General features: G+C 41.6%; 1 protein-coding gene and 1 pseudogene across 1 annotated transcript in view; both read right to left on the bottom strand.

The window, feature by feature from the left end:
- The window catches only part of LOC145351331 (putative G-protein coupled receptor 139), a 5,945-nt gene extending 980 nt beyond the window's left edge, over nt 1-4,965 (bottom strand). Inside the window, exons 1-2 of the mRNA XM_080200950.1 lie at nt 4,896-4,965; nt 2,399-3,268 (exon numbers count right to left, since the gene is read on the bottom strand). Of these exons, the coding sequence (XP_080057076.1) occupies nt 2,399-3,268; nt 4,896-4,965 (940 nt within the window). The remainder of the gene's footprint in view (nt 1-2,398; nt 3,269-4,895) is intronic.
- Nucleotides 4,966-29,990: 25,025 nt separating this feature from the next.
- LOC145351329 (uncharacterized) lies at nt 29,991-65,870 on the bottom strand (annotated as a pseudogene).
- Between the last annotated feature and the right edge of the window lie 6,219 nt (nt 65,871-72,089).

Genomic DNA, 72,089 nt, shown 5'->3' with positions numbered 1-72,089 from the left:
ACCAGGTCGTTTCCACCCTGCCCCCACCCCGCACCCCACCCCACCCCCACCCGAAGTAAGCGCGCCTCTTTACTGTCACACTTTCATTCCCTGTAAGTGCAGAACAGCAGCAACCAGTTTTACCTTTTCGACCCCACAAGAGTTCAGATATATTCTGAATTTTGACAATCTATAGTGCACCTCCCGATTGAAATGTAAGGTGAACATGTTTTTGTTTTTTTTATCAAAATATACTCACCCCGTTCTGGAAGATACAGTTAGCGGATCGTCTATGTTCCAGGACATCCCGCACCGTTGCTAAACTGGAGTAGAGAATTCTATTTTGGTAGCTGGATTATATCAGAAAGTTCTAAGAAAACCAAATTTGATTTAAAATTGAAACGCTTGCAAAGGTAAACGAAACTCAATCTTCAACGCGTAGTAAAATTTTATTTAAAACTACTTTTATTTCAACATTGAAATATTAAAATCAAAACCATTGCAAAGTAACAATATTCAGAATATGCAAACATGCAATTAAGACAAGGCAAACTTACTTCAACCGAAGGGGACATTTATGATTTCATCGACACAGCAAATGAGCGTGGACGCATTCTCGGCCAAAAGAAATTTGTCTTGTCTTAATTGCATGTTTGTATAATCTGAATAATTTTAATTTGCAATGTTTTTGATTCTAACATTCCAATGTTTAATAAATCTAGTCATTAAAATAAACGTTTATTACACTTTGAAGACTAAGTTGCTTTTACCTCGCAAGAGTTCACTCATCAAAGTAGCTTTTTTTTCTTTTCGGCCACCAGAACCAGAATTCCCCACTTTAGCCGTCTATGTACTTTTTTATAAAATATTTGATATTATGTATGTTATTTTTGGGACATTTAAAAAGAATCAGCATGGAATAATTCGTTGAATGTAAATTTCCCAGTACCATGCAAGGACAGGAACAAAATTTCATGGACCTTCATTCTAGGATTCCAGAAAATTAGCCCAGTACTGTTATTAGCATTTTCTTCCCATTCCTTTCTGGCTCTGTTGTCATTTCCTTATCATTGTCCCAGGTGCATGCGGCTACTATTGTTTTTCACCAACACATTACCTCTTGTTCCGACATTCTGATTTGAATGAAGTGCTTTGGCAGTCGGTACTCTTTCCGAACACTCAAACCTCAGATCTCGTAGAGTTTTAGCCTGATAGATCATGACATTTTAAATGCTCCTCTAAATGTGTGTGTGTTTTTAATAACGTGATGTTCCCCAATCCTACAACAATTTCAGTCTATGATTTCCGATTCTCCAACATCCTCTTAGTAGAAAGAGCATTTTCCTCAAATTCCCTCTAAATCTCCTGCCAGAACATTATATTTAAATATATGAACCTATGTCCTCTGGTCATTGACAGCTTTATTAATTTGATAATTCCCTACCCATCTACCTCAAAATCTATACACTCCGATCGTTACCCCACCCCTATTCCTCACCCCCGTCCCCCGCCTCAGCGTTCACTGTTCTAGGGAAAACAACCAAGCCAAGCTGAGTTTCTCTTTGTAGTGGTAATTCCCTTGGTCAGGCAACGTCGTAAATCTCCTTTACGCCCTCTCAGGCCACACAACCCTTATGTGGTGTGATGACCAGAAATGCAGACAGAACACGAGCTATGCCCTGAAGTTTGCTTTATTCAGCTCCATCGTAAGCTCCCTGCTATTGTATTCTGTGTCTCGGTGAATAAATGCAACTGTGCCACATTCCTACCTATTCACACATCCTAAGCCCAATTCCACCCCACTCCGCCCAGCCAACGCCACCCATCTAATGTCATGCTGGGCCAGCACCTCTTCTTGAAGCGCTGCATTTCTCCAGCATTTTGCATAAGTACCTTTCCCTTTCGATAACAACAAATCTCTCCCTCGCTCTCTGTACAATGTGATGCACTCACATGCATCTATCGAACTAATATTCAGGCTCCTTTCGTGCTGATCGTTATCTCTCCATTGTAAGAGAAAACGTTTCGGCCATAATTCCCCCCACACACAATTTTAGCAACGGTTCCTTATCCGAACAAACATTAATAGAGCAACTATAGTATTCCATTAATAGGCAAGTGGTAAGAATGAACATTGACGACACTATCGTAGTTGGTGAGTTCACACATCCCTTCTCCAGTGGCACCAAATGATCTCTGATGGTGTTGTGCTTTGGTGATCACTTCAAGTGTTTGCTTTCATCAACTTTTATTCAACATCATTTATATCATTTAACAACATTTCCCATTGTCAGATTCTAAGAAGGGGAACATTCTTGTACAGGAAAACAGACGAAAAATAATGCTTCAGTTTGGAGAGAAATCATTTATTGCCTTAAATTCTTTCTAACCTTTCACCAATTTGGAAAAATATGCCCAAGAAATTTCGGCACATTCTGTAGTTCTCCTCTGAATTTCCTTTGGGTCGCTACATAAATGCAGGTGTTAGAACAGGAACTCAGGTACATGAGCAGATATCCACTCTCGGTGGCGATATATCCCGGATTGGAGTAATCTCCTTGATGGTAAACGCTGTTCGACATTCTGGTGGCCGCAAAACTCCCAACAGTTGTTAACCACAAAATTATGTAGCTGCCTGATATCGTGAAGAGTAGAAGGATGGATTTTCTTCGGCTCTTCACTTCGGGATCACTCTGATTCTCATTTCCACTACTCCGGAGGCCTCTGCGTACACGATTTGCCAACAAAATACGTCTGACGGTTAAAGAATTAAACAGCATCATGAGAGCAAAAGGCAGCAGCACAACTGAGCTCGACTGCATCCAGCTGTACACAGACCATGCGGGCAATCTATAAACGGCCTGCGTTGTCCAACAGCCCCAGTGCACATTGTCAATGATTCGTTCAGCTTCGTACGAAAAGAACATCGGGGCACCTTTTAAATAGGTCAAGGCGAAGACCGTCACTATAATCGTAGTTGCAGTTCTCTTTGCGCAATATTTCTCTTTAAAGTTCGGACAACAGATGGAAACAAAGCGGTCAAATGTAAATGAAACTGTGAACCACACTGACATATCCAAATTTACAAAAGTCATGTACAGAATGAACTTACACACAGCAGTGTAAGACAGAATGGAGTACGGAAAGTGATAATTGAAGATCAGATATACGACTACATTGAACACCATGATCAGCAGATCCGCTACATCCATAGCCACCATGTAGACAGAGATACATTTGGAGAGACCACAATTTCCTCTGGAGAGGATCACGATGGTCATAATGTTCGCTGCAAGAAGAGGAAGGAAAATAAGAACACTTTCGTCAATCTAAAAGATAGGTTTGTCTCTTTGACTACTTAGCAGAGTGTGTGCATGTGCCATGTAAACAGAACACTTTAATGGGAATGAGGGAATAAACGGGTAAAAATCAATACCAAATTAAATAATCTCTCCCAGAAGAAAAGGGAATCGACGTTGTTGGAGAACATAAAGGAACAAAGGAGCTGAGGAAAGGCATGGGGGGCGTGGAAGAAGGCCGGGGGTTGGTGGGGGAGTAGTATTACAAGTTTTAAGCACTGATTGAAGGGGAATATTCAACAGCGACACACAAGCGGGAGATTCTTCCGTAACACTGAGTGCAGTGCCGGAATGCTGGAAATCAATTCAGGCAGCCTGTGTGGAAAGTGAAGCAGAGGTAACCTTTCAATTCTGTGGGCTGTCAATAGAAGTATAAATGCTAATTCTTTCTTTTCTCATTATGTCACTTGTTTAGCTTGCATGTAGTTCCACATTTAGCGTCACCATGGTCCTGTCCCATACTCACTTATGCTTGGTGACTGTCCTCCCCTGTCTCCTGAGCACCATGTGCCACCTGACGTGTTGCTTATCTCCAACGCTTACTGCTTGACTTCAGCATTCCTGTCCTATCCATGAAGATTTTTTTTCTTGCACATATCCGTAAACCTGAATAATGGAGCGGGGATTAATCACTAGCCAAGGCCTATGGGGAAACCACAACTGGGCTGTAATGTGTTTCCTTGTCATTTTTTTCCAGCTGACATTTGCAATTCCAAATAATGGCCCGGAATAATTTGTGTCATTACTGGGAAGAGCTAAAAGGCTGAAGTAGATATTCATTTCTGGCAGTTGGCATCAGGGCAAAAAAAGAGGGATTTCCTCATGTTGAGTTCGAATCACTGCAAAAACAATCTGAGAGACATGGATGCCGCATCATCTATTCTGTGGCACAACCGGAAGCGAATGACGACATTTAAGATTTTTTTTCACTTACTGTCATTATACCTACATGTGTCAAATCGTGGAAATTACTCCAAAACTTCGTTTTATATTGCTCATGCCTGCTGAAGCTCATGAAATCCCCCTGGCCCATAGAGATGGCCAGGAATTGTTTTCATGTTGCATCGTTTCATTGTAGAGTAACATAGCAGCTCGGCAAAGAAGCCTGAGGACATGTTCTTCTTTGTCGCCTTAATATGCACCTTTAACATCGACAGCCACCTGAAAGGCTGCCTGGGAGCTAGATACAGCCGATGGTTTACACCCGGCTACATAATGTACTCCACCGTGACCTGTCAGAGCCTGAGTACATCCCACAATAACATGACGAGATCTTCAGTGGTGAGTTAAACCACGTGGAGGAAACTCCGGATGCACATTGAAGCGTTTGTTGTTCTTTAAATAAATGATCGACAAATTATCTTTCCAAGAGGTGGGATGGAAGTGACTGTAGCTCGAATAATCATTCATTGCATATAAAGCTTTTACAGTTATTATTGGGAAGAGAGAAGAGCTGCCAACTGTACACATAGGAAGACAATTCTGGGCCAGCGAAATAAATTTCAAGCTCTCAGATAGTCTCATACCTATTCATCGACAGGATATACTCGGACTTACCTGGAACACCAAAGGTCGCAAGCAGAGGATAGTAAATGTCCTTTATTTGCAGGATTGCGGCGTGCACCATTTCATGAAGAGGTGGGGATTTCCCTCCGAATTCTTATGTTCCACGCAAAGTAGATCTCTCAAGTGTCAATGAGCCCCATTTATGTAACTTTCTAGTCCCTGCTAGTGACATAATGTTGCACGTGATTAATTACTGTAACTGAACAAATAAAGGTGTATTTTTTTCCTCATTGCACCCGGGTCCAGACCCTCTTTGAAGTCACCAAGTGGAATGTTTTGGAATCTCAGAGGAACTGCACTCTTGACGCACCAAAATCCCCGGAGCTGAAGTGTTTCGGGTTGTGAGTTTGATATTTTGGGAAAAAAAAGTAGCTTATGGAAAATGCTTGAAAGTGTCAGCAATGGCATTAAAAGATTCTGTTATTGGTGCTAACTCAGTAAAAATGTGACTGGTACATCCCAACGCTGCTTTCGCCGATAGTTATGCGACTCTAACGTGATTGTTTTGAAGTTTGTTTGGCATTTCTGTTGCTCATCTTATAGCGATGCTAATAGCAGCGACTAAACACTAACACTGTTGTGGTTTCATCAAAGCCAGAGACAGCTCCAATCAGATATCTTCTTTTTTTCTGTACTGAAGCCCTCTTACAATGAACCTTTTTTCAACTGTGGGTATACTTAACGAGACTGCCTCGATAGCCCACGCATTGAAGTATTCCATGGATTCAGTATTCTCTGGAAGAAGAAATTACACCTCATTTTTGTCTTAAACGGACGACTGCTTTCGTCGAGATAATGCCCTCTATTCCAAGACCGTCCCACAAGGAGAACTTTTTCAGCATGCATCCTGTCAAGCCCCTTATATGTCTCAAGAAGGTTGGTGAGTATTATATGCATCAATGAGGTCGTCTCTCATTCTTTTAAACAGGCACAACCTGCCCAACGTCTCCTCATAGGAAAATCCCTCCCTATCTGGTTTCAATCTACTGAACTTATTCTGTCTGCCTACATGTTGCTATTTAATATATTCAGTTTATTTACCACCACCATCATCTGTAGTAGAGAATTCCGCAGGCTCATCACCCTCTGAGTGAAGACTTTTCTCCTCATCTCAATCGTTAATGGCCCACCAATACACGAAAGTCGTGACATCTTATTATTGACCCCCACCCCACTCTGCCATCGAAATGGCATCCCAACAACCAATCTTTCCAAACATATCAGATATTTTTGTATTTTCAAATTATTCCAATTTACAGTTAATGCATGTACATTCAACTCATTCTCATCTCATACTGGAAACACGCTTCCCCAGAAATCAGTCTGTTGTAAATTAGCTCCACTCCTTTCTCAGATCATGAGGCCAAAACTGCACACAACACTTCCGTTGTCGTCTCACCAATATCACCGCCTGTAACTTCGAAAATATTCATTTGTCCCTACCCTTTGTTTTCAGTCTGCTAAACAGTTCTCAATCCATGCCTAGTTAAGGTGAATGGGCAATGAGGAGGGAGTTGCATAGGTATGTGAGCGAGAAGGAAAATGTGGAGTGTGATACTAGAATCAGACAAGGAAAGCTGGGAGGAGGCTGGGCTGGAAGTGGTAAGCAATACGGACTGATTTGGAAACCTGCCTTATTTCAAAGTAATGCTGCAAACCGACAGTTGCATCAATGTCATTGGATGGTCACCTGGAGTCTATGACCCTGAAATACCGATTTCAACATTACCTGCTTCAGCACTTTAATCTGAAATTTGATAGCACCTTTTATGTAAGCTACCCTTCCAGAATTATCTTTGTTCGATTCGAAGTATTTACTAAACTGAGTCTGCTGGTTTGCAGTACCACGTGTTAGCCATGCTGGAAAATCAAACGCTTGGCATTATTCCTTAATATCATTCTCAGATAGTTTATGGATGCATCACCTTTCTTATTCTCTTTGAAAATGTATGAACACATTCACTGCGACATTCACCAATACATTATCAACAATTTTCTGTTTTTCAACACCGCAGTTGCATATTTCAGTCCAGTACTCTCTAAGAATTCTCACACACTGGAACATTACTGGAACATTATGGGGAACTTACATTGTGACATACAGAAGCGTGAATGATCGGATTGTAGACTCATGTTCACTTTCCTCTTCCCCGATTTAATCTCAACCTCCTGCCACTCACCCACACATTATCTCCTTCCTCCCCTGACCATCCTCTCCCCCTTGCTCACACCCCTCAATCCCCTACCCTCCCCCTCACTCTCCCCTCACTCCCCCATACCCTCAACACTCTCCTCCCCCTCCCACACCCTTCCACTCCCATGCCCCTTCTCTCCCCCTCCCCTCCTTCCACATATTTCCATCCCTCTCCCCTGCCCCTCCCTCCCCTACTACCTCCTTTCACACCGCTTCCCTTCACTCACCCCTCTCCCTCTACCTCCGCCCTTCACACCACAAAACATGTCTGTAAAAATATTTCCCAACTTGCTGGTAGTGACTCAACCAGAAAATGTGAAGGTTGAGAAGGCCATCATTTTTGAATAACCTCACCGATATTGGAACTGAACCCACACTGATTAGTGTTATTCCACATTACGGGCCAGTTTGCCATTCATCTCAGCTAAGCAATGCCCATCCATTAACAACAAAACAATAGTTTTCTCACTCTCAATAAGTATGCAACCAGGTTTGGTATCCTTTGGAATCTCCTGAAGTTTTTCAGTTGAATTTTCTGTCTGTGAGTTATTTATGATGCTGCACCTTTCACTGGTTAGATTGTGTGTTCACTTGAGAGATATCTGAATCTGGCAAGGTGTGTCGAGCTGAAAACCCTTTGTTCTTGGCAAGTGGCATTTCAGTGCTTGATCTCCCTCAAGGCTTGAATAATGGCAGTTGCCAGCCAAATGTTTTTTTTTCTTCCCCTTGCAATCTCTTTTGCACCTACAGTGACCGATCAACTTTCCTACAATAGGATTCGTCGACCCTTATCAATAACATCAAATTCAAATCTTATAGGTTTTCGGTAGCTGAGTGCCTGTTTTAAATCAATTAGACAACATTCAAACACAAACAGGTTATTATTCAAGAGTATTGTCTAACGTTGACATACAAATATTTCGACTTGAACTTTGGATGTGCTTTGCATTTTAAACCTCCAAGTATTTTAACAAAATATCAGCTTTTATAGGGAACTCACAATTTTTTATGCATTTTGTTTCCAGCCTTTCTATCTTTACAAATTGAACTTCACCACAATTTGAGCCAATTTAATGAAATAATTTCGAATTCTGGTGTTTAAATTATTGATATCGAGGAATGGACAAAACCAGATTTTTAAGAATACTCCTCCTGCATTCCAGAGACAGAATTCTGATTATAATTCACCGCGACATTTTGCAGAGCAGCTCCTCAGCAAGTCTCCATCTGTATCTGCTCATCCCCTGGGCAGGTATCCTAACAGCAGCAGGTCAACTGATTGAGGAATCAAAGAGGCAACCCAGGATCGGTGACCACACCATGTGATGTATTAGCACATGAATGCACAGCACATACTGGGTGCTCATTTTGGCAACGACAACTTACAGCTACCTGCGTGGTATACCTCGGAAACTTCAGATGTAAAGAACTATAGAGAGATGGTTAAGAATGTTAGAGGTTTCATCAGTTATCCAGAGGGATGGTTTTATCTGTATGTATTTGTAAGGTAGAGAATGGAGAATTGTAATATGTGTGTCTATGGAGTTGGGCACAAATTAGTTATGAGATCTTTGAATGGTAAAAGCAGACTCGAACGGTTAGTCTAAATCTATGTTACTTTGAATTCCTGATGCCGGAGTACAATTGAGTGAAAGATGTCTGCGACTGCGCTATGCTGCGAGTAATTTGCAAATCTCTGTCACAGCATAGGCCTGAAAAGTTTTAAGGTTATTTATTAGTGTCACGAGTAGGCTAACATTAACATTGCAACGGCATTACTGTGGAAATCACCTAGAAGCTACATGCTGGCGCATCTTCAGGTACAGGGAGGCTGAACTTAACATCGCCAATGCATCTAACCAGCATGTCATTGCTACTTGGAGGAAACTAGAGCACCCGGAGGAAAGCCATACAGGCGTGGAGAGAACCTGGCCCAGAAGAAGAATACAACGAGGGTCTCTGGTGCTGTGAGATTTCAGTGATAACAACTGTGCTACCAAAAAAGCAGAGAACGTACAAAGCTGTGTACTTTAGGATTGCAGTAAGGCAACTCAGGGCACAGAGAGTTCCAAAAGGATCACAATTATTATTCCATACAATTTACTGGTTCACTGGAAGCCAATGGAATTGGAAGCAGTGGAACTTAACATTACTTTTGATTTCTGATGGATCGTTTATGATGTGGGATATTAAAGGGACATAATATTCTACTTTTACTTCCTGCCATGAATTGCTAATAGTGCCTGATCCACCCTGTATGAAAGGCAATAATGTGACGTTACAAAGAAGCCAGTTGAGGGTGACTTCTCTTGTCACCAAGGGAGCGGTTGACCACGTATTGGCTGAAGAAGCACAAACAAAACTGGTGTCAATGGGAATCAAGGTCAAGTCTTCTGCTCGTAGGAATCATACCTGACACAAATGAACGCGGTTTAGGTGGTTGCATTTCAATCAATTTGCTTCCAGGACATCACTGCGGAAGTTCTTCAGGGTTGTGTCCACGGAGCAATTAACTTCAACTGCTCTATCAGTGAGTAACCTTCTGTCCATCAACAGATCAGAAGTGGTTTACAAATGATTGCACAATTCCGAGATCCTCTCCCAACTCCTTGCATAATGAAGCAGTACTAGTACAGAAATGTTTACATTATATCCATGTATCCATGCAATAACAATCAATTGTCTAACAACAGAATTGGTCTGAGTTTGTCAACACCATCAAATTCAAGTTTCATATATTCCTTGAAGCTGAGTGCCTGCTTTTCATTCACTGGGCTAAACACAGATAACAGATAAAAGTTGTCAAGACGGCAGCTTAACATTTTTGTACAAATAATTCACCATGAACTCTGTATGTGCTTTGCATTTTAAACGTCCAAGCACTGAAACAGAACATCAACTTTTTCAAGGACAATGCAAACATTTTTCCCCTCTACCATTCTTACAAGTTTTCATTTTTACCAACATCAAATTCCAATATCACATCAGCGTTGCATAAGAACATAAGAACATAAGAAATAGGAGCAGGAGTAGGCCATCTAGCCCTTCGAGCCTGCCCCGCCATTCAATAAGATCATGGCTGATCTGTCGCTGCTCAGTTCCACTTTCCCGCCCTCCCCCCATAACCCTTAATCCCCTCTCTTATCAAAAACCCATCAACCCGCGTCCTAAAAATATTTAGCGAGGCAGCCTCCACCACTTCAACGGGCAGAGAATTCCAGAGATTCACCACCCTTTGAGTGAAGAAGTTCCTCCTCAACTCCGTTCTAAACCGCCCCCCCCCCTTTTATCTTGAGGCTGTGCCCCCTAGTCCTACTGTCTTTTTTGAGCGGGAAGAGTCTCTCCACCTCTATCCTATCCATCCCATTCATCATTTTATACGTCTCAATGAGATCTCCCCTCATTCTTCTAAACTCTAACGAGTACAAGCCCAGTTTATTCAGCCTCTCCTCATAGCTCAACCCCCTCAACTCCGGTATCAGCCTAGTAAACCTCCTCTGCACTCCCTCCAAGGCCAAAATATCTTTGCGCAGGTGCGGCGTCCAAAACTGCACACAGTACTCCAGCTGCGGCCTCACCAATGCCCTATACAGCTGCAGCAAGACCTCCTTACTTTTATATTCAATCCCCCTCGCTATGAAGGCCAGCATCCCATTCGCCTTCCTGACCACCTGCTGCACCTGTAGGCTGGGTTTTTGCGACTCATGCACAAGGACCCCGAGGTCCCTCTGCACCGTCGCCTGCTGCAGTTTTTCGCCCCGTAAGTAATAGTCCTTCCTACCATTCTTCCTACCAAAGTGGACCACCTCACACTTGCCAACATTAAATTCCATTTGCCATTTCCTGGCCCATTCGCCCAGCCTATCTAGATCCTTCTGCAGACTCTCCACACCCTCCGCACAATTTGCCGTTCCCCCAATCTTGATGTCATCAGCAAATTTCGACACCCTACACTCGGTTCCCTCCTCCAGATCATCTATATAAATGGTAAATAGCTGAGGCCCCAGCACCGACCCGTGGGGCACTCCACTAGTCACCATCCGCCAATCCGAATAGCACCCGTTGACCCCCACTCTCTGCCTCCTATTTGACAACCAATCCTCTATCCACGCTAACACCCTACCCCCAAATCCATGTCCCTCGACCTTCTGCAATAACCTCTTGTGAGGTACTTTGTCAAACGCCTTCTGAAAATCAAGAAAGACCACATCCACCGGCTCTCCTCTATCCACCGCCCTAGACACATCCTCATAGAACTCCAGTAAATTTGTCAGACACGACTTCCCTTTAATGCAACAGTGTGTTAATGAATTCAACGAAATTGCCCCCCCCCCCCCAAAAAAAAACTGATCAAGAAAGAGAATGGAATTTAAAAGTGTACTGGCGAACAACACAACTGCTCATTGTGAAACCTTCTATAGGTATGAGAAGGAAGATATTAGCAAGGGCTAACGTTTCTCCATTCTTGGAAAGGACAACAGAAATTATAATGGTGCAGGTGAAATCCCAAAGAATGAGAACCTGCTCTCAGAAGGGGAGATCCGAGAAATATAATGGAATTAATATTGACCCAGTGGACTCATAGTGGCCTAGGACTGAAAAAAAACTGAAGGAAATTCATATGCATAAATATTCGCGCTTGAGAATTAAATGGGGCTTACAATTTTCAAATCCTCAGAATTGATTATGTGCATTCCAAGTGTTCAAACAAGTTGCCGTGGAGATGACGGATGCATTGGTGATCGTCTATACAATATAGATTCAGTCAATATAGCCATACTCCAAGGTGACCATAGGCTGGTTTCCCCTGAGAAGATAATTGGTCGCTGGTGATGATTTAACCTGAGGATCACGACATCTAAGACAAAGAGCAAGGTTGAAAAGTTAGGTCTTTATAACTAATTTACGCCAGCACAGGAATTGGCATTGCACTTTTGGCGTTGATTTGCATCACAATCCAGACGCCCAGCCAGCTGAGCAAAACCAATCTATTTATAAGAAAGCAAGTTGAGAGAAAGCAATAAATTACAGATCTGTTAACCATCAGTAATAGGGAACAAACTGGAAATTTTGAAAATACGATCTAACTGGGCAGAGTTAACGTAGCTTTAGAAAGTAAAATCGTGTTTGCAAAAGGAGGCTGTTACCAGCAGTGAGAAGCAGTGGTGTATTGGTATTGTCATTGCACAACTGATCCAGAGACCCAAGGCCCAGTTTGCGACCGACAACGGCACATGGTGGAGCTTGAATTAAATTATTGCCTGCAATTAAAAGTATCATGATTAATACAAAAGTATTTTCGATTGTCATATAAGCCAATCTGGTTCATTCACCAGGGAGCAATTCAGCCATGATTCGCTGGAAAGGCCCAGACGTGACTCCAGACCCACAGCAATGTCCTTGACTCTTAACTGCCTGGAATCAAATTGAAAGATTTGATTGCTGTTTCAAAGATGTTATTATTTTACTCGAATTCGAAAGGAAAACGACGAATTCTAAAGGACCGGAAAAATGTTTTTTTTTATGCAAAGACCAGAAAGGGCAAAGAGAAATAATGGATATGTTTGATTACTGCAGGGATTTTGTGTACAGTTATGCTGTATTTGCCGAGCATTAACAAGATCTGATTAAAGGAGAAGAGGCTAGAGGTGAAAGTGATATGGGGAGAATGAGAACCACAAGCCTTTCCAGGAGTCCAACAGCGAGACTAAAAGAGGTTTCTGGCGGTACACTTTCAGAGAAAGAGAAGCAGGAATGGGAAAACATGGAGGACAGAGAGGTTAAGATGGCGTACGGAGAAGGGAAGACAAAATAATGGCCCCAGAAGAAATACACAAGCGTGTATTGGAGGCATTTCACGGATTAGCACACACAGGCTGGAGCCGCAGGTATAATGACAAGGAGATGTGGCGTGATTGTCAAAGGTACCTGCAGTACACCTTAGTGGAATCAGGTCATCCCTTCAGGGTCCAAGTTGGAAAGCAACCACGGACTAAAGGACTATGGGGAAATAGACAGACGGAGTTTACAGGGCCCTTGCACAGAGCGCAAGGAAATACCTATTAACTGGTGGCCATTGATCGGTCTACCTGGTTTCCATGCAAAGATTCTGCAGCCAATAGAGTGGCTTTGATTCGGAAATGAGATAATACCTAGGTTGGATCTTCACTTAGATTCAAATCTGGGACCTCACCTCACGGGGAAAGTTTTAGGAGAAAGAACATCGTACAGATATAAACTCCTTCGCCTGCCAAGACGTCTGCGAGCTATGAGAGGAGTACTCCTTTTGTATTAACGTTTAAGCACTATTGAATGTTAAAGCAATGCGAAAGATTACAAATCTGAACTAAATTGAGAACAAGCTGTCAGGAGAGAAATCATCTTCGTGAGTATCAATTATGGGATGGTTGTCATCCATACAGAGGGACTTCAACATAAAATTGCATTGGATTGCCTCTCGTCAACAAGGGGAGAACCTGTGCCGTAGTTGGATCCGTATGTTACACTTATATACCAGACCGTTCAGAAAATGTAAGTAAACTATTTGTGCACACCAAGAAAGAGATTGAAAACTCAAAGGCCCTGCACCATTTTCCTTAGATGGATAGACCTTCTGGAAACATCGATCCTTCAAGGGATTATTTTTTTTTATCGTGATCTCAGTGTTAGCAGTAATTGTGGACCTAATCAAACATGGATGTGCGTAACTTTCCAAGTCCACCGAAGTTACAACGTCAGTGACGACTGTGAAGGTAAGGAAGGGGAAACTTAAAAAAAGTCAAAGAATTAATGAGGACTAAAGTTAGATTCTTAGAACCATCTATTTAGTGTTCTTAGTTTGTGCTTAGTCGATGGCCAAGTAAGAGGGAGACAGGGTGGGGGGTGGGGTTGGGGGAAGTGGTGCTAATAATGCAAGTGGCCTATTAGGATAAGAAAGCACAAGCCCATAGGTTTAGGAACAGGAACATGACACTGAATTAAGAAGGAATGATTCTAGTCTATGGAGAGCACTGACAAGGGTTGTTTCTGTAGAAAACAGCTCCATGTGTATTATAAGTATTTCTCATTTAAAGCATGTATCTTGAATTTCTAAAATGGATGCAATTTGCTCTGAGAGACATTTTGTGAAAGCTTCAACCAAAAACAAAAAAAACAGGGCTCGAAGAAATGAAGCAGGAGATGGTGCCTGCTTTCTAGAGGATAACATTTCGAAATGATACAGGCTGCTGCATTATCAGCAGCTGTCCAGAACAAGATGACTACCAATGCCAATTTGATAAATTGAGCTGTACAGCTCCGAGCTCGTAACGCAGGAAGAAGTCAGACATATGGGGTTTCTCAGGGTTGGACGAGTCTCACGTGGGTTCAATTTATTGTGAATCATTCTCACGTCTCACGTTTTGTGTTGTACGCAACGAAACGAAAGAAAAACTGCCATTGGTTCTATGGAACTTCATTAATGTTGTGAATTCGAATGTATCTAGGCAATACGTGAAACAAATTTTTCTGAAAGTTTACCCATTGATCTCCTCGTGCTTCACCGTTAATGCAGGGTCCCATTTTCCCATGGCTACTTCCACTCTCGCCGCCAATACTTAACCTTCTTCAAATTTACCATTTCAGTTTAGAATTGTCCGTTTCACCTTTCCATTATTTGTCAAAATATTATAATATGATGATGACGCTCCTCGTATTCTTCTGTCATCGGTCCTTGTTCTATTTGGTTATCTTCCTGCCGCAGCACCAGATCCATTATTGTGCACTTGCCATCGATTCATCAATATGTTAATTAAAGGCGTCCCCCTCAACATACCTTATAAATGATTCTTCCCTTAACTCGCTTAGTCCACAATTACCCAACGTGTAGCAATAAAAGTCCAGTAATTAAAAGAATAAATACTAGGAGGGTACAGATTGAAAGTCATTTACCAATTAAGCAAATGTGATGTGAATTAAAAAAACTCACATGGTAAATGGTTTGAGTGTTCTCTGCCTGCAAGTGTAGTGGAAGCAAGTTCAAAGGAGGCATTCAGGAAGACAGTAAACGATTAAACGAATGGAAACAGTGTGCAAGGGTATGGTGAAAATGCACGGAAACGGCACTCAATCATGATGCCCTTTGGAGAGCGAGTGCAGTCAGCATAGCCTCCTCCTACACTATAACAGTTCTGGCAGTCTCTGATTCTGTGATATTAGTCCTGTATAACTCTATGATCTCCATGTAAATGTGTTTCTCTAATTCTGTCCCATTAGTTAAAAACATCTCAAATATGTGCAGTAAAGTGGAGATAGCAGTTTTCCTTCTCAACTGTGATTAACTTGATTCAGCACTCAGTCACCAGTCTCTTTCCAAACCTGCATTTATTGATCGCAAAGAATCTGATCATCATTTTCTGCAATATGTAACGATTATGTTAACATTTAATTCAATACTATATTAAATACACAAATCCCCGCATTTCCAATGAGAGAGCATCTAACCGTTGCCTCTCGACATTGGTATCACTGGCACTGAATGATGCGCTAGCAATATCCTAAGGGTTGTCATTCACCAGAAATTCAATTGGACCACTCTCACAAATATTATGACTAACAGAGCTCACAAAAGGCTGGGAAAACTGTGGCGAGTAAGTCATCTCCTGAACCCCTAAGCCAGTCCACAATCAACAAGACACAAGTCAGACGTGCGAATGAATACTCCTCAATTGTCTTGATGAGTGTAGCTTTAATAATATTCAAGAAGCTTGACACCATCCAGGACGGCGCAGCCTATTTGATTGCTACCCAGAATAAACATTCTATCCCTCTGCCAACACGGCAGAGTGACAGTCTTGCGAACCATCAACAAGATACATGCTGGGAACTCAGCAAGGTCCCTTTGCCAGCACACTCCAAACTACAACGACTGATATCCGGAAGGACAAGAGCAGCAGATACCTTGGAAGACCAGCAGCTGGAGGTTGCACTTCAATTCATTCACCAACCTGACTTGATAACCGTTCCTTCACTGTCGCTGGATCAAAATTTTCTGAATCCACCCATCCACACCTCCCCAAATGCACTGCACGTGCATCTACACAGCAAGGACAGCAGTGGTTCGAGATGGTTGCTCACTTCTTTCCGAAGGGCAGCCAATGATGGACAATAAATACTGGCCTAACCACCGACACTCACATACTGTTAAATGAATTTTTCACAAGAGATTTTGAATTGACTTCTGAGCATTGCTAACGTGCATTCTTTCGATGCGAAATCTCCTGTGAGATTCAATATCTGACCTCCACACCACATTTTGCTCATCAGCAACTCGGCTCCACCTACTTTGATGTGGACCCCACCCCATTCGCTTCCTCTCGCTCCTAAAGGCAGGCTTCACTTTTTTTCGATGCACGCAAATTTGCACATTTCTCAAAGAGAGGCAGTGGTCCTGACAACACTGGTCTCACAGCATTCTGATTTCCACAGTCAATTCCCTGCACCACGCTCATCATGAGTTCTCCCAACCACTTCACTTTCCTCTGATTCTATTCCTTATTATAATCGCCCCTCTCATGGTTTATTCACCATCACATTCGAATTTCCTTTGCAGCTATGAACCAAAGGCTCTCGGCAGAGGACGCTATGTATCTCCTTCTTCACACAACTCATTGCTTTCCAAATCGACAGAATGCTGAGCTTTTCTACAAAATATTGAAACGAATAGGCAGAGTACATGCAGGTGAATCGTTTCCTGTTGTTGCGGATTCAAGAACGAGGGTACACGGTTGAGATTAAATTGAGCAGAACATATTTTACTTTCACGGTTGTGATACCTCTAAGGCCTGTGGACCTCAGTCAGTGAGTAAGTTGAATGAAGGGTTTGATAGATTACTGATTAACGATAACGTAAAGGGTTATGGGAAAACTGTGAAGATAAAAGATGCATAACAAGTATCAGGTGCACTGGAAGACATTTTTCATCCATATGTTTGTGTTCAAGCAGTAGGTTCAAAGTGAAATTAAGAGAACAGGAGTCATGTCTGGATTCCCCATCAGGGAGCCTTTATTTCAGCGATTCGTTTAAATAATGCATTAATTAGAGTGAAGGCACATGTTAGTGCAGAATACAACTTCACTCTGAATTTAGTCTGGGTCATGGCATAAATGTAGGTATTTGTACAGCAGCTCAGCAGCTGAAGCATGAAGCCCAATTCTCTAACAAATTCATGCATCCGTAAAGATCGAAAACCTAAATACCACATCCGACGCCACACAGAATAAATTAGAAACACTGTCCATAACAATATGAAATTACCAGATATGACAAACAGCACAGTCATTGACTTCCTTCGACTCTCCATCTCTGGGTCATGGTGCCTGTTTCCCTCGACATGACCCTGCAGCCTCTGTCGGGCTCTGCTACCCACTAAGATATGTCTGACAGTTAATGCATTGAATAATATAACCAAAACAAATGGAAGAAGAGGGTTTATAAGATAATGAATGAATTCTATAGTTATCCATGCCTGTGAGAATAATGAACTACTTGGTATGAAACAAAACCAGGGGTAATTGATAAGCAGATATTCACTTCTGTAGAGAAAGTACCAGAAAATATTCTTTAAACTGAAGAGCACTGTCAGTGTTCCAATTATTATAGCTGCTGTTTTCTCTGTGCAGTATTTGATTTTCAGCTTCTGGCAGCAAATAGCCACAAATCGATCAAAGGTGAATGACACAGTGAACCACACAGAACAATCTGTTGCTGCGTAAATGAAGACGGCATGGATATTACACAAGGGAACTTGCCACAAAAACACAAATTGGCGCCAATAGACAACTGGAATATGTCTTAGTACCAGATCCATGACAACGACCAGTAGATCAGCAACTGCCATGGCCACCAAATAATGGGTGACGCATTTGGAGAGACCACACTTTCCCCGAGAGAAGATCACAATCGTTACTAAATTCGCTGTGGAGAAGAGGGAAATGAATTTATGCAACCAGTAGGGAACAGGTATAATTGTAGGGTTCTACCATGCTTCTGCATTCATTATGATCATGTCCGATCGTCAAATTTAACACCCTGATCTCGCCTACTCCACACCTCCCCACCAAATCAGTTCATCCGTTTCGCTCCAAGAGCTTCTTCTAAGTCATGTCAAAATTCGACCTGTGTTTGTTCTAAATGGCTTTCCGTGGTGCTGAATTCCACATGTTCACCAACTGCTGGGAGAAGAAATTTCTGCTCACTGCAGTCCCAATGTTTTACTCCTTATCCTCAAACTCCAAAGTGCTTTAGTCCTTATCCTCCTGATCAACGACAGCATTTATAAATATGCCCTGCCTCATCCTGTTAGAATTTTAGAGATCCCCTTTCATTCTTCTAAACTCAAGTGAACATAATCTGAACCTATTTAGGCACTCATCATATCAAAGACATAACATCACAGGAAACAGCCGAAAAAAACTCGCTGTGCTCCCAAGAATGCAACCACATCCTTCCTCAAAAAGGGACCCAAAACTGCACAATTTGCTCAGGTTTGGCCACAGGAATGCCTCACACAATTGTAGCAAAACGTTCTTATCCTGTATCCAAAACTCCTAACTATGAATGGGAATGTACTATTACTCTACTTTTCCGTCTGCTGCACTTGCACACTTCCCTTCAGCGACTGATGCACGAGGACACCAAAATGTTCACTATGCACATATACAAGGATAAGTCCTGGTCACCCTAATATAAATGAGTTGGTAAAAAGTGTCAATGAGAAACTCGCTGGGCAACTCGCCAGAGGCTATCCACTTTTCTCAATTTCCACCAATTCAATTAGCAAACTGCTTAGATTTTTTTTCCTGCTTAAGTGGATACACTCACATTTATCCATATGTTACTTTATCTGCCATGCATATGCTCACTCACTCAGCCTGTCCAAGTCATATTGAAACATCCCTGAAGCTCACCTTCCTACCTAACCGTATAATTGAAGCTAATGCATGTTGTTCCATTGCCCAAATAATTAAGATAGCGATTGAACAGTTGTGATCCTAGCACATGTTACTACAGTACCTTCCTCGTCACTTCCTGCCAATTGGAAAAATACCATTTAATTCCAAACCTTTGCTTCCCATCTGCTAACTAACTTTCTATTGATCACAAGACACTACTCACAATCACAGGTGCTTTCACCTTACATAGCAATGCTACACCTTATCAAAATGCTTCTGTATATCTAAGTAAAGCACATCCACAGGTTCACCCTGGTCAACCCTTCCAGTTACTTCCTCAAGTAATTCCAATCCATTTGTCCGGCATGCTTTTACTTGTAAATCCCTGCTGACTTTGAATGCTGATATCACTGTTTCCAAATGTGTTGCTATGAAACCATGAATATTGCATTCTCACAACAACCCCAATATTGATGTTAGGCTCACTGCTCTATAGGCCTCTGCCTTCTCTCTACCTACCTTTTCGAATCAGAGACTTACTTTAGGTACCGTCCAATCTGTAGGAAACATTCCAGAGTCCAGAATAATTTGGAGCATGATCACTAATTGATCTACTGTTTCCAGGGCCACTTCCTGAAGTACTGTGTGATGAATAATATTAGGTACAGGCGATTTGCCTAGCTTCAGTCCCATTAATTTCCCTAAAACAATGACTTCATTAATAATGATTTGCTTAAGCTCCTCAGTAACACATTTTTTTCCTCAGTACTTGGGGTATGATTTTCATGCCCTCCTTTTTGTCGTAGAAACAGAGTACAAATGTACTTCCTCAGCCATTTATTTGCTCTTGTACTGAATTCCACTTGTCCATACTGCTTTTGTTTTCGTCAGTCTTTTTCCTTTCACATACCTACAGATATATTTACAGTCAATTCCCTGTGTTCTCTACATGCTCACTGTCATACATCAATTCACCCTTCTTTCTTTGCTGAATTTTAAACTGATCCCAATCCTCACTTTCTCTTGTAAAGCGTTGATTGGCCATAGTTTCCATTCCACTCTTGCACCAAATAAGAATAAACATCTTTGGAGTTCACTTATTCAATCCGTGAATGCTTGCAACTGACTGTTGACCGTCCTTTCTTTCAGCATTGTTTTCTATTCCATTGTAATCAACTCATCCCTCATACCATCATAGTTACCTTTATTGACGTGCAAGAACCAAGTCTCAGAATCAACCACTCACTATCCACCTTGATAAAACATCTATCATAGTATGGTCACACATTCCCCTTGGCCATCTCGCAATTAGATTGTCAACATGTTCTTTCTTATGACACAGTATCCAGTTCCCTTGTTAGAATCATAGAATCCTACAGTGCAGAAAGGGGCCCTTCAGCCCATCGAGTCTGCACCGACTGCAATCCCACCCAGGCCTTACCCCATATCCTTTCACATTTACCCACTAATCCCTCTAACCTATACACCCCAGGACATTAAGGGACAATTATAGCATGGCCAATCAACCTAACCCGCACGTCTTTGGACTGTGGGAGGAAACCAATGCAGACACGAGGACAATGCGCAAACTCCACACAGACAGTAACCCGAGCCGGGAATAGAACCCAGGTCTCTGGAGCTGTGAAGCAGCAGTGCTAACCACTGTGCTACCGTGCCGCCCAAAGTATAGACCCACAAATCCATCCCATCTACGCTCCAGTAATTCATCCTTCTCTGCACTGGGACAGATTTCACTTTCGGAAATATATGCAGATTGAAGTCACCCAGAATCACAAATGTTCCTTTATCTAATTCACGTCTGATTTCATAACATTCCCAACATCCCAATCACAGTTTGTTGCCCTCACAAAGGAGATATTTTAAAAAATACCCAAGTAGTTGTAATTTTAATGTTTTTTTGACACGTTAAGTTTTCGTAGGTTGACAACAACATGTAGAATGCAATAAGCAGTGATCATCCATGACATATAAAAATGAAATTTGATGGGGAACAGCAAGTTTGCCGATTTTATCACACCAAATTCTAATTTGGATTTAACATGAACAAATCCTGTGAAACAATTAGCAAAGATTAGAGGGTGGTGGGTGAGTGGAATCGGCTGCCATCGGTGGTGGTGAAGGTGAACTCGTTGGGGTCTTTTAAGGGGCTTCTGGATGAGTACATGGAATTTAATGGGATTGAGGGTTATAGATAGGCCTAATAGGTGGGGATAGGATCAGCGCAACTTGTGGGCCGAAGTTCTATGTCCTATTTAAAACTGGCAGAAGACCTTTGGGACAACACTGACTTAAAAACTCTGATAGCTTTGACGTGAGCTAAAGGTTAAACTTCTGAATAACAACTCCAATGATTAATTTTGCTACTAATAATTTTGTGATGCAATTTACCTGCAGATTCTCAGCAACAGATAAGAAATAAAATGGGCCACATCGTGCCACAGCACTGCTGTCTCACAACGCCAAAGTCCTCCATTTAATTCCTGGTTTGGGTCAATGTCTGTGGGGAACCTGCACATTCTCGTGGTTTACGCCTGAGTTTCCTTGGGGATCTCCTGTTTCCTCCCATAGTCTAAAAGACATGCTGGTTTGGTTCATGGAGAATGCTACATTCTCCATCAGAGCGCCTGAACAGGGGCCGGAGTCTGATAATGACGAGAATTTCACAATAAATTAACGGCACTATTAAAGTAAGCTACTTCTGAAACGAATAAATGAACTTGAACTTACATCAAAAGCTAGATACTTACTGCATGAACAGAGCTAAGTGAAATGCACGAAACAAGGTTATTGAATGGACAACAGAAATGCATTAAAGTGGGTAAAATTGGTTACGTATAGCTAACATCATAGATGTGTACAGTGACTCACCAGGAACGCCAACAGCAGCCAGGAGCGGATAATATATCTTTTCAAATTTATACAATGCATTCAAGATAATTTGTCCGGTTACTTGACATCTTTCCATGAGTTACTTACACTGAGAGCTCTGGAGTCTAGCTTATACAACAGGATTATAAGATCTCAATTGATATTGACCAGAGAGAAGTAATCGTACAATTATTTATAGCAGTAAGAATCCGTCCCTTGAGAAAATTTCTAATTAGCTAAGACAGAGATTAATTACAAGTAGTGAATAAACAAGCTCAGTTGCCAATGTTACACAATGGAATATAGTTATCTCAAAATTGCAGAAAGGGTTGCTATAAATGGGCAAAACTTAGGCTAGTGTGCAATAATCTTGATGAGCATCCATAAATGTGGTCCTTTGTGGCAATATTTCAGAATTTTCCAGCATCTATTATTCTTATTTTCTTTTTATCAAATGTTGATGACAGAGTTTTGTCAAAGTCTGATAACGTATAAAAATAAACACAAAGACCAGAAGATTCTGACCACGTTATTTGGAAGATGAAAACAAAGAACCATTTTCTCCTATCAGTGATGATGTTCATTAATATCCTTCTTAGACCTCATGTAATTTTTCTGCTGTCTCTCACTCTCCTTTGTTTATTAATAATTCACATTCAAAATCGGGTATCTCTTCTCAATGCATTCTGCATTCTATTGCATAAATTTGTGACCATATTGTATAAAATTCAAAGATTAAGCATCAATGGAATGTACAAGCAAAACAAAATGTCTTTTTACCAATTGGCCTCTGCAATTGAAACTTTCAAATGGTATCATTGTCTTTACGGGAGGCAGTTGTATCGTGGTTCACTACTGGGCTATTAATTTAGAGGCTCAGGGTTATGTTTCATAGAACATGATATCCCATCAGGGCAGACGGGGTGTGGTGCAAAGGCGCTCCTGACTAGCCACTCATCGCAAATTTGCTGATTCCATTTCTGACTGCTCGGACTTATCCGGGGGGGGTGTGCTGGTTAATAAAATTTCAGCCTCACTGGGACTCTTTAGTCACTCCAGCCACTGCCCTAGATTTGATATATAGACAACCAGGAGTTGTAGCTGGAGACACTTCATTCACGTATGCTCATCTTGGAAACTCGATGTGTCAGTCGTTTCCAACATAGTACAGCAGGATCATCCATGTAGTCAAGCTGTCCTGTCAAGCCACGCACTTTGATCCCTCCCTTTATTGCTATGAATTTTGATTATATTAATACCTTTCTATTTTAGATTATGAGTCTATAGAACAAATATTATTTATATTTGTACTTTTATTATTGTTGGAAGCATTATGACTATATTATCAAAAAGTAGAATAGATACTCACCTGTTCCCACTTGCCACTCCGCAGGTTCCCATACTGCTTTATTGAGATACTGACCTCAGTAGGCTATTTTCAACCTCGCAATCTACCCTCAGTGCTGCTTACTGTCTGTCCTGGTATCCTCGTATCACACTGTATTCTTCTATTGTACTTCCAGAATTGGTACTTATTCTCAAAAAAATGTATTTAATCTCAATTTGATCTTCCTGATCAAAAAGGCACAATGCTCAATTTCATTTCCGATTATGGATCTCATTTCCTTAACCAAATATGTAAGTAGAGGGCAGACAAAGGATTAAGGAAATGTGTAGAAATAGAATGAAAAGACTGGGAGATATAAATAGAGATGAATTAGACATGTAACAAATTGTGTAGGCACTAAATTGAGGAAGATAGTAACAATGACAAAGGTAACATTCAGATTGTTATTTAATAACTTCATTATTTAGGCTGCAAATTTTAAGGTTGGTAAGATTCAGCAAAATTTGTACTATAGCTCGTGTATGAAAATTGGTACTGCACAGAGATTCTGCCCCTAAAATTGTAGTTCATGTGTATTCATACATTCCGGAAAACGTAAAACATTCGCTTTTATTACGGGGTTGAGTGTGCAATATGGTTCTTGTTATATTTCAAACGGAAAAGATGTACAAGATAGCCCTGACAGTAAATCTGCTGTGTCAGAGTTCGGGTAGAGTGGTTAAACTAATCTGCTGTACAGCGTTTCTTTGTATGGTCTTCCTACTCTTCGCAGGATTTTTGGGAAGTCCACTGCCATCTCACTCGCATCACATTTTGAATTTTCGGCACTTTGTCTGTGCGTGTGCACATTTTTATGAAGTCTCACCACGCCCTTCTTTTGGTGCCTCTATATGAAATTGTACCCATCCAGTCATGAATCTGGTCGACAATTAACCAACCAACTGGTTGAGGAATTTCCAACTGTTCCCCTCGCGTCATAGATACTCTTATCTAGTATAGTCTTGCAAAAGGCGAGTTTTTTTCTCTCCTTCAGTAAGAAGTACACTATTCAACTTAGCTTTCTCTTAACGTTCCCAGCATCATAGATTTCAGTCTTCGATTATCTGGATTCGCTCTGCCTGATGTCAAACAGTCGCTCAGCGAGCAATGTATTGCCAAGCCCATGTGTCAGAGCAACACTCCCGCTCTTGTAGGAAACTTCCTTGCTTGAGAAAAAAAAAACTGAGACCGCAGCTTTAATACAGTAATTCTACAGCATTGACAACTGCTCGATAACGTAGAGAATGTACAGATATTTTGTTTACCGCATAAAACAGGACAGATCGAATGCGGAAGATGTTCGCATCATCATTCTGCTTTCCATCACCAAGGGAAGTGATATTAATCAGCATGTACACAGCAATAATCTGCTGAAAGATGCAGCGTTTGGTTTCTACAAACTCCTGACCTCATTCCAGCCTTCCTCCAAACATGGACAAAATGCCTCAATCCAATAAGTGAGGGGAGTTCACAGCATAGCAATATTTGACCAAGCATGACATTAAATTGAAAATAATATGACTCAAGCAGAATACTTCACACTCTTGCATACCATATGATGACTGTGGCTGTTAAAAGTGAATCATCTCAAAGTTGAACATCGCTGAGCGAGTTCACAAGTGCAGGATAGCAATGGCAAAGAACTTCCTCAGATGCAACATCAATGCCCTTCGATATAATACAAAGTCAGAAGTGAGGATGAACGCTGATGATTGCACAGCGTTCAGTAGAATTCATAAGTCTTCAAATGCTGGAACAGTCTGTGCCCACCTGAATAGAATCTCGTCACGTTGAGGATTGTGTTTATAAGATTCAAGGAAAACCTATCACAGAAACCAGACATCTCCAGCAGTTCAGAATCTTCCGATTTACATTGATATTCAATTGCGCTACAAAATTCGGAATTTCAAACAGCAATATGAGTGAATTAACATTGAACAGAAATGTAACTAGAAAAGTAACGTAAGTACTGTGGTTATAAGAATATAATGGCGGACAATGTATCTTCGGACGCCCCAAAGTACTGGCCAGAATCTACACGACAGAAGTCAGTCGTGTGCTGGAATACTGTCTGCATGAATGAGTGTGAATCCAGCAACACTCAATGAATTCTTGACAATCCAACACTTTTGGCAGCACTTTTCATATTCATCACCTTCACAGGCTGAGGCATTAATTCCTTGTGCCATAATTCAAACATGCAGCAGAGTGTGCAGTTCAGGGGAACGAAATAATAAAGGTTAGGGTTTTCGTGAGGTTCTGTTGTAAGGTTGAAGAAATAAATAGAAAATATCAAAAAGGTGTTACAGTTCTCTTTCTTACGAAGAATCAACATATCCCTTTGTTGCTAAATTGAGCATTGATGATATTGTAATAGCAAACGAAATACTTACAATTTAGACCCGTCAGCAAGATCTCCAATTGCGCCTAACGCCTCGCAATGACGGAAATAGCTGACACCTTCAGCGTCAACTAAGTCCTGGAGTCAAGAGAGCAAGAAGGGAAAGAAGCAGAAATAATACCAAGATCAGATTGGAGCTTTTGCAGAAGGTATAGGTGTAAATGCGTGGCTATTATAAAATATGTTTCATTTTGATCAAATATAAATTTAAACATTTATAAACGGGCAACGAATGTTATATAAGCATGCAAATCCTTCGTAAACAGCAACGTTTGGATTAGCTGCTGGAAGAACCAACTTTCCCTACATACGCTTGAATAAATCTTTTTAACCTGCTCTGTGTCTCCTGTGATTATCACATGCGGAGTCAGCGATAACAGCGATACTCTATTCCCATGCCAACTTGCAAATCAAACCCTCTGTCACACAGATTACATATAAGTTAAACATACAGCAAGCAATTAGGAACGCAGGTGACAGGCACTCTTCTCGCAAGGGAATTGAGTTGCTCCGAGAAGAAAGACTTGCTACCACTGTGTAGGCCTTAGAGAGATTGCTCCCAAGTTAAACGTGCGGCACGGCAACACAATGATTAGCACTGCTACATCTCAGCTCCAGGGACCCGCGTTCGATTGCTGGCTTGGGTTACTGATTTTGTGCCGTCTGCAGTTCTCCCGTGTCTGTATGGGTTTTCCCTGGGCAATTCGGATTCCTCTCAGAATCCGAAAAACGAGCTGGTTAGTTGGATTGGCCATTCTAAATTGTCCCTCGCTATACCTGAAAAAGCAACGCACCATGTTGACTAGTTAATTTTCACAGTAAATTTATAGGACTGTTAATGTAAGCATACGTGTGGTACTAATAAGAAATCTTTACCTTGGGCAATGCAGTTCCCATATTGATTGAAGGATCTATGATATTTTTCTGACCCTGGAAGAGAGGTTGGAAGGAGTGGGCGCAACAGAGCACTGGAGAGAGCGAGAGTTCATACCGGGGATGGTTGGCGAGAGTAAGAATGCCCTGGGATATTAAAGACAGTAGCCAAAATCAGGGTTCAGAGCGCACCTTTGGAAAGACAATTTAAGCGCAACAGCACATGGGAGCCGATGGTGAGAAGTAAATGACTATTTTCCACGTTTATATTAAGAGTTGCATTCGGGATAGGTGTAACATTGCTCGAAATGCAAAGAACACGTGCACAAAAAGATTGGGAACATTGAAAAAACTTTAATTAAGAAAATAGTTAATAAATTGTTTGGAAAACAATAAGAATGGCATCGAGCATAATAGGAAAGGCAGCATACAGGAATGGATCTGGCCGATGCGGATGTCCAAGACAACGACTCAGACAGCAAAAGTCTGTCGCCCAGGAATGGTGAAACGGTGCTGCGTTAGGTGGGAAGCGGGAGGGCGTAGGAGGCTTGGGAGCTGATGTTGACGGGAGAAGTTAACTGCATTACTTTTTTCATTATTCATTCCTTCGGCGTGGTCCGTGCTGGCTGGACCAGGATTATTACCTGTCCCCAATTGCTCTTGAGTGGCTTGCCAGATAATCACTAGCGGGGGAGGGGAGGGGGGGACAATTAAGAGTCAGACACGTTGCTCTAGAGATTTTCTGCGAATGGACGTTAGTGAAATAAATGCGTTGAATGTCAAGTGTTTCATACATTTTATTATACTTCAAGTCAGGATGTTTTATCGAGTTTAAATTTAACCATCTGCGACTATAGGCATCATGTTCCAGAATGCAGGTGCATTTATTAGATAAAAGTGCTCTACTTTGGACAATGCAAACGGATAAGGGCGACAAATGTAATTCAGGTGTCCGTATATGACCGGATGGGATTACTTTAGGCAGGAAGACTAGTGAACAGGATATAAAAGGTGATGTGCAGGTTACACGTATTGTCATATTCAAGTGAACACCAGCATTGGAAGATATGACATCTAAATTTTGTGGGCCAGGCGGGGAATGGGGAGAGATGTTTCTTCAGGATGAAGGGCTTTAGAAAAGTGAGACAGTTTGTTCCTGCTCTGTGGGAGTAAAGGGAAACTGCCACAGCATTCTAAGGAAGGTGAGTGTGAACGCAATGTATAACAGGCAACACTGGTCCCAAAGTAAATAACGTACCACAACGTGCGCCTCCATTTCCTCGCAAGTCTTTCCTCTTTATTATTTCAATTCGCATTCAGGTAGATGGAACTTAGACAAAATATCATCCATGGTCATTTTGAATAGCAGGAACAACTCGGCGGTTGAAGTCAAGGTATTCTATTTTGGTGGTTGGACTACCTTAGAGAATTCTAAAAAGCATCCTTGATGAACAAAGTCTTCCAAAGATAAACAAAATCCAGTGTACTGTTGCTTTCCCACTGTGAAAGCCAATTTGTACTGTTGTTCTTTTCCTATTGGAATAGACCAAAAAGCCACTGGCTACATCTAGTACAGTGAAAATTATTTGATCTGTCCCGATTGTATTTATTTTATTTAACTGGATTTGCAACTATTGGGTGTGCCCATGTTGCATATCTGTTTGGAGATGTGTAATCCTCAGTTAACCTATAACTTATGTCATTTTTTTTAATAGGCCATATAGGCAAACTAGTCGAAGTCAGTATCTTTGTCACTATTCCTTATTTTACTAATTGTGTGATAATGCATCTAACAGCTTGAACTTCTCCTTATTTAGATCTTTTGAGAATGCCCCAAAGTTCATTTTCTGTGCTGGTGAAATCAGACATCTCCCCCTTGATAGAAAGAAAATTGCCTTGAGTTAATTTTATGTTTGTATTTTCTGAATATTTTTAAATTGTAATGTTTGTAATTCTAATATTTCAATGTTTTAATACAAGTAGTTTTAAAAATAAAATCTTATTTCATTTTGAAAACTGAGTTTTGTTTACCTTCGCAAGAGTTCACTTATTAGTGTTGCTTTTTAGAACTTTCTAAGGTAATCTGGCCACCAAAATAGCATTTCCCACTTCAGCGGTCCATGTACTTTTTAATATTTTGTATTACATGTATGTTCATTTTTTTTGGACTATCTTTTGTTTTCATTCAGCATTGAATAATTAATTGAATTTAAAGTTCCCAGTGCCGTGCTAGGATTCTGTAACGTTAATGGATCTTTATTTAGGATTCTGGAGAATTAGGTAAGCACCATTATTTGCATTCTTCCATTCCCATTTGACTAATGTGGCATTTCTTATCATTGTCACAAGTATATGTGACTATTAATATTTCTCACCAGCATATTACCTCTGGTTCCGACATTCCAATTTGCATGAAATGTTTTAGCAGTTACTGCTATTTCCACAGCCTCAAATCTCAGATCTCGTGGAGTTGCATGTTATGGCGTTTCAAGTGCTCTTCTGGATGTGTTTTTTTTTTACATCGTGAAGTTCCCACTACCACAACAATTTCAGGCTGTAATGCTCGACTTCCCACCATGTCCTAAATGAAGAAGATTTTCTTTCCCCTCAAATTCTCTCTAAATCTTCTGCCAGAGATTTATATTTAAAGCTATGAAGTTATGTCCCCTGGTCATTGGCATCTTTACGGAGACAAAAAGTGTCCACATAAGTACCTGAAAATTTGTACATCACGAGCTGTGGCTTGATGGGTGTTTAACCAGTTCCATCGTAAACTCCCTCCTCATATCTTATACCTCGGCTAGTATATGTGAGTGTGCAACATTCTTTTTTTTATTGTCCTCATCCCAAACCCTATTCGCCCAGAATATATTATCATGCTGGCCCACCATCTCTCACTGAGATGTTGTGTCTCTGAAGTATTTTGCACAAGTAGGTTTCTCTTCAGACAACACCACGTCTGTCCCAATCTCCCTATTCAATGTGATGCTCTCACATGCATCTATCAAACAAATATCCAGTCTCTATTTGATGCTGATTTTCATCTCTCCATTGCATGATAAAACATTTCAGTCATAACTCCCTCCACACAGAATTCTAGCAATGCTTCGTTATTCGGAGAAGCTTTGATAGGGAAGTTACAATATCCCATTAACAGGCAGGTAGTAAGAATGAACATTGACTGTATTCTCGCAGCTGATGAGTTCTCATGTACCTTCTTCATTGGCACCAAATGATCTCTGTTGGTGTTGTGCTTTGGGGATCACTTCAAATGTTTGCTTCAATTAACTTTTATTCAAGATTGTTCTCATTTATCAACATCTCCCATTGTCAGATTCTAAGAAGGGGAGCATTCTTACACAGCAACAAAAGGTGAAGTCCCTTAATTTCGAAAGAAATCAGTAGCTTGAGTTAAGTTCTTTCTTTCACCAATTTGGAAAAGTATGCCCAATGAGATTTCACCACTTTTTTTTAGTTCTCTTCTGAATTTCCTTTGTGTCGCTGTATAAGTGCAGGTGTTTGTACAGGAACTCAAATATATGAGCAGATATCCTGTCTCAGTGACAATACGCAGAGGAATGGAATTATCGCCTTGATGGGAAATGCTGTTCGATATTCTTTAGCTGCAAAACTCCCAATCGGTGTTAACTACAAAAGTATGAAGATAACTGATACCATGAAGAGTAAAATGAAGGATTTCCTTCGGCTCTTCACCTCTGGATCGCTATGACTCTCACTGTCCTCACACCGGAGGCCTCTGCGCACACCATTGGCCAACAAAATACGTCCGACCGTCAAAGGATTAAACATGATCGTGAGGACAAAGGGCCAAAGAACAACTGAGCTTCTGAACTGTACACAGACCATGCGGACAATGTGTAGACGGCCTGCGTTGTCCGGCAGCCCAAGTGCACATTGTCAATTACTCGTTCAGCTTCGCATGAAAAGAGCATAAGAACACCTTTTAAATGGTCAGGGTGCAGAGCATTACTATAATGCTAGTTACAGTTCTCTTAGTGCAATATGCCTCTTTAAAGTTCGGACAACAGGTGGAAACAAATTGGTCAAATGTAAATTAAACTGTGAACCTCACAGATGACAAAAGTAATGTTTAGGATGAATTTACACACGGCAGTATAAGACAGAATGGAGTACAGAAAGTGGTCATTGAATATCAGACGCAAGGACTATGTTAAAAATCATGACCAGAAAAGCCACAGCCATCAGGTAGCCAGATATACGTTTGTAGAGACCGCAATTTCCTCTGGAGAGGATCCCGATGGTCATAATGTTTGCGGCAAGAAGGAGAAGGTAAGGAAGAATGTTACTATAACCCAAAAGGAAAGTTTCCCTCTGTGACTACTGAACACAATGTGTGCGGGTGCCATTTAAACAGAGCACTTTAATGGGAATGAGGGAATAAAGATATTATAATCAGTAACAGAGGAAGAAGAATCGACTGAGGTGGGGTACATAAAGGGGAGTCGGGCAGAGGAAAGGCATTGGGGGCGCGGGAGGTATTAACACATTTAAGCACGGATTGGAGGGGAATATTGAACGGGCGACACACACCCGGAGGTTCTTCCTTAACAGTGAGCGCAGTGCAGAGTTGCTGGGAATCAAGTCAGGCAACATATGCGGAAAGAGAAGCAGACCATCAGGTGTGTGGACAGTCAGTCGAAGTGCAATCGCTAATTCTTTCTTTTGTCATTATATCACTTACTTAGCATGCATGTGATCCTACATTGTAGCGTCATTGAAGTGGTGGAGGCTACTTCGCTAAATATATTTAAGTCACGGGTAGATAGGTTTTTGACAGACAGGGGAATAAACGGTGATGGGGAGAAAGCGAGAAAGTGGAACTGATCCACTTCAGATCAGCCATGATCTTATTGAAAGGCGGGGCAGGCTCGAAGTGCTAGATGTCCTACTCCTGCTCCTATTTCTTATGTTCTTATGTTCTTATGTAATACCCATTGATCAGTGAGTCTTTTACCGTTAATGCTGGATGCCATTGTCCCATAACAATTCCCATTCTGATCGTCAACAATTAGTCTTCTTCAAATTTATCAGTTCAATTTTGTATTGTCCGTTTCACCTTTCCATTATCTGACGAAATATTATAACATAATGGTGATGCCTGTAGTATTCTTCTGCCGCAGGTCCTTGTTCTATTTGTTCACCTTCTTGCTCCATTATGATCCATATTGTCTGCTTGCCATTCGATCATGCTCATGTCAATCAAAGGCGTCGCCCTCAACGCTCTTCATATATTATTCTCCCTTTCTGTCCCTTAGTCTGCGATTCGACGACTCCATACATGCAGCAATGGAGCAACTAAATTGTTAAGTAATGGGACCATACAGCTGATTTTCCAATGAAGCAAATGTGAATAAAAACGTCTGGCAAATGATTCGGGAGGCTCCATCTGGAACTGTAGTGGAAGCAGGTTCAATTGAGGCATTTAAGAAGGTAGTAAGCGATTAAATGAACGTAAATAATGCACAGAGATGCCGTGAAAATGATGTGGATATGCCGGCGTTAAACCTGGTGTTGTCAGACTTTTTAATGCCGTGAAAAGGCAGGGGAATGACACTAAGTCATGGTGTTTCTTTGGAGAGTTTGACAGTGCAGACATAATGGTCTCCTCCTACGCAATAACAATTCTGTCAGTCTGCGATTCTGTGATATTAGTCATCTCCATGATCTTCATGTAAATTTATTTCTCTAATGCTGCTCCATTGTTTAAAAGCCAATCACATATATCCAGTATAGTGAAGATATCCGTTTTGCTTCTAAGCTTTGATTAACTTCATTTGTCACCCAGTCCTCAGTATTATTTTCTTTCCAAACCTGCATTTATTGAAAATAAAAATTCGCAACTCAGCATCTGCAATATGTAACATTTATATAAATATTAAATTGACGGCTAAATTAAATGCACGAATTCCCGCATTTCCAACAAGAAAGGATGTAACATTTGCCCGTTGACATTGGCGTCACTGTCGCTGAATCACGCATTATCAACTTCCTGGGGTTTATCCTTGACCAGAAATTGAATTTGGACCAGTCTGATAAATGTTATGATTAACAGAGCTGGTCAAAGGCTGGGAAGATAGTGACGAATAACGTACCTCCTGAATCTATCAAATCCTGTCCACAATCAACATGGCACCAGTCAGCCTGTGAAGGGATATGGCCCACTTGCCTGGATGAGTGCAGCTACAATATTCAAGAATTTTGACACCATCCAGGACAATGCAGCCTTAGAGATTGCTACCCACAGTTATAAACAGTCAATTTCTCCAACAACATTCCAACAACAACATTTTAACGGAAGGAGTGTTGTGAACAAAGTGGATGAGCTTAGAGCATGGATCACTACTTGGAAAGATGATGTGGTGGCCATTATAGAGAGCTGGATGACTCAGGGACAGGACTGGTTACTTCAAGTGCCGGGTTTCAGATGTTTCAGAAGGGACAGGGAGGGAGGCAAAAGAGGTGGGGGAGTGGCACTGCTGATCAGAGATAGTGTCACGGCTGCAAAAAAGATGGAAGCCATGGAGGGATTGTCTATGGAGTTTCTGTGGGTGGAGGATAGGAACAAGAAGGGGTCAATAACTTTAGTGGGTGTTTTCTATCGGCCGCCCAATAGTAACAGGGATGTTGAGGGGCAGATTGGGAAGCAGATCCTGGAACGTTGTAATAATAACAGAGTTGTCGTGATGGGAGATTTTAATTCCCCAAATATTGATTGGAATCTCCCTTGGGTAAGAGGTTTAAATGGGGAGGAGTTTGTTAGGTGTGTTCAGCAGGGTTTCTTGACACAGTATGTGGATAAGCCTACAAAAAGAGAGGCTGTAATTGATTGGTATTGGGAAACTAACCTGGTCAGGTGTCAGATCTCTCAGTGGGAGAGCATTTTGGAGATAGTGGTTATTATTCTATCTCCTTTACAATAGCATTGGAGAGAGATAGGGTCAGACAAGTTAGAAAAGTGTTTAATTGGAGTAAGGGGAATTATGAGGCTATCAGACTGGAAATTGGAGGCTTAATTGGAAAGGGGTTTTCTCAGGGAAATGTACAGAAGAAATACGTCAAATTTTTGTCTGGAGTTCAGCATAGCAACTTTCCAGTGACATAGGGAAGTTATGGTAGGATACAGGAACTGTGGTGTACAAAAGCTGTATTAAATCTAGTGAAGGAGAAAAGAAAAGCTCACAAAAGGTTCAGAGAGCAAGGTAATTTTAGAGATCTAGAAGAGTATATGACAAATGGGAAGGATCTTAAGAAGGAACTTAGGGGAGCCAGAAGGGGTAATGAGAAGGCCTTGGCAGGTAGGATTAAAGAAAACTACAAAACATTCTACAAGTACGTGAACAGCAAGAGGATAAGACGTGAAAGAATAGGACCTATCAAGTGGGAAGGTCTGTATGGAACCAGAAGAAATAGCAGAGGTACTTAATGAATACTTTACTTCAGTATTCACTATGGAAAAGGATCTTGGTGGTTGTGGGGCAGACTTGCAATGGACTGAATCGCTTGAGCATGTAGATATTAAGAAAGAGGATGTGTTGGAGCTTTTTAAAAGCATCAAGTTAGATAAGTCGCCAGGACAAGATGGGATGTACCCCCGACTATTCTAGGAGGTGAGGGACAAGATTACTGAACCTCTGGTGATGACCTTTGCATCATCAATGGAGACGGGAGAGACTCTGGAGGATTGGAAGATTGTGGATGTTGCTCCTTTATTCAAGATAGCCCTGGGAATTATAGACCAGTGAGTCTAACCTCAGTGGTTGGTAAATTGATGGAGAAGATCCTGAGAGGCAGGATTTATGAACATTCGGAGAGGTGTAATATGATTAGGAATAGCCAGCATGGCTTTGTCAAAGGCAAATCATGCCTTATGAGCCTGATTGATTTTCTTTTGAAGATGTGACTGAAAATATTGATGAAGGAAGAGCAGTAGATGAAGTATATTTGGACTTCAGCAAGGCATTTGATAAGGTGTCCCATGCAAGGCTTATTGAGCAAGTGAGGGGGCATGGGATCCAAGGGAACATTGCTTTGTGGACCCAGAACTGGTTTGCCTTCAGAAGGCAAAGTATGGTTATAGATGGGTCATATTCTGCATGGAGGTCGGTCACCAGTGGAGTGCCCGAGGGATCTGTTCTGGGACCCTTGCTCTTTATGAGTTTTATAAATGACCTGGATGAGGAAGTGGAGGGATGATTTGGTAAGTTTGCTGATGACACAAACGTTGGAGGTGTTGTGGATTGTGCAAAGGGATGTCAGAAGTTGCAGTGAGACATTGATAAGGTGCAAGACTGGGCAGAGAAGTGATAGATGGAATTCAACCCAGAATAGTGTGAAGTAGTTTATTTTGGCAGGTCAAATAGGATGGCAGAATATAATATTAATGGTAGGACCCTTGGCAGTGTGGAAGATCAGAAGGATCCTGGGGTCTGAGTTCATTGGACGTTTGAAGCAGCTGTGCAGGTTGAAGCTGTGGTTAAGAAGGTGAATGGTATACTGGCCTTCATCAATCGAGGAATTGAGTTTAAGAATCGAGAGTTAAATGTTGCAGCTATATAGGGCTCTTGTCAGAGCCCATTTGGAATAATGTGCTCAGTTCTGGTCGCCCCATGACTGGAAGGATATGGAAGCCATAGAAAGGGTGCAGAGGAGATTTACAAGGATGTTGCTTGGAATGGGGAGCATGCTTTATGAGGATAGGTTGAGGGAGCTCGGCCTTTTCTCCTTGGAGAGACAAAGGATGAGGGATAATCTGATAGAGGTGTATAAGATGTTGAGAGGCATTGATCGATTGAATAGTCAGAGGCTTTTTCCCAGGGCTGAAATTGTTGCCACAAGATGACACGGGTATAAGGTGCTTGGGAGGAGGTACAGAGGAGATGTCAGGGGTAAATTTTTCACTCAGAGGGTGGTGGGTACGTGGAATGGGCTGCCGCAACGGTGGTGGAGGTGGATTCGATTGGGTCTTTTAAGATAGTTTTAGATAAATACATAGAACTTTGTAAAATTGAAGGTTACAGGTAAGCCTAGTCATCTCTAAGGTAAGGATATGTTCAGCACAACTTTGTGGGCTGAAGAGCCTGCATTGCTTTGCAGTTTTTCTATGTTTCTATGTTTTCTATAGCAGAGTGACAGCTTTGCGAATCATCTACAAGATGCACTTTGGGGACTGGATAAGATTCCGGCAGTAACGTCTTTCATAACCACAACTACTGGCATCTAGGACTAAAGCAGCAGATACTGAGAACAACAGCAACTAGAGGTTTCACTTCAATTCATTCACCAGCCTGACTTGGAAATATATTGCCCGTTCCTTCATCTTCACTGGGTTAAGATCTTGTAACTCCACCTCCGCTTTCCACCTCTGCCACCGCCCCCCCCCCACCCCCCCCCCACCCAACTGCACTATGTTTGCATCTACACATTAGGGACAGCAGCATTCAAGAAGGCAGCTTACCACTTTCTGAAGGGCAGCTAGCGATGGGCAATAAATACTGGCCCAACCAGAGACTCCCACATCCCATCAAATGCACTTTTCAGAAGAGATGTTAAACTGAATTCTGAGCATTGCTAACGTCCATTGCTTTCTATGCGAGTTCTGCTCTGATATCGGGATCTGACCTCCCCAACCACATCCCGTTCATCAGCAACTGTGTCCTCGGCTCCAATTGCTTTGACGTGAACGCCACCCCACTCCCCTCCTCCCAGCTCTAAAGACAGATTTCTTTTTTTGGATGCACGCACGTTTGCACCTTTCTCAAAGACAGTCAATGATCCTGGCAACACTGGGTTGTTCTGAAATTTTTGCTGGCATTCTGATTTCCATAGCTAGTTCCCTGCACCACAAAACTCTCACGCTCAACATGAACTGTTCAAACTATTTCAATGGTCCCACTATAGTCGCCCTTCCTGCTGTGTATTCACCTTCACATTGGATATTTCCTTTGCAGCCATGGACAGAACGCCCTCAGCAAAGGACGCTGTATGCCTCCTTCTTCAGACAACTCAATGAATTTCAAATTGGGACAGAGCTGAGCTTTTCTACAAAATGCTTAAAGGAGATGAGGTGTAGATAAGACGTTTTCATTAGTTGAGGAGTTGAGAACGAGGGTGCATGATTTGGACGGAAATGAGAAGTACAGCTTTTACTTTCAAGATTGTAATACCCCAAAGGACTGTAGAATCTCAGTCATTGAGTAAGTTGGTAGTAGGGTTTGATAGATTACTAATTAACAATAACGTAAAGGATTATGGAAATAATGTGTGGATAAAAGGCATTGAAGTGCCTGATCAACCATGATGATATTGAAAGGATTGACGAGCTAAATGGCTGACTCTGGTTCCATCACTTCAACTACTTTGTCCTTATCTTTGTTATGGTGTCTCCCCGCACAGCCTGGAATCCTTCTTTTCACATTTTTTGTCTTTTCAACAAGAAACACTTTAGTGAGGTCAGCCATTTGTACTTCACGCTCCCACCTCCCCCCCCCCTCCACGTTCCCTCCCCCCACCACCCCCACCAAGTTCATTCTGAATTGCTTCCTTCCTAACTTGCTGTGGCGCATTCTCTCAGGTCTCAACCCAACGTCGTCATTAATCCGGATGAAAATGATCATGTTTTGTGTTCTAAAACCAACTGAATTTTAACCGAACTGAATTGAGAGGCCAATACCGACCAGCCAACATGCTGGTCAATCTCGCCCTGGGTTATTACCCATCATAAGTCGTGAAGCCATTTGATTTGAAAATTTTCCTGGCCTTACCTTTTCCTGAGATTTTCCCTCTAATGGCAAACGAACTTGCAGCAATTGTAGACCACTCGGTCCGTCGAAACAGCTCAGTCATTCATTGTAAATATGGATGATCTCACTTTCTCCTCAATTTCAAATTGCTGGCTGCCGCTGATAGATAATCTATCTATTTCTACCTACCAGATATTAAAAGACTTTTTTCACGGGAAGAGGATTTGAAATCTACTGAGGCAAACAGTTTTCCTCAACCCTGTCATGAGTGGGTTACTATTTATGAATTGTATTGGACCATGGTCAGTGGAACCTTACTATCACATTACTCTTCTAAGACTGCCAGACAGGATTTTTTTGTGGGGGGAGGCCCATTGGTTCAGATTGTTTCTTGCCCACTGAACAGAGTCTAGATTCCACTCCTCCCAGGTGCTATCACACTGAAACGCCTTCAAGACTATTTTGAATGTGGCACATAGCCAGAAGTATTATGCATTTCATTCCTCTATGTAGAACTGCGGGTAATATAATCTGTCTCTCCCTGGGGAAGCAGGTCATTTTTAGACAAAAGTTGCCCAAAAACTGCTTGTGCTGTCTTGAACTCATCATTGACACAGACAGCCGTCAAGACAGGAAACCCTAAACTCGAGCTCAGGAATTTCGAAGTAGTTCTGAAACAGATGGGCACCAAGTAGTGACCCACTACAGAAAATGTATATATTTGGACATATTGGTGGAGAAATTTATTTTACTGACTGTGAGAGTGATATCCGAAGATTCAACAAAAATGATATTAAATTTCTTGCAAGGAGAGCATCCATACTATGGCTATTATCTTACATTTCATCTATATGCATGAATATAGCACAGTTTCTTGATTATGATGGGCACCGGTGATGATTAATTCAAACTGAAAATCAGTTTCCTTTAATTATTGAAATATTTAGCTGTGCAAATGAGAACTGACAAGGCAACCAATATAGGTTATGAACAAAAACTAACCCACTCATTATTCCACCTGCCATTCAAGAATGGCTGCCAACAACTTATTGACAAATATTGAACAAAACCCTCTGCCTCCTGATTCAGAAGAAATATTGCATTCATCCAACGCGTCTATTTCAAGCTGAAAGGGCTGCCTATGACGCACAAAAGACTGCGGCTGGAAATAAAAACAGCATTTGAGAAAACCGGTTGGACAAAAGTAAAGAAAACTTCAGTGCGGAATTATTAGAGTTTGATGCACAGTGTTACCCCATTGAAGCAGAGGAGCAAAGGTTGTAACAATACTGATCAAGTTCCATTACAAAGGCTCCACTGATCATGGTATCCCACTTGGAGAACATTCTGTAACTGAACACAATTTTAATTTCTCATCAGCTTTCTCAAAACCTTGTTGCACATATTGGTCTGATTTAGGATTCAGTTTGAAACTATTCAGTTAATCATCCCAATCCGTGTGAACCTTTTTATGTCAAAATATTGAAAAAGATTGAAGTATAGCCAATGCTATTTTGATGGTTTATTATTACAATAACCCAATGCATATCACACTTCAGATGCACTAGAAGACAGTTTTCATTGTATGATTGTGTTCAAGCAACAGGTTCAAAATGAAATAAAGAAAACACGAGGCATAGCTAGATACACCTTCAGGGTGTCTTTATTTTGTCAGTCGTCTAAATAATTTGTTAATTAGAGTGAAGGGACATTTAAGTGCAATGTACAACTGCACTTTGAATTTGGACTGGGTCATGGCATAAATGAAAGTATTTGTACAGCAGCTCAAGAGCTGAAGCATAAAGCCCAATTCTCTAACAAATTCATGGAACCGTACCGATCGAAACCCTAAATACCACATCCGCTTCCACACAGAATAAATAAGAAACACTGTCCATAAGAATATGAAATTTCCCGATATGACAAATAGCACAGTCATTGACTTCCTTCGACTCTCCATCTCTGGGTCATGGTATGTGTTTCCCTTGCCATGACCATGGAGCCTTTGTCGGGCTCTGCTACCCACTAAGATATGTCGGACTGTTAATGCATTGAAAATTATAATCAAAACAAATGGAATAAGAGGACTTAAAATATAATGAACGAATTCTACAGTTATCCACGCCTGAGAGACTAATGAACTACTTGGTATGAAACAAAACCAGGGGTAATTTCTGAGCAGATATTCACCCGTATACAGAAAGTACCAGAAAATATTCTTTAAACTGAACAGCAGAATTAGTGTTCCAAGTATTGCAGCCTCTGTTTTCTCAGTGCAATATTTCATTTTGAGCTTCTGGCAACAAATAGCCACAAATCGGTCAAAGGTGAACGACACAGTGAACCAGACAGAACAGTCTGTGGCAGCGTAAATAAGAACGGCATGTATATTGCACAAGGGAACATGCCACAAAAACATAAATTTAAGCCAATAGACAACTGGAATATGTCTTAGTATCAGATCCACGATAACGACCAGTAGATCTGCAACTGCCATGGCCACCAGGTAACGTGTGACACATTTGGAGAGGCCACATTTTCCCCGAGAGAAGTTCACAATCGTTACTAAGTTTGCTGCAGAGAAGAGTGAAAATAAATTTATGCAACTAGTAGGGAGCAAAAGTAATTGCAGGAGAACATAAGAACATAAGAAATAGGAGCAGGAGTAGGCCATCTAGCCCTTCGAGCCTGCCCCGCCATTCAATAAGACCATGGCTGATCTGTCGTGTCTCAGTTCCACGTTCCTGCCCTCTCCCCATAACCCTTAATCCCCTCTCTTATCAAAAACCCATCAACCCGCGTCTTAAAAATATTTAGCGAGGTAGCCTCAACCACTTCAACGGGCAGAGAATTCCAGAGATTCACCACCCTTTGAGTGAAGAAGTTCTTCCTCAACTCCGTTCTAAACCGCCCCCCCCCCCCTTTATCTTGAGGCTGTGCCCCCTAGTCCTACTGTAACAGCAAAGGGAGGAAGACGCTGGTGGGTGTCGTCTATAGGCCCCCGAATAATGATCTGGAGGTGGGGTGGGCTGTTAACGCGCAAATAAGTGTGGCGTGCAGAAATGGGACGGCCGTAATTATGGGGGATTTCAATCTGCATATTGATTGGTCGACCCATGTTGGACGCGGTGGGCTCAAGGAGGAGTTCTTGGAATTCTGCCGGAATAGTTTCCTTGAACAGTGTGTGTTGAAGCCGACGACGGAGCGAGCTATCTTGGATCTGGTATTATGTAATGAGGTGGGTAGAATTAGGGACCTTGCAGTGAAGGATCCTCTTGGGGAGAGTGATCATTGTATGGTGGAGTTTCTGGTACAGATGGAGGAGGAGAAAGTGGGTTCGCGGACACGCGTACTTTGTTTGAGCAGAGGGAAGTACGGTCGGATGAGAGAAGAATTGGCAAATGTGTACTGGGGGAGTGCGCTGGAAGGTAGGTCTGCTGAGGAGCAGTGGAGGATCATTAAGGAGATCTTCCTTGGTGCTCAGCACAAATTTATTACAAAGGTCAAAAAGGACCGTAGGAGGAGAGGTAATAAGCCGTGGATAACGAAGGAGGTGAAGGAAAGTGTTAAATTAAAAGTTGAGGCGTTTAGAGTAGCTAAGAGTAGTGGGCAAGAAGAGGATTGGGAGAGGTTTAAATGTCAACAAAGATTGACAAAGAATTTGATAAAGAAGGGTAGGAGAAACTATAAAGCTGGGCTAGCGCTTAATATAAAAAAGGATAGCAAGAGTTTTTATAAATATATAAAAAGGAAGAGGCTGGCTAGGGTGAACGTTGGACCCTTAGAGGATGAGAAGGGGGACTTAGTGGTAGGGGATGGGGAAATGGCTGAGGTCTTGAATAACTTTTTTGTTTCAGTCTTCACGGAGGAGGATGTGAATACTTTGCCGGGTGTTAGAGATGGAAAGGTGGTGGACTGGAGGGTCTCAATGACATTATTGTTACTAGAGAGGCGGTGCTCGACAGACTGGAGGGAACTGATTGTGGACAAGTCCCCAGGACCGGATGGAATGCATCCGAGGGTTCTGAAAGAAGTGGCGGAGGTGATAGTGGATGCCTTGGTGGTTATTTTCCAACTGTCGCTGGATTCCGGGGAAGTGCTGGAAGATTGGAAAATGGCTAATGTTACACTGTTGTTTAAGAAGGGTGCCAGGCAAAAGGCAGGGAATTATAGGCCGGTTAGTTTAACGTCTGTTGTAGGTAAAATGTTAGAATCCGTCATCAAGGAGGAAATAGCGAGGCATCTTGAGGGGAATTGCTTGATAGAGCAGACGCAGCATGGTTTCGTTAAGGGGAAGTCATGTCTGACAAATTTACTGGAGTTCTATGAGGATGTGTCTAGGGCGGTGGATAGAGGAGAGCCGGTGGATGTGGTCTTTCTTGATTTTCAGAAGGCGTTCAACAAGGTACCTCACAAACGGTTATTGCAGAAGGTCAGGGGACATGGAGTTGGGGGTAAGGTGTTAGCGTGGATAGAGGATTGGTTGTCAAATAGGAGGCAGAGAGTGGGGGTCAATGGGTGTTATTCGGATTGGCGGATGGTGACTAGTGGAGTGCCCCAGGGGTCGGTGCTGGGGCCTCAGTTATTTACCATTTATATAGATGATCTGGAGGAGGGAACCGAGTGTGAGGTGTCGAAATTTGCTGATGACACCAAGATTGGTGGAACGGCAAATTGCGCGGAGGGTGTGGAGAGTCTACAGAAGGATCTAGATAGGCTGGGCGAATGGGCCAGGAACTGGCAAATGGAATTTAATGTTGGCAAGTGCGAGGTTGTCCACTTTGGTAGGAATAATGGTAGGAAGGATTATTACTTACGTGGCGAAAAACTGCATCAGGCGACGGTGCAGAGGGACCTCGGGGTCCTTGTGCATGAGTCACAAAAACCCAGCTTGCAGGTGGTCAGGAAGGCTAATGGGATGCTAGCCTTCATAGCGAGGGGGATTGAATATAAAAGTAGGGAGGTCTTGCTGCGGCTGTATAGGACATTGGTGAGGCCGCAGCTGGAGTACTGTGTGCAGTTTTGGGTGCCGTACTTACGCAAGGATATTTTGGCCTTGGAGGGAGTGCAGAGGAGGTTTACTAGGCTGATGCCGGAGTTGAAGGGGTTGAGCTATGAGGAGAGGCTGAATAAACTAGGCTTGTACTCGTTAGAGTTTAGAAGAATGAGGGGAGATCTCATTGAGACATATAAGATGATGAATGGGATGGATAGGATAGAGGTGGAGAGACTCTTCCCGCTCAGAAAGGACAGTAGGACTACATTTCACCCTACTTTTGCATTCATTATAACCATGGCTACTCATCAAATTTAAATCCTGATTTTGCCTAATCCCCACCTCCCCGGGATATCACTTGATCCCTTTCACACCAAGAGCTACATCCAAGCTGTGTATAAATTAGAAAAAAAGTTTGTTTTAAATTACTTTTCTTGGTGGTGAATTCCACACATTCACCACCCACTGGGAGAAGAAATTTCTCCTTATTTCAGTCAAAACATTTTACCCTTTCAAACCCCACAATGCTTTTATCCCTTGTCCTCTTGACCAACGGGAATCTGCCCTGCCTAATCCAGTTAGAAGTTTATACATTTCTATGAGCACCAGTTTCAACTCTTCTGAACTCAAGTGAGTATCATCCAAACCAATTTAGACTCTCCTCATATGGCATAGGTGCAATCCCAGGAATCAGCCCAGCAAATATCCGTTGTACCTCCTGTCGTGCAAGCGTATACTTCGTCATATAAGGACACCAAAATTGCACAATATGCTCAGGTGTGGCCACGCCAATGCTATATATAATTGCAGTAAAACATTGCTACCCCTGCACACAAATCTTCCAGCTATGAATGGTAACATCCTACTACCCTGTTTTTCTATCTGTTGTACCTGCACACATACATTCGGTGACTGATGCACGAGGCCACAAAATTTTCACTATAAACACACAGAAAGATATGTCCTGGTCACGCTAATATGAATGAGTTAGTAAAAGGAATCAATGTGATTCCCGTTGGATGTCCACCTTTATCAATTTCTGCCATTTCAAATAGCAATCTTCTTCCATATTTTTCTATTTAAGTGATAGCCTTACATTTATCTATATTTTCTTCCATCTGCCATGCATATGCCCACTCACTCAGCCTGTCTAAATCAGATTGAAGCGTCCCTGCATCCTCCTCACAGACACACTTTTACCCAACTGTTCAACATAAGATAATAAATTTTGTTCCTTCGCCCAATTAATTGATATATTACTTGAACAGTTGGCATCCTAGCACATATTGCTACAGTATATCCCTAATCACTTCCTGCCAATCAGAAAAATGCCCATTAATTCCATCTCTTTGCTTCCCGTCTGCCACCTGACTTTCTACTGATCTCAAGATACTACTCACAATTCCTTTCCATAGCAATCAGCTATGCAACATCTGATCAAAAGCCTTCTGAATATCCAAATGAAGAACATATACCGGTTCTCCCTGATCAACTCTACTAGTTAATTCCTCACCAATTTCCAATAGATTTGTCAAGCATTATTTCACTTTTGTAAATCCTTGCTAACTTTTTATGGTTATACCTTTTTTTCAAATGTTGTGCTACGAATCCTTTGATAGTGATTCCTTTGATTCTAATAACATCTCCACTGCTGATGTTAGGTGCACTGCTCTATAGATTTCTGTCTTCTCTCTATCTACCCTTTTGAAATACAGATTTACATTGGCTGTCCTCCAATCTGTACGAACCATTCCAGAGTCCAAAAAAAGTGGAGCATTGGCCACCAATTGATCTTTCGTTTCCTGGGCCAGTTCCTTAAGTACAGTGGAATAAGGAGTATCGGACACTGATGACTGTCTGCCTCCAATCCCGTTAGTTTCCCTAAAGCAATTGTTCTAATAATAACGATTTGCATCAGCTCCTTTTTTTTTGCTCAGAACTTGATGGTACGTTATTCATGCCCTCCTTCGTGTAAGCAGAAACAAAGTTTGAATGCAGTTCATCAGCTATTTATTCGTTCTCTTTCAGAATTCCCTCCTAACAGTTCTACTTTTGTTTGTGTCAGCCCTTTTCTCTTCACATAACTCCATACATACTTGTTGTCAGTTTCTTCTGCTCTCTGCTAGCTCACTTTCATACTCTATTCACCATGGCCTCCCCTTGCTGAATTTAAGCCGATCCCAATCTTCAGATCCAATACATTTAATTCCCCTTGTAAACCATGGAATGACCAGAGTTTCCTTTCCAGTCTTGCAGCAAATGGGAATAAACAGTTTTTGGAGCTCACCTATTCCATCCTTTATTGCCTGTCAGTGACTGTAGGCTGTCCCTCCTTTCAGTAATGTTTCCCAGTCCATCACATCAACTCATCCCTCAAATCATCAGAGTTAAATTTATTGGCATTCAGGACCCAGGTCTCTAAATCAGCTATCCACTATTCACCTTGATAAACAATTCTATCATATTATCTTCACACATTCCCCTTGGCTATCTCACAATTAGATTATCAACGTATCCTTTTTTATGGCAGAATTCCCAATCAAAGATATCTAGTCCCATTTTTGGCTCCTTAAACAATTTGTCCACAAATCTATCCCAACTCCACTCCAGAATTTCCTCCACGACTGCAGTGCAACAAATCTCACACTCCTAATCAATATGCAGATTAGAATCAATCATAAGTACAGATGTTCTTTTATCAAATTCATATCAGATTTTCTAACATTCTCAACATCACCATTACAGTTTGATGGTCAGTATGCCATCCTAATAAAGGAGCTGTTCTTACAATAAGGTCAAGTGGTTGTAATTCAACATTTGTCACATTTGAATGATTTTGATGAATCAGGTTTTCCTAAGCTGGAAGCAACATATAAAATGCATTAAGTGGTGATAACCCATGACATGTATAAATGAAATTAGATGAGGAACAGCAAGTTTGCTGAACAATTCATACCAAATCATATTTTAGATCGAACATGAACATTTCCTGTAAAACAATTAATAGAAACTGACAGAAGACTTTTGGCACAGCACCGACTTAAGGGGAAGTCGTGTCTGACGAATTTATTGGAATTCTATGAGGATGTGTCTCGTGCGGTGGATGGAGGGGAACCGGTGGATGTGGTGATTCTCGATTTTCAGAAGGCGTTTGCTAAGTTGCCACACAAAAGGTTGTTACAGAAGGTTAGGGGGCATGGAGTTGGGGGTAAGGTGTTAGCGTGGATGGGGGACTGGCTGTCAAATAGGAGGCAGGGAGTGGGTGTCAATGGGTGCTTTTCAGATTGGCGGTTGGTGACTCGTGGAGTGCCCCAAGGATCGGTGCTGGGGCCTCAGCTATTTACCATTTATATAGATGATCTGGAGGAGGGAGTTGAGTGTAAGGTGTCGAAATTTGCTGATGACACAAAGATACGTGGAACAGCAAATTGTGCGGAGGGTGTAGAAAGTCTGCAGAGGGATCTAGATAGGCTGAACGAGTGGACGAGGACCTGGCAGATGGAATACGGTGTTGGCAAATGTGAGGTTATCCACTTTGGCAGGAATAATAGTAGGAAGGACTACTACTTACAGGGCAAAAAGCTGCAGCATGCTGCGGTGCAGAGGGACCTCGGGGTCCTTGTGCATGAGTCACAAAAACCCAGCCTACAGGTGCAGCAGGTGGTCAGGAAGGTAAATGGGATGCTGGCCTTCATAACGAGGGGGATTGAGTATAAACGTAGGGAGGTCTTGCTGCAACTGTACAGGGCACTGGTGAGGCCGCAGCTGGAGTACTGTGTGCAGTTTTGGTCGCCGCACTTGCGCAAGGATATTTTAGCCTTGGAGGGAGTGCAGAGGAGGTTCACTAGGCTGATACCAGAGTTGAGGAGGTTGAGCTATGAGGAGAGGATGAATAGACTGGGCTTGTACTCGTTAGAGTTTAGAAGGATGAGGGGTGATCTTATTGAGACGTATAAGATGATGAAAGGGATGGATAGGGTAGAGGTGGAGAGGTTCTTCCCGCTCAGAAAGGACAGCAGGACTAGAGGACACAGCCTCAAGATAAGGGGGGGGGGGGGGGCAGTTTAGAACAGAGTTGAGGAGGAACTTCTTCACTCAAAGGGTGGTGAATCTCTGGAATTCTCTGCCCGTTGAAGTGGTGGAGGCTACCTCGCTAAATATATTTAAGACGTGGGTAGATAGGTTTTTGGTAGGCAAGGGGATTAAGGGTTATGGGGAGAGGGCAGGAAAGTGGAACTGAGCCATTTCAGATCAGCCATGATCTTATTGAATGGCGGGGCAGGCTCGAAGGGCTAGATGGCCTACTCCTGCTCCTATTTCTTATGTTCTTATGACTTAAGAGCTCTGATAGCTTTAAGGTGAGCTGAAGCTTAAACTTCTCAGTAAACGCTCCATTGATCCATTTTGTTGTTGACAATTTTGTGATGCAATTTACCTGCAGGTGCTCAGTTGCCAATTAGTTAAAAAAAAACGTTTGGCACAGTGACAATGTTTAGCACTGCTCTCTAACAGCGCCAGAGACCCACGTTTAATTCCTGGCTTGGGTCAACGCCTGGGCAGAATCTCCACATTTTCGTCATTTTTGCCAGAGTTTCCTGAGGGATCTCCAATTTCCTCCCACAGTCTGAAGGACATGCTGGTTAGGTTCATGGGGAATGCTTCATTCTCCTTCAGTGTACCCAAACAGGTGCAGGAGCCTGAAAACTACGGGAATTTAACAGTAACAATTGCAGTGTTAAAGTCAGTCTACCTTTGAAACTAATCAATAAACTTGAACTTCAAACTAAAGCTGGTTACTTACTGCATTAACAGAGCTAAGTGGAATGCACGAAACAGCGTTGTTCACTGGATAACAGAGGTACATTGAAAAGGGTAAAATTGGCTAAGTATGGTTGAACTCATAAACGTATATAGTGACTCACCAGGAACGCCAAAAGCAGCCAGGAGTGGAAAACAAATCTTTTCAAAATCAAACAATGCATACAAGATAATTTGTCCGGTTACTTGACATCTTTCCATGAGTGTGTTGCACTGAGAGCTCCGGATTTCAGTTTATACAACAGGATTATAAAGTTTCAGTTGATACTGGCCAAAGAGAAGGGATCGTGCAATTATTTATAGAAGTAAGAATCCGTCCCATGAGAAGATTTCTAATTAGTTGAGACAGAGATTAGTTACAGGTAGTGAACATAAAAGCTTGATTACAAATCTTTATGTCAAATAATGTTATAAATGAAATATGGTTATCTGAAAATTGCCGAGAGGGTTGCTATAACTGGGCAAAACTTAGAATAGTTTGCAATAATGTTGACGAACAGCAGTAAGTGTGATCTTTGGGGGACAGTGTGATGTCAGAATCTTTACAGCAAATATTGTTGTTATTTTCTTTTATCATATGCTGTCGACTGAGTTATGTGAGAGTCTGATAGCACAGGAAATCCACAAATGCTAGGTAATTCCAACCACATTATTTTGCAGATAAAAACGAGCTATTTCTACTATCAATGATGATGTTCATCAATACCATTCTTAGACCTCGTGTAATTTCTTTGCTGTTACTTACTCTGCTCTCTTTATTAAAAATCCAGATTCAAAATTAAATGTCTTCTTAATACTGCTGTTCTGCATTCTGCTGTATGAATTTGTGATATCATACTATAAAATTCAAAGATTAAGTACCCATGGAATGCGCAAACAAATAAAGTGAACTGTGTTTTACAACTGCCTCTCCAATTGAAGCTTCAAATGGTACCATTGTCCTCAAGGGAATCAGTTGCATAATGGTTTACTACTGGACTAATAACTCAGAAGTTCAGGGAAATGTTCCATGGACTATGGTTCGTATCTCATCAGGGTAGATGGGTGTGGTGCAAAGGCGCTACTGCACTATGAACCTGCTGCAAATCTGCTCATTCCATTTCTGACTGCGCAGACTTATCGTGGGAGGTGCTATCCATGAAAATGTCAGCCTCCTCAGTATTCTGCCGCGACTCAGGCCACTGCCCCAGCTTTAAACAAAGAACATAGAAAAACTACAGCACGAACAGGCCCTTCGGTCCACAAGTTGCGCCAATGATATCCATACCTACTAGGCTTACCTGTAGCCCTCAATTCTATTAAGTTCCATGTACTCATCCAGAAGTCTCTTGAAAGACCCCATGGAATTTGCTTCCACCACCACCAATGGCAGCCGATTCCACTCACCCACCACCCTCTGAGTGAAAAACTTACCCATGATATCTCCTCTGTACCTATTCCCCAGCACCTTAAACCTGTGTCCTCTCGTAGCAACCGTTCCAGCCCTTGGAAAAAGCCTCTGAGAATCCACCCAATCTATACCTCTCAACATCTTATTCACTTCATCAGGTCACCACTTATCCTCCCTCTCTCTAAGGAGAAAGGACCAAGCTCCGTCAACCTATCCTCATAAAGTATGTCATCCAATCGGGACAACATCCTTGTAAATCTCCTCTGCACCCTTTCGATAGCTTCCACATCCCTCCTGTAATGAAGTGACCAGAACTGAGCACAGTACTCCAAGAGAGGTCTGACCAGGGTCTTATAAAGCTGTAACATTATCTCCCGACTCCTAAACTCAATCCCTCGATTGACAAAGGTCAGTAAACCATGCCCCTTCTTAACCACATCCTCTACCTGCCAGGCCAATTTAAGAGTCCAATGGACCCGGACCCCAAGGTCGTTTTGATCCTCTACACTGCTAAGAGTCTTACCCTTGATATTATACTCCTTCATCCCATTTGACCTGCCAAAATGGACCACGACACATTTATTTGTGTTGAAGTCCATCTGCCACTTCTCCGCCCAGCCTTGGAACCTATCTATGTCACTTACCAACCCATCCCTCCACTTCCTCATCCAGGTCATTGATTAAAATTATAAACAGCAACGTATTTGATATGCAAAAGTCCAGGAGGCACTTCATGTTCATATGTTCATCTTGGAAATTCGATGTTCCATTGGTTTCCCACATAGCATAAGGGGGCATTCAACTGGGTAAGTGATGATATGTCTTTTGATCTCTCCTTTCACTGCTTTGAAGTTCAAAAGTATTAATAGCTTTCTACTATTGATTATGAGTCTGCAACAACCGACATTATCTATATTATGACTATCATTATTTATTCACTAAGCATGAGAACATAAGAAATCGGGGCAAGATTAGGCCATCCGACCCCTCGAACTTCAATAAGATCATGGCTGATCGTTTCATGGACTCAACTCCACTTCACCTCCCACTCACCATAATCCTTAGTTCCTTTATTGTTCAAAAATGTATTTATCCTTGCTCACAAAAAAAAACATTTAATGACGTAGCTGCAACTGTTTCATTGGGTAGTGAATTCCACAGATTCACAACCATTTGTGTGAAAATGTTGCTCCTCAACTCAGTCCTAAATCTGCCCCCCCCCTCCCTTATTTTGAGGCCATGCCCCCTACTTCTGGTTTTACCTGGTAGTGGAAACAACTTCTCTGCTTCTGTATCATCTACTCTCTTCATGATCTGATATGTTTCAATATGATTTACTTTCATTCTTCTGAAGTCCAATGAGTATAGTCTGAGTCGACTCAATCTCTCCTCATAAGCCAATCATCTCAACTCCGTAGTCAGCCTAGTGAATTTCCTCTGTGCCCCCTCCAGTGCCAATATAGCCTTACTCAAGGAAGGAAATCAAAGCTGTATACATTACTCTATGTGTGGCCTCACCAGCATCTTTTACTGCTGCAACATAACCTCACTGTTTTTAAACTCCATCCCTCTAGCCACGAAGGACAACATTTCATTTGCCTTTTTAATTATCTGCTGCACCTGCAAACCGACTCCTTGTGATTCATGCATCAGGACGCCCAGGTCCCTCAGCACAGCAGCATGCTGCACTGTTTTTTTTTACCATTTGAATAATAGTCCATTTTTCTGTTATTCCAACCAAAATGGATGACCGCACATTTACCAACATTGCATACCACCTGCCAGGCCCCTGACCACTCTCTTAGACTATCCATATACCTTCACAGACTTTCAGCATCCTCTGCACACTTCACTTTAACACTCAGCCTCATGCCATCTGCAAGTGTTTACACACCGCACTTGGTCCCCAACCCCAAGTCATCCACTTAAATCATAAACAAGTGTGGTCCCAACACTGATCCCTTAGTTTTACGATAATATAAAACAGCAGAAAAAATATTCACCAGTTCCTAGTTGCCAATCAAACGATTCCCATATTTTTTTTTCCTGTGATACTGACCTTAAGGCACTATTTTTACCCTCACATTCTACCCTCAATGCTGATAACTCTCTATTCTGGTATCCTCCTCTCACACTCTCCTCTTCTATTGTTTTATTTTCTAGAATCAGTACTTATTCTCAGAAATTTTATTCAATTTCACTTTAGCTTCCAGATTCAAAAGGGGACAAAGCTCAATTCCATTTCCGAATATGGACCTGGTTTACTCCATTAAATATGCAAGGGGAGGGAAAACAAAAGGTTGCTGAAATATGCAGAAATGATCTTGAAGGATTTGGTGATATAATTAGATATGAATCAGAGATGTCACAAATTAAGCAGCTCCTGAAGGTAGTCACAAATACAAAGGTTGCCTTTACATTGTTATTTAATGACTTCATTATTTAGTCTGTAAATTGTAACACTGGTAAGATTCAGCAAAAAACTATGGCATGGCAAAGCTCTAGTAAGAAAATGGATACAGCGTAGAGAAAATGTTCCTAAAATTGTAGTTTGATGTATTCAGAAATTATATAAAATGTAAAGCAGTCGTTTTCATCGTGATGTTGAATATTCAATATGGTTCTTGTTATATTGCAAACAGAAAGGATGTTCAAGATAGCCATGAGGGTAAATCCACTATGTTAGAGTTGAGGGAGAGCGGTATGTTGTTCTGTGTCTCTTTGTACGGTCTTTCTCCTCTCCTGCTCACGATTTTTAGGAACTCCACAGCTCACTCCCACTCGCACCACATTATGAATTCGTTCCACTTTTTCTACCTTTTCCCTCGAGTGCAAATATTTGTATTAATTGTTGCCATTCTCTGCGTCGGTTGCCTCTATATGAAAAGGTGCCCATCCTGTCATGAACGCTGATGGACAGTTAATCAACCAACTGCATGAAGAGTCTCCACATGTTTTCCCCGCCCTCAATAATAGAATAATCCAGCATAGCGGTGCAAAAGGCGAAATTTCCCTTTAGCCAGAAGTACCAGTATTCAACTTAACTTCCTCTTGACGATCCCAGCGTTATAGGTTTCAGTCTTTGGTTATTTGGATTCGCTCTGCCTAATGTCAAATAATCACTTAACGAATGAAGTACTGCCAAGACCATGTGTTGCAGCAGCACTCACGCTCGGGATACAAAGTTCTCCATCTCATCTCTTCAAGTGTGTCGATTATTTGTTTAAAAAACAGAAAATGCTTCAATATGCCTCTTGAGATTCCTTCAGGTGGCTTACCACGCCGCTGAAGATCGCAATGCGTTATTATGAAATGTATTCAAGCCTTTACAGTACAAAGCTGGAGTACATTGTGCAGTCGGCTGTAGACCTTCCGCTGCATCTTGCGTCCAGGCTGTCCATGAGAAAGGTGGACATTTCAGCGATAAAGGGCGACATTTCCTTTGGATTTTTTGCTGAACTGCTGCGTCATTCTAAAATGAAAGGATGCAGAATGAAAACAACTGCTCGCCATCCCAATAGGTGTGCAGGATTTCATGAGCTGCACGAGGCATGGGCAATATAATACGTAGTTTCACAGCAATTTCGTCTATTGGGCACACTTACGTATAATGACAGGAAGTGGGACAAAACATTTGAGCCGTCATTGGCCCGCGGCTTTGTCGCAGTATAGATGGCATGGCATCTCCATCTCTCAGATTGTTACTGCAGTGATTCAAACTCAATATGAAAAAGTCCCAACATTTACTGCTCTGATGCCAACTGCCAGAGATGAATTTCTACCTCATGTTTTTAGTTCTTAACATTAATAGAACAAATTATCCTGGGCCTTTAGTTTGAAATTGCAAATGTCAGCTGGAGAAATCTGACAAGGAAACACATTGCAGCCCAGTGGAGATTTCCCCATCGGCCTCGGCTGGTGATTAATGCCCCGCTGCAGTACTTGCCTTTGCCGATATACACACACCCAAAAATAAAACATTGTGGATAGGACAGGACTTCTGAAAAGATGCAGAAAACGTTGGAGATAGACAACAGGTCAGGTGGCACAGCGTGCTCAAGAGAGCAGAGGAGGAGGGTTACCAAGCATACCTGAACAAAGGGTTTTAGCATGGTGACTCTACAATGCAAGACCACGTGCATGCTAAACAAGTGATATAATGAGAAAACAAAACAAAATGAGCATTTGCACTTTGACAGAACGTCCACAGACCTGAAAGATCTGCTTCTCTTTCTGCATGAGTGCCTGACATGACTTCCAGCATTTCCATACTGCGTTGACTGTTAAGGAAGAGTCCCTGAATGTGTGTCGCCCATTCAATATTTCCCTCCAATCTGTGCTTAAAGCTATTAATACCACCGCCCTCACATCCCACCCCACCTCCCGCACCCGCAATATCTTTCTTCTGTCTGAGTCCCCTTTAACTACCCTACCTCAGTTGACCCTTTTTCCCCTGGGAGTGATATTTGATTTGTTATTGATATTAGTCCCCCATTCCCATTCAAGTGCTCTGTTTAAATGGTACCCAGACACATCGTTCAATAGTCAACATCAAGGAGCTTATTCTAACCTGGAATATCACCACTGAGATTGGGTATCTGCTCATGTATTTGAATTCCTGTACAAACACCTTTATTTATGCAACGACCCAAAGAAAATTCAGAGGATAATTAAAAATGGTGCTGAAATCTCCTTGGAAATATTTTCACAAGTTGGTGAAAGATAGGAAAGAATTTAAGTCAAACCACTGATTTCTCTCCAAATTGAAACATTATTTCACTTTTTTTTCCTGTATATGAATGCTCAACTTCTTAGATTTGAAAATGGGAGACGTTGATAAATTACAAGAACGATGTTGAATAAAAATTGATGGAAGCAAACAACTGAAGTGATCGCCAAAGCTCAACACCAACAGGGATCATTTGGTGCCACTGGAGAAGTTACATGAGAACTCATCAGCTGCGAGAAGACAATTCTGGGCCACAAAAAGGAATTTCAAGCTGCGTTCCCCGCGATTTATTGACCTGGATGGAGTTTTGCCTGTTGCATGCAATTTTGGAGTAGTGTTTCCAATCGTGATGTTATTTCAACGGCTGTGTGAATTTTCAATATTGTAATCGGAAGTTGTTAAAATAATCAATAGACAGCAAAACAGTCACGTAGTCTCATAGCTATTGATTGACACGACATACACGGACTTACCAAGAACACCAAAGACCCCAACGAGAGCATAGTAAATGTCCTTTATCTGCAGGGCTGTGGCTTGCACTGTTTCATGAAGAGCAGGTGAATTCCCTCCAATTTTTGCTTAAATCTTCCACCCGATGTAAATCTCCCGAGTATCAATGAGCCCCATTTTTATGGAACAATAGAGTCAACGCTCGGAAAATCAGGTGAGATAATGTTGCATAGTGATAATTACACTAACTGAACAAATAAAGGTGCATGTGTTTTGCCTCCGTGCAAAATAGCTCCAAACTTTGAAGTCACCAGACAGAATGTATTGGAATCTCAGGGACAGTGTTCTCTTGATGCACCAGATATCCCCAGATCTAAAGTCCCTCAGGCTCTGGGTTTGATACTTCAGCATCAATTGTCAGTCAGTAGAAAATGCTTAGAATTGTCAGCATTGACATTAAATTGCACTGTTATTGGTTACTACTCAACACAAACTTTACGGTAGAACCCAACTCTGGTTTGGCAGATAGATAGTCATGCTACTCTAACATGATTATTGTCACGCTATTATAACATTTCTGTTGCTCAACCTACAGCAATGTTACTGGTAGTGACTAAACACTAACGCTGTTGTGGCCTTAGCAAAGCATTCTACAGCTCCAGTCAGATATTCTTGTTCACGTATAGAAGCCCTCTTGCAATGAGCTTTGGACATATTTAACGATACAGACTGTGTATGAAAGAATTCCATGGATTCAGTACCCTCTGAGAGAAGAAATTTTGTCTTAAACGGGCGACCCCTTCATCTGAGATAATGTCCTTTGGTCCGAGACCATCCGACAAGGGGAAGCACCGTTTCAGTATTCAACCTGTCAAGCCCTTTATGTGTCTCAATAAGGTTGATGAATCTTACATGTATCAATAAGTTCCTGTTCTTTCTTTTAAATAGGCACTATCTACTCAACATCTCCTCATACGAAAAACCCTCCATATCGGGCATCAATCTACTGAATGTCATCTGGACTGCCTCCATATCCTTACTAAATATATGCAGTTAATTGGCCTCCTCAGTAACCTGTCGTAGAGAATTCCAAAGGCTTACCATCATCTAATGGAGACATTTCTTCTCAGATTATTCAATAATGGGCCATATTCGGTGGTTGTGACATATTGTTATTAATCCCCACCCACCTTGACATCGAGATAGTATCCCAGCATTCAGTCTTTCCAACCCTGTCTGAACTTTATGTATTTTAAATTATTCTAAATTCCAGTTAATACATGCCCATTCAACCTAATTTCACCTCATTCTGTAAACGTGCCATCCCAAAAATCAGTCTGGTGTACATTAGCTGCACAGCCTGCAAAGCTAACATGACAGCTCAGAGACTATGTCTGTTGCTGTGCGGACACATGGATTTGGGCCTGTGTCTGTGGGAGTTTGCACGTTCTCCCCGTGGTTGCGTGGGTTTCCTCCGGGTGCTCCGGTTTCCTCCCACATCCCCCAAAGATGTGCTTTTAGGCTGATTGATTGGGTACTAAAATTGTCCCTAAATTGGACCTCCCTGATCCTCGCACGTTAGGCGTAGACTAAAATCATGAATAGGTCACTGAGATAGTAGGACGGCGGCGCGGGCTCGTTGGGCCGAAGGGCCTGTTTCCCGTGCTGTGTTGTTCTTTGTTCTTTGTTCTTTGTTCTTTGTTCTAACATATCCTTGGTCAGGTCAGGAGGCCAAAACTGCGCACAATACTTCAATTTTGGTCTCACCAAAGCGTTATACAGCTCCAGTCAGATATCCTTGTTCCAGTACTGAAGGGCGTTTTTAATGAGGGCCAACATTTCAGTTGCCATCCGTCTGCTTGTCATGTCGACGTGATTTCTTTCAGTAATTAATATACTAGGACATCTAGGTTTCTTTGTATGTCCACATTTGCCCATCTATAACGAATTAAATCATATTCTAACATCCTGCGTCCCTGGCCTAAGTGGTTAACTTCATATTATCCACACTGCGCTGCATCTGAAATGTGCTTGCCCACACAATTGACTTGTCTAAACCAATTTGCTGCCTCTTAACATCCTCCAAGCCACTCATGTTCCACTCAAATTTCGTGACAGAAAAGTTGAAAATGTTACATCTTGTTCCCTCGTCAAAATCATTGATGTATGTTTTAAATAGCTCGACCCAAACTCAGATCCCTGAGGGTTCCCAAAGTTCAACTTCGAAAATACCCATTTATTCCTGCACTCTGTTTTCCGTCTGCTAAACAATTCTCAATCCATGCCAAGTTAAAGTGCTAGGCAATTAAAAGGGAGATGTATCGGCACATGAGCGAGAAGAAAAACGAGGAGCGTTATTAAATTTAGACAAGGAATGCTGGGAGGAGGCTGGGCTGGAAGTGGTAGGCAATATGGATTGGTTTGGAAACTAACTTATTTCAACGAAATCGCCACTCATGTCAGTTGAGATCCAATGGTCACCTGGAGTCTGTGACCCTAAATTGTCGATTCCAATATTATGTGGTTCAACACTGTAACTATATTCAAAATTCATAGCTGGCCTTCATGTAAACATACCTTCCAGAATTATTTTTGTTCGACTCGAAGTATTTACTAAACTGTCTCCGCTAGTTTGTACTTCCCAATTGTTACATATGTTAGAAAATCAAACACTTGTCGTTAATCCTTAATATCAGTCTGGATAGTTTTTTGGACATATCACGTTTCTTATTTTCTTTCAAAGTGTCTAAACATATTTTGTTTCCACATTCACCAACATATTACCCACAACTTCCCGTTTCTCAAAAGCGGCATTGCAATATTTCAGACCTGTTCTTCCTAAGAATTCTCACATGCAAAATAGCTACCTCGTGGAACATTATGGAGACATTTACATGGGGACACATAAATGCGTGAATGATCGGATTATGGCCTCAAAACAATTTTCCCTCTTCCCCCATCCAATCCCGACCACCGCTCACCCCCTCCTCCCCTTGCCCCCATAACACGTGTCTATAAAAATGTTTTTCAGCTTACTGGTAGTGACTCAACCAGAGTGTCAACTAGTTATCGTGAGCGGAAGCAACGACTGGAGTTCGCACCTGGCACTGTGAGTAAACCTGATCCACATAAAGAGCACAACTAGAATGCAACATAACTTGATAGTTGATCATTTAATATTTTAATACTGATACGACAGTATCAGAGCCATCTTATCATCTAGCTGTATCTACGCTGTGCACTCTCCTTCAGCTCCTCGACTTCTCCCGAAATTTCTTTCACAGCCTTAACAAATCGCACTAGCGGTCTTTTACCACATCCCTTTTCCCAGTGCCTTTCTTAAGCACTGTTCCTTTGTGCGTCCCACTTTATTACAGTGGAAACAATTGAGGACTTTCACCTCTATTCCACCCTCTTAGGTGTTCTTTTTTTACAGGTTGGAAACTGTTCTCAGTGTGGCCTAATTTATGTTTTTCATCCAAGGATCTCCCTCTTTCCAATCGTGTATCCCTCACCGACTGAAATTGCTATCAACAGCCAAATTTCAATATGTGCATCAATGGGTATCCAGTTACCATCTCTGCAGCTCTTCTCGGCGTCTTCACTTTCTGCTCCTCAACGTGAGTTTTTTTCTTTTCATTTCTGAATTGAGTTTTTAAATGTCTCAAGCAGAATAATGTATCTAAGGGTCTCATATGCTTTTTCATCTTAAATGTTCTCATCCATTTATCGTAATATTTGGACAGATTTGCACAGATATATTCTTACCATGCGGTTGGCGAAGGTGAGTCTACTCATTGTCACTTTTATATGGTTTTCTTCCTTCTGTCATTTGAAGTCCTGTTACTTCAAATTCCAACTTCCTCTTGTTTTATCTCCATAAGACGTTCTCTTTCCCATTCTTCTGCTAGGGCCTTCCTCGCTCTTTCATTTTCTCTTTCTTCTCTCTTTTTGTTTTCTCTTTCTCTTGCTTCTCATTTTTCCCTTTCTGTTCCTTCTAACTCCAATCTCTTGCGCTCACATTTTAATTCCAACTTTCCCAGTTTCATTTTTTTCTCTAACTCCACTGCACGTGACTGTTTATCATCTATAGCTAAATGCTTGGCTAATTTCAGCCTTCTTCTTGTCCCTGGTTATATCCAATTTTAGCCTGTTTGCTCATTCTACATGTTTATCTTTTCTGTTTCTCATAATTCATTGGCAAATGTCGGAAGTATCCTCGACCTCTTAGTTAACAATATTAAGAGGCACTTCCTCGCTTAAGATTTATATAAAGATTTAGGATAGTTATGATCCTGGACATGAGCACCAAATTTGTTGGGACGCAGATGTTGACCCCCAAAAGAAATAACGCAGATTCCCCAAAGAGGAACAGCTCGCCTTTTGATCTGTTAAACATGTGTGGGAAGGTGCACTGTCCTTCAATGGCATTTAGTGGTCAAGTAACAGAAATATCTGACACTCACTTTAAGATGAGCCCTGAATAATTTATTTGTTTAATGAACAGCAAACTTTAACTAAACAGGTAGCATGCCGAAGAAAGTAAGATTATACTGAAATACTGTTTAAATAAATACAATGTCCTTTCATTAACAACAAATATAGAATTTTGTCACTCAAAAAGTATACAACCAGTTTCTGTCTATTTCGGAAACTTCTGGAGTTTCTCGGTTGATTTGTCTGCCTGTGAGTTCTATTTCATTTTGGGCCTGACACTGATTGGATGATGCGTTCTCTTAAAAGATATCTGAAGCAGGTAGCGTGGAGAACTGAGAGACCTGTCTCTTGTCAATTGCCACTTGTTCTCTCTCCTTCTCAAGGCTTGAGAGATGGTAGTTGCTATCTGCCTATTTCGCCCCTTTTATACCAGTGGTGGCCTACAATCGGATTGTAATTGGCAACAACATCAAAGTCAAATGGTATACACTCTTGGCAGATCAGTGCCTGTATCAGTTTTAAAGGGAACACGCAAAATTGTTTTTTTCGTTCCTCTAGTATTTTCTTTCATTATTTATATCTTTACAAACTCAACTTCACAACAATATGAGATGGTTTGATGAATTAAATGGTTTAGTTACGAATATTGGGAAATGAAACAAAATCAGATTTGCAAGAATATGCCTGTTGCATTCCAGAATTGAGATAGTAACTTGCCACTACTGTTTGCAGGGCAGGTCCTCAGCAAGTTTCCAACTGCCACTTGTCATTCTGGCTATTTTCACATTTTTGTCTTTTCAACCAGAAGCTCTTGAATGAGGAATGATGTCGACAATTTGGAAACCTCACCCTCCACAGCCACGCACACATTAAATTGCCTCCTTCTTAACTTAGTGTGACGCGTTCTCTGAGAGGTGAGCGCAATATCACCATTATTCCTGACGAAAATGATTATGTTTTTGTTCTCAAATGAACTGAATTGTAAGTGAACTGAACTGAGAAGTGCATTCCTTATTTGTGAAGTAAATGGGACGATGGGCATTGAACAGAGGATCCATAGAGTCACACTACCCTTACAAGATTGACAGACAGGTTTTCGATGGTGCACCTATCTGTTGAACAGGGTCTGGATTCCAGTCCTCCCAGGTGCTATCCCAGCCATCCGCTGGTCTACTTCGAAAGTGGCACATGGCAGATGACTTCGGCGTTTGCTGTCTCCAAATATAATTTCGGGGGCCATAAATTCTTTCTCCCTATGGGTGAACGTCTTCAAGGCAACTGCAACCCAAAAATAACTTGTGCTCCCTTGTATTCCTCAGGGACACAGATAAACGTCATGATAGAAAATCCTGATCTCAATCTTAGGAAGCTAGTAATAACTTCGATACAGTTGTACCCTTAAGGCATTTGAAAGGCCTAAATATTGCAAAGACATCTGTGCAATGCAGTAATTGAAAGTATATTTTTGGACATTTTAGAGGAGAATTTTATTTCATTGAGAGCAAGATTAAAATCAGAAAAGTCAACAAAATATGTCATTATTAAATTTATTGCAAGGAACACAAAGGTGCTACGAATATTACCTTACAGTTCATCTGTATATATGAATATATTACAGTTTTATAATTTCGATGGGCTCCAGTTATTACTAATCCAATTTGAGAAACTGAACCGGTCAACTACTGATATATTCAGCTGCACAAATGAAGACTGATCAGGCAACAAACATTGACAACAAGGTAATGTTATTCCATCTGTCATTAAAGAATATCCACCAACAACTTTTAAGCAACCATCATACAATCGTATCTCTGCCTGCTGATTATGCTGAAACATTGGCTTTATCGAATGAATTTTCTTTTTTTTGAACTGAAAGGGCTGCATGTGAAGCACTGTGGGAATGGGCATCAAAACAACCCTTGAAAACACAGCAAGGAAAAAGTAAAGGAAACATCAGTGCAGACTGATTCGACTTTGGTGCACAGTGATGCCCCATTCAAGTGGAAGACCAAAGGTTATTTGAAAGCTACAAAGATTCCATTACAAGGATTGCACAGAGCAATTGGCAGACCTTCTATAATTGAGCACAATCTTAATTTCTCATCAGCTTTCATAAAATATACCCATGTCTGTTGCACATATTGATCTGAGTTAGGTTTCTCTTTGGAACTACATAGTTAATCATTCAATTCCATCTGGGGATAGTTTTGTCTAAATATTGAAAGTGGATGAAGTACAGTCATTGCAAGGGTTTGGTGGTTTATTATTACAATAACGTTTGTGTAAACAAGTATCAAGTGCACTGAAAGAGTGTTTACTTTATTATGTTTGTGTTCAAGCAACAGGTTCAAAGTGAAATTAAGAGAACATGGGACATGACTGGATTCAGCTTCAGGGTGTCTTCATTCCATCGAACCTTTTAAATAACTTAATCATTGGAATGAAGGGATACTTTAGTGCAGTACACAACTGTGTCCTGAATTTAGTCTGGGTCATAGCATAAATGTAAGTATTTGTACAGCAGCTCAAGAGCTGAAGCATGAAGCCCAATTCTCTAACAAATTCATGGAGCCGTAAAGAACGAACCCCTAAACACCATATCCGTCTCCAAAAAGCATAAATTAGAAATACTGCCCATAACAGTATGAAATTCCCAGAAATGACAAACAGCACAGTCATTGACTTTCTTCGACTCTCCATCTCTGAGTCATGGAGTCTGTCCCCCTTGACATGACCCAGGAGCCTCTGCCGGGCTCTGCTGCTCACTAAGATATGTCTGACTGTTAACACATTGAAAAGGAGAACCAAACCAAATGGAATAAGAGGGTTTATAATACAATGAATGAATTCTACAATTATCCATGCCTGTGAGAATAGTGAACTAGTTGGCATCAAACAAAACCAGGGGTAATTGATAAGCAGATATTTACCAGTATACAGAAAGTACCAGAAAATATTTTTAAAACTGAACAGCACTGTTCCCATTCCCAGTACTATAGCTGCTGTTTTCTCAGTGCAATATTTGATTTTGAGATTCTGACAGCAAATAGCCACAAATCGATCAAAGGTGAACGAAACAGTGAACCAGACAGAACAGTCGGTGGCTATATAAAGCAGGACAGCATGGATGTTACACAGGGGGACAGACTTCAAAAACATAAATTGGTGTGAATAGACTACCGGAATATGTCTCAGTATCAGGTCCATGATAACGACCAGTAGATCCGCAATTGCCATGGCCATCAGGTAGAAGATGATGCATTTGGAGAGACCACATTTTCCCCGAGAGAAGATGGTTATCGTTATTAAATTTGCTGTCAAAAAGAGGGAAATGAATTTATGCAACTGGTAGTGAGCAAATATAATATCAAGAGTAGGGCATTCAACCATCCACCCTGCTCTTGCATTCACTATGGTCATGGCTTTCATTAAATTTAACACCTTGATCTCACCTCCTCTCGCCTTCCCACTATATCCCTTGATCCCTTTTGCCCCAGGAGTTATGTCTAATTCCACCTTGAAATCACAGAAAGGTTTGTTCTAAATTACGCTCCCTGGTAGTGAATTCCACACATGCAGCACTCTTTGGGAGAAATTTCTCCTCACCTCAGTCCTAAATGTTTTACCACTGATACTCAAACTACGACCCCTAGTTAAGGACTCCCCGACTATCGGGAGAATTCTTTCTGAATCTGCCCTGCCTAATCCTGTTAGAGCTTTATAATTTTCTTTGAAACTCAAGTGAATATATTCGTAACCATCTTAGACTCTCCTCTCATGACGGACCTGGCTTCCCAGGAATCAGTCTAACAAACCTCCTCTCTACTGCCTCACAGCAAGGACCTTCTTCCTCAGATAAGGAGACCAAAATTGCACAATATATCACATCAATATGATTGAATTAGCACACGGAATCAATGTGATACTTGCTGAGTACCCACTTTTCTCAATTTGTACCCATTCAAATAATGATCTGTGTTGCAATTTTTGCAACTGAATTGGATAGTCTCACATCAATCCATATTGTACTGCATTTTCCATGCACAAGCCTCTCACTCAGCCTGTTCAAATCACCCTGCAACGACCTGTATCCTCCTCCCAGCTCATCCTCCTACCCAACAGTACAATGAATGATAATAATTTTTGTTCCTTCGCTTCACTCATTAATGTATAATAGTAATATATAATTTATATATAATATATATAACATAACAGTTGGAATTCTGGCATACATCCCTGCAGTGCCTTTATTGTCACTCCCAAGCGGAAAAATAACCCATTAATTCCAACACTTTGTTTCCTATCTGATAACTTTTCTTTATTCATTTCAGGACACTACTCAGAATCCCATGCACTTAAATTTGACATCCTAATTGCTCTGCCATACCTTGTCAGAATTCTTCCGAATATCAAAATGAAGCACATACACCGGTTCTCGCTCACCAACACTAATTGTTACATCCTCAAAAAGTTCCAGCAGATTTGTCAAGTGTGCTTTCCTTTTGTAAACGCTTGTTGACTTCATGTGCTTATAACACGGAACATAAGAACATAAGAACATAAGAAATAGGAGCAGGAGTAGGCCATCCAGCCCTTCGAGCCTGCCCCGCCATTCAATAAGATCATGGCTAATCTGTCGCTGCTCAGTTCCACTTTCCCGCCCTCTCCCTATAACCCTTAATCCCCTCGCCTATCAAAAACCCATCAACCCGCGTCTTGAAAATATTTAGCGAGGCAGCCTCCACCACTTCAACGGGCAGAGAATTCCAGAGATTCACCACCATTTGAGTGAAGAAGTTCCTCCTCAACTCCGTTCTAAACCGCCCCCCCTTTATCTTGAGGCTGTGCCCCCTAGTCCTACTGTCTTTTTTGAGCGGGAAGAGTCTTTCCACCTCTATCCTATCCATCCCATTCATCATCTTATACGTCTCAATGAGATCTCCCCTCATTCTTCTAAACTCTAACGAGTACAAGCCCAGTTTATTCAGCCTCTCCTCACAGCTCAACCCCCTCAACTCTGGTATCAGCCTAGTAAACCTCCTCTGCACTCCCTCCAAGGCCAAAATATCTTTGCGCAGGTGCGGCGTCCAAACCTGCACACAGTACTCCAGCTGCGGCCTCACCAATGCCCTATACAGCTGCAGCAAGACCTCCCTACTTTTATATTCAATCCCCCTCGCTATGAGGGCCAGCATCCCATTCGCCTTCCTGACCACCTGCTGCACCTGCAAGCTGGGTTTTTGCGACTCATGCACAAGGACCCCGAGGTCCCTCTGCACCGTCGCCTGCTGCAGTTTTTCGCCCCGTAAGTAATAGTCCTTCCTACCATTCTTCCTACCAAAGTGGACCACCTCACACTTGCCAACATTAAATTCCATTTGCCATTTCCTGGCCCATTCGCCCAGCCTATCTAGATCCTTCTGCAGACTCTCCACACCCTCCGCACAATTTGCCGTTCCCCCAGTCTTGGTGTCATCAGCAAATTTCGACACCCTACACTCGGTTCCCTCCTCCAGATCATCTATATAAATGGTAAAAAGCTGAGGCCCCAGCACCGACCCCTGGGGCACTCCACTAGTCACCATCCACCAATCCGAATAGCACCCGTTGACCCCCACTCTCTGCCTCCTATTTGACAACCAATCCTCTATCCACGCTAACACCCTACCCCCAACTCCATGTCCCTCGACCTTCTGCAATAACCTCTTGTGAGGTACTTTGTCAAACGCCTTCTGAAAATCTAGAAAGACCACATCCACCGGCTCTCCTCTATCCACCGCCCTAGACACATCCTCATAAAACTCCAGTAAATTTGTCAGACACGACTTCCCTTTAATGAAACCGTGCTGCGTCTGCTCTATCAAGCAATTCCCTTCAAGATGCCTCGCAATTTCCTCCTTAATGACAGATTCTAACATTTTACCTACCACAGACGTTAAACTAACCGGCCTATAATTCCCTGCCTTTTGCCTGGCACCCTTCTTAAACAACGGCGTAACATTAGCTGTTATCCAATCTTCCGGCACTTCCCCGGAATCCAGCGACGTCTGGAAAATAACCACCAAGGCATCCACTATCACCTCCGCCATTTCTTTCAGAACCCTCGGATGCATTCCATCCGGTCCTGGGGACTTGTCCACAATCAGTCCCTCCAGTCTGTCGAGCACCGCCTCTCTAGTAACAGTAATGTCATTAAGACCCTCCAGTCCTACCACCTTTCCATCTCTAACACCCGGCAAATTATTCACGTCCTCCTCCGTGAAGACAGAAACAAAAAAGTTATTCAATACCTTAGCCATATCCCCATCCCCTACCACTAGGTCCCCTTTCTCATCCTCTAAAGGACCAACATTCACCCTAGCCAGCCTCTTCCTTTTTATATATTTATAAAAACTCTTGCCATCCTTTTTTATATTAAGCGCTAGCCCAGCTTCATAGTTTCTCCTACCCTTCTTTATCAACTTCTTTGTCAATCTTTGTTGACATTTAAACCTCTCCCAATCCTCTTCTCGCCCACTACTCTTAGCTACTCTAAATTCCTCCGCTTTTAGTTTAACACTTTCCTTCACCTCCTTCGTTATCCACGGCTTATTACCTCTCCTCCTACTATCCTTTTTGACCATCGGAATAAATTTCCGCTGAGTACCAAGAAAGATCTCCTTAAAGATCCTCCACTGCTCCTCAACAGACCCTCCCTCCAACGCGCTCCCCCAGTCCACATTCGCCAATTCTTCTCTCATCCTACCGTACTCCCCTCTATTCAAACAAAGTACGCGTGTCCGGGAACCCACTTTCTCCTCCTCCATCTGCACCAGAAACTCCACCATACAATGATCACTCTCCCCAAGAGGATCCTTCACCACAAGGTCCCTAATTCTACCCGCCTCATTACATAGCGCCAGATCCAAGATAGCTCGCTCCCTCGTCGGCTCCAACACACACTGTTCGAGGATACTATCCCGGCAGCATTCCAAGAACTCTTCCTCGAGCCCCCCGCGTCCAACATGGGTCGACCAATCAATATGCAGATTGAAATCCCCCATAACTATGGCCATCCCATTCCTGCATGCCGCACTTATTTGCGCGTTAACAGCCCGCCCCACCTCCAGATCATTATTCGGGGGCCTATAGACGACACCCACCAGCGTCTTCCTCCCTTTGCTGTTCCTAATCTCCACCCACAACGATTACACCCTCTGCTCCTTGGCTCCAATATCATCCCTTGCTACCACCGTGACTGCTTTCTAATGTTATGCTATGAAGCCATTAATAATGGATTCTAGTAACATTCCGACTATCAATGTTAGGCTCACTGGCCTATGGTTCACTTTCTCCCTCTATCGACCCATTTTAAATAGCAGACATCCATTAGCCACCCTCCAATCTGGAGGAAACATTCCAGAGTTGAAAGAATTTTGGAACATGTCCATGAATTGATCTATTATTTCCTGGGCCTCGTCCTTAAGTAATCTGGGATGAAAAATACCAGGACCTGGTGATTTGTCTTCCCTCAATCCCATTAATTTCCCTAAAACTATTTCTTCACTAATACAGACTTCCTTCAACTTCTCACCAAAACATGTTTCTCTTGAAGCTTCCAGTATGATATGCTGTCTTCCTTAGTGAAGACAGAAACAAAGTACGAATTTAGTTCCTCAGTCATGTATTTGTTCCCGCTCTGAATACCCATATAACCGAACTACTGTTGTTTTTTATTGCCAATCCTTTTCTCCTCACATACCTTTAGAAACATTTCCAATCAGTTTTTGTGTTCATTAATAATTCACTTTCATACTCTATTTCCCCCTTCTTATTCAATCCCTTGGTCCATCTTTGCTGAATTTCAAACTGTTCCCAATCCTCAGGTCTACTTTTTTTGCATTTCATATGCTTCTTCTTTGAACCTAAAAGTATATCTAATTCCCCTTTTATGCTGCAGACTGGCCGCACTGCGCACCAAATAGGAATAAACAACTTTTGAATTTCCCCTACTCATTCCCTCAATGACTGCAATTACATGTAGGTAGTCATTCCTTTCAGTAATGTTTCCCATTCAATCAGAGTCAAATTATGCCTCATACCATCATAGTTACCTTTGTTGAGATTCAGGACACAGAGGTCTGAATCAACTGCCCACAATCCACCTTGATAAATAATGCTATCATATTATGGTCATCAGTTTACTATGGTTCTCTCTTAATTCGATTGTCAACTAATCATTTCTTTTGGCACAAAACTGAGTCCAAGATTTCCCAACTGTTTCAGTCCATTGACGTATTGGTCCCCAAGTCCATCCCAACTACGTCCAGAAATTCCACCTCTATTGTACTGTAACCAATTCCCCTATCTTAATCTACATGCAGCTTCGAGTCACCCATGATCACAGGTGTTCTTCTATCAAATTCACATCTGATTTTCCAACATTCCCAACTTCAACAGTACAGTTTGCTGGTCTGTATGCCTCCCTCAGGAAGGAGTTTCTTTTAAAAAAACAAGAAGTTGTCATTCAACTAATGCCACATTTTAATATTTTTGAGACATCAAGTTGTCCAAGGCTGGGAACAACATATAGAAGTAATAATCAGTGATAAGCCATGACCTATATAAATAAAATTAAATGGGGAACAGTTTGCTGAGTAATTCATAGCAAATTCCAGTTTGGATCTCATAAATACATTTCTTATAAAACAATTAATACATCGGGTGGAAGGCTTTTGGGACAGCACTGACTTGTGACCTCTGATAGCTTAATATGTTCTAAATCTTCAACTTCTGGTTAACAGCTGCATTGACCAAATTTGCTGCTCACAATTTAGTGATACAATTTAACAGCAGATTCAAAGTTATCAACAGGTAAAAAGGGGCCGCACAGTGGCACAATGATTAGCACTTCTGTCTCACAGCGCCAGAGACGAGGGTTTAATTCCTGCTTGGGTCACCAACGGTGCAGAATCTGCACATTCTCCTCGTGTCTGCGTGAGCTCCTAAGCGATCTGAGGTTTCCTCCACAGTCTGAAAGACATGCTGGTTAGATGCATTGGGCAGGCTAAATTTTCCATCAGTGTACACGAACAGGCACCAGAGTGTGTCGACTGGCGGATTTTCACATTAACTCCATTTCAGTGTTAATGTGAGCCAACTTATGATGGAACTTAAAACTAAAGCTGGATCCTTGCTGCATTATCAGAGCGAGTGAAATGCACGAAATAGCATTGTTCAATGGATAACAGAGATGCATTAAAAGAGTAAAATTAGCTAAGTATTGTTAAAATCAAAGACATATATTGTGACTCACCAGGAACACCAACAGCAGCCAGGAGTGGATAATAGATCTTTTCAAAAGAATATAATGCATCCAATATTGTGTTTTCTATAATTTTACACCTTTCCATGAGTTTGCTACGCTGAGAACTGTGGGTTCCAATTTTTTCAACAGGATTATAAGAGCTCAATTCATACTGGCAAATAGAAGGGATCCTGCAATTATTTATTACAGTGAGAATCCCTCCCTTGAGACAATTCCTAATTAGCTAAAACAGAGATTCATAACAGGTAGTGAACAAAGAGGCTCAGTGATGGTAAATAATATTCTGAAATGAAATCTGATTACCTGAAAATTGCAGAGAGGATTGTTATAACTACGCAAAGCTTTGAATATTGTGCAATAATCTTGATGAACAGCAGTAAATGAGATCTCCGAAGGAGAGTGTGATTTCAGTATCATATAACAATTATCGTTTTTTTAACATATTTTGCTATTTGAGTCATGTCCGAGTCTGATAGAATAGGAAAGTGAGAAAAAATGGATAATTCTATTCTCACCATTTGGCAGATGGAAACAAGGAGCTATTTGATCCTGTCGGTGATGATGTTCCTCGATATCATTCTTAGGCATTGTGTTGCTCACTCTGCTTTTTTATTGATGATTAAGTCTCAAAACTTAGTATTTCTTCTCAATGCAGCTGTACTGCGTTTTATAGCATGAATTTGTGACCATATGGAAGAATATTAATAGAATAAGCATTCATGGATTGCACAAGCAAAACAACAAGAATTATGTTGTAAAATTGGCTTCTCCAATTATAGCTGTCAACTGGCACTATTGTTTTTTTTAGGGGAGGCAGTGGCACAATAGGTTACCATGAGACTAATAACTCAGAGGGTCAGGGTAATGTTTCGTGGACCAGGGTTCATGTCCCATCACAGCAGTTGAGGTATGGCACAAAAACAACCCTGCACCAGCAATTTCCGCTAATCTGCCTATTCCCCGTCTAACTGCAGACATATCCTGGGGGTTCGTTATCTGGGAAAGTCTCAGCCTTCCGGGTAATCTGTGGTGACTCCAGCTGCTGTCCCATCATTGACACTCAGATATCCAGGAGCTGTAGCTGGAGACAGTTCATGCACGTATTTTTATCTGGAAAACTGGATATGCCGCTGTCCCACATAGCACAGAGGATCATCCTATTTGAGCAAGATGTCCTGTCACTCCATGTTTTTGGTCACTTCCTTCATTACTTTTAAGTTAGAGAACCTTAATAATCTTCTATTCCGGATTATGAGTCTGCAACAACAGATCTTACCGCAATTATTACTTCAATACCAAACAGTAGAATAGATACTCACCAGTTCCTCCTTGTCAATCAGAAAGTTCTGAGAATGGCTTACTGAAATGTTGACTGCAGGACGCTATTTTCAACACTCTTTTGGTGGCTTGTAATGTCGATAGGACCTACTTGCCCACATGTTCCATGACCTCCATCCTAGTACCCTTTCCTCACACTTTACTCTTGGTGCTGCGAACTGTCTGTCCTGGTGTACCCATCTCACAGTCTCCTCTTCTGTCATACTTCTGAATTGCTCCTTCTCAGAAAATGTATTCAATCTCAATATAATTTTCCTGATTCAAAAGGGAACACCACTTGATTCCATTTTCAGGTATGGGTTTGATTTGTTTAATCCAATATGTGTGGGAACAAAAACAAAAGATTACTCAAATATGTATGAATGGCATGAAAGGACTGGGGGTGTAAATAGACATCAATTCGTGATGTCACAAAATATGTTTTGGGGAAGGGAGTCACAATGACACAGACTGCATTCAAATTGTTATTTAATAACTTAATTACTTAGGATGCAAATTATAATTTTGTTGCCAAAAACTATGCCACGGCATTAAGAACATAAGAACATAAGAAATAGGAGCAGGAGTAGGCCATCTAGCCCTTCGAGCCTGCCCCACCATTCAGTAAGATCATGGCTGATCTGCAGTGGATGAATTCCACTTTTCCGCTTTCTCCCCATAACCCGTCTAGTTTAATAACATCCTTTCTACAATAGGGGTGACCAGAACTGCACACAATATTTCAAGTGTGGACCCACCAATGTCCTGCACAACTCCAACAAGACGTCCCAACTCCGGCACTCAACGCTCTGCCCAATGAAACCAAACTTGGACCCAGTGGTTCACTGATTCTAAAGTGAAAAAAGGACATTTCAAAACTATATTTGAAGAGGAGCTGTCATGGAGGATTTTTGTCTCAATATACTGTGTACGCCTCATGGATTTAAAACATCAGCAAAGATTGTCTGCAAATAACAGGCTTGACAAAATTCCCCAGATTCAACCTATTTTGCAATCTTTCAACCAAGGTGTGGGGGGGTGGTGGGGGGGAGTGCGGTCTGAATCTCACCGCAATCTCATTGCAAAGCTCTTGTATGGAAATTGATACAGCACAAAGAATATGTTCTGGAGATGTTCATGATGTATTCAGCAATTAGGGAAAATCAAAAGCAAGCGTTTTCTTTGCGGTGTTGTATGTTGAATGTGTTTCTTCTTTTTTTCAAAGAGAAAATGATGTGCAAGATAGGCCTGAGAGTAAATCCGCTATGTTATAGTTGACAGAGACTGGTGAAACTAGAATGTTGGTGAGTGTCTCTTTGTTAGGTTTGTCCACTCTCTGGATCACGCTTTTCTTATGAAGCCCACGGCTGCTTCTTTTCCAATTGCACCACATCGCCTTGCTATTCCATATGCCTGGTGCCTGTCTATGACATCGCGCCCATCTAGTCATGAACGCTGATCAATACCGAACCAACCAACTTATTGAGGAGCTTCCAACTATTTCCTCCTCCCCCTGATATTCTAAAACAGCAAGACCTTGCAAAAGGCAATGTTTTTCCCCCTTCAGCCAGAACTATCAGTATGCAACTTAGCCTCCTCATGAGAATCTTAACATCATTGATTTCAGTCTTCAGCTATTTGGATCCGTTCTGCCTTATGTCAAACAATCGCTCAAAGAACAAAGTAATGCCAAAGTCATGTGTCCTTGCAAACTTCCCGCTCAAGTACATAAAGCCAGAAGTGGAAATGATCGCTGATTTTTGCACAGAGTTCAATGCAATTCATAGGTCTTCAAATACTCTAGCAGTCCATAGCCATGTGGATAGAATCTCGAAAAATTCAGGTTAGAGTTTATAAGGGACAAGTAAAACGTATGACAGAAACCAGACATCTCCAACAATTCAGAAACCCGAACTCCATTGATATTCAATAGTGCTACAAATTTCGAATTTTCAAACAGCAATATCAGTGGATCAACATTGAACAGAAATGTAACTAGTCACCGAAGTACTGCCTTAGTAACAATAGGTCAGAATCTATGAATCTTATTGCGGACAATGTACCTTCCTGCGCCCGACAAACCTGGCCAGAACCTCCATGATGCACGTCAGTAATGCGATAGAATACCACCCACGTGCTTAAATGAGTGTGTCTCCAATAGTTATCAAGGAAATCTACGTAATCCGAAACAAACAGCCACTTTAATATCTCACATCCACAGCCTGATGCATTCATTCCCTATACCTCAATTCAAGAAGGCAGCAGAATGTACAATTCGGGGGAACAAAACAATAAAGACTCGGGTTTATTAAAGATAGAGAAAATAAATTTGGAATACGTGTGTCTATCCAATTGATCACAAATTATTTATATCTTTGAATGGTCAAAGCAGACTCGATGGACTGTCTGGTGTCCTTCTAAATCGATGTTGCTCCGCGGAATAATTAAATGGAAAATGTTTGTGACTGGGGTGTTCTGAGCTTCATTTGCTAACGTGTGCCGCAGGAAAGGCCTGAAAAGTTTTAAGTTTATTTATTAGTGTCACAAGTAGACTTACATTAACATTTCAATTAAGTTACTGTGAAAATCAAATAGACACCACACTCTGGCCCCCGTGGACCTACACGGATGAAGAGTATAACATGGCTAATGCACCCAACCAACAGGTCTTTTGAACTCTGGCAGGAAACCAGAGCACCCGAAGGAAACCCACACAGACATAGGGAAATGTGACCCATGCTGGAAATAACACCCTAGTCATTTGCACTATGATGTAGCAGTGCAAACTACAGTGCTACCATAAAAATATAAATGAGCTGAATATTAGTTAAATGGAGAAATTTTGCTGGAAGCTGCAGCACAGAAGAATTTGGGGATCCTTGTGCATAAATCACAGAAGCTGGCATGCAAATTCAACAGATAATCGGGAAGGCGAATGCAACGTTGGCCTTCATTTGAAGTGGGTTGGAGCAAAATAAAAGAATGATTATTAAAACTGTTCAAGACATTATTCAGACCACATCTTGAGTACCGTGAACAGTTTTGATTGTCTGATCTAAGGAAAGACGTTCTGGCATTGGGGGCAGACCAGAGAAATTTGAATAGGTTAATGCGAACTCTTGCACCCGGTACCTGGGAGTCACCAGTGTCATTACGACGTGAAGTGCGCCACCTGCCATGGACAGATTATAGAGTTCAAATGTTCAAAAATGATGACTGAAACTGAATGCTAAAGGCTAAAGTGCCATAAGATTGTCTGCAGAAGTAGTTCAGAGGCCTTACACA

Source organism: Carcharhinus amblyrhynchos, chromosome 13 (genome assembly GCF_965287045.1).
Source record: "Carcharhinus amblyrhynchos chromosome 13, sCarAmb.v2.hapA, whole genome shotgun sequence".
NCBI classification, from domain to species: domain Eukaryota; kingdom Metazoa; phylum Chordata; class Chondrichthyes; order Carcharhiniformes; family Carcharhinidae; genus Carcharhinus; species Carcharhinus amblyrhynchos.
This window is presented reverse-complemented; position numbering and strand designations above follow the sequence as displayed.